General features: G+C 45.1%; 1 protein-coding gene across 1 annotated transcript; it reads right to left on the bottom strand.

The window, feature by feature from the left end:
- Positions 1 to 17708: 17708 nt before the first annotated feature.
- Positions 17709 to 48696, bottom strand: Tekt3 (tektin 3). The gene is made up of 7 exons (XM_038328705.1): positions 48118 to 48696; positions 45224 to 45307; positions 38839 to 38909; positions 35467 to 35610; positions 31815 to 32037; positions 27411 to 27565; positions 17709 to 17925 (listed from the first exon to the last, which is right to left on the bottom strand). The coding sequence occupies exons 1-7, from the start codon at positions 48694 to 48696 to the stop codon at positions 17709 to 17711; spliced, it is 1473 nt and encodes a 490-aa protein (XP_038184633.1).
- Positions 48697 to 72089: the final 23393 nt, after the last annotated feature.

Raw genomic sequence — 72089 nt, forward strand, 5'->3', positions numbered from 1 at the left:
ATTAACAGTGTTACACAGTAGAGGCTGGAACAGGAAGCCCAGTCAAGCCTCTGGAGAGTAAGATGCAACATGACAAGAGATTCCCAACCCCAACCACCTCCGTTAAGATCCTCTAAGAAAAGTGCACCAGAGTCTTGCCTGGAGCAGAGGGATGCCAATAAAAGCCAAATGAGAAGTGTGGAGTGCCAATCATGTGCTATTTCAGGCTAGTCAGTTTGGGGGGAGATATTTGTTACACAGCACAAAGTAGCTGATACATTAATGATCCTTGGTCTGGGGATAGGTACCAACCATGTTACATTTAGAATCAGGACTCTATGTGAATGGGGACAGAGATGATGTCTCCTACAGTAGCAAACTGATTTCTTCTTGCTCCCGTGTCTCTGAGGCTTAGAAAATTGACTTTAAGAGTTGACTCAGCCACATCTCCAAAGAGTGTCAGAAAAATCTAGAAGCTTCCTGAGGTCCTGCAGTAAATTGCTGGGCTTATGGAGCCTCTCGAACATTTCTGAGAGTCTAGATATTCTCTGAGAAAGCTCGTGAATCTGGAGAGTCCTGTGGGTTTGTGGTGTGTTCTGAGGCTCGGTGGAGAGCAAGACTTTGCAGTGAAGTTGTTACTACTGTGTGCTTGCTCGTTATTTCTAAATCATGGTAATTAGTTACATGAGCCTGCAGGGCATGGGAGACAGACATGCCCACTAAATGTCATGAGACATCAGAATGCTAAAGAACTGGAGGGGAGGGGAGAGGGAGGGGAGAAGAAGGTGGTAATGGTACCTAACTTCTTTCTTCTGTATCTCTGCTTACCTCTGAGGGGTCTAAAACAGTCTTACGAGCACTCACAGGTCTTATGTGCAGCGTGCATCTTGAGAAGTGTCGCTGGAAAATGAGCTGAAGATGACGTTCCATATGCGTCATCTCAGACCCGGGGTCATGACACTACATCTATGTCACATACTAGACTGTTAACACTGTTCTTTGAACATGGAACCAAATGACATTTCTTCAATCTGCATGGCAAGTCCTATGGGAAACCGAACAAGAAAAGGCTGATGAAGCACAGGATCCTTTGGTTAGAAAAGGCACTCAACACTAGGAACAAGAAGTCTCAACGCGCCGGGCGGCGGTGGCGCACGCCTTTAATCCCAGCACTCGGGAGGCAGAGGCAGGCGGATCTCTGAGTTCGAGGCCATCCTGGTCTACAAGAGCTAGTTCCAGGACAGTCTCCAGAAACTACAGGGAAACCCTGTCTCGAAAAACCAAAAAAAAAAAAAAAAAAAAAAAGTCTCAACCTCAACGCTTAGCTCTTCTCCAGCTAGACGCTGGAGCAGCAAGCATAGCTCTTTGGCTGTACACAGGCCTCCCTTCTTCCCTGAAAGCTGCTTCAAGGCTGCTGGATGAGGTCTGACAAGGAAATGTGGGGCATCCATAGACTGGACTACAAGAAACATGACCCTCAGATGCCCCAAGACAGCTGAGATTTGGCATGCAGATGGAGCCCCCACATAGCACAGCGACACCAGACTCTTGACTCTTCTAAGCTCCATGAAGTTGCGCGTGGGTTTCTTCTTGTAGCACCAGGACCTCGGTGGCACGAACGTGTCACAGGCTCATCCAGTTCATTTGTTTCTTACCTTTCGGGCAACCATTCTTTGTTGGCAAATATCCAGTGTTGTAGCTGTTCTATGTATTTTGTCTGCTGTGTTTGTGTGGTGTGTCTAGTAAGAGAGTAGATACTGTCTCACTTGGCCAGATTCCCCTCTGGCATTTGGGGTTGCAGGTCAGCACACAACTCCCCTCCAGACATCTGATCTGAGACTCTCTCCCAACCCTCACCCCAATTCCTACCCCTCCTCCCGTGTGTCTCCTCCTGACATCTCCCACTGGGTATGGCACATGACATATAGACTAGATGCTCAGGAGAGATGCTTTCTGAGCATGGCACAACTTTCCTCGCTGGTGCTCATGAATGCTGTCTTTTCTCTCAAATGCTTCTCCTTTCTGGATATAAAGAACTGCTATCTCAGAGATTCATTTCTTTTTAATTAATATAAATTAATTATAAATTCCTGCTAGATTTGTGCTGGGGTAGTTCTTCACAACGGCACTGAGATGGTATAACATGTCACAGTGCTGAAGGTGGCCACAGAAAACCAAGCCTCTCTGCCATGAAACAGTTTCTCCCCAGATTGAAACACTTCATCTTCTGGGCAGACCCCCTTAAGACAGAAAGTAAACAACTCAAAATAACTTCAGGAAGCTCCTGAAACTGACGTAACTAGTGCCCGCCCCCCCAAGAGTAAATAATTAAGACTGAAGAGAGTTGCTGTCAGATATGCAAAGCTGCAAAGGAAAGTCTTAGGCCATCCAGCCAGTCTGGAAGAAGCAGCAATCAGCCAAGCTGCCTCCAAGAGGCTTAGTACACCCGAAAAGGCAACCCGGAAAGGACACTCTCCAGCCTGTCCGGCTGCCTGCAGGCTGTGCAGTGTACTCCAGGTTCCCAGCATTGTGAGCTGTCACCATGCCTGGGTGGACCTGGTGATGCAGCTGTCTTTGAGTCATATCTGTTCCTGTAAATAACCTCTCACCTATATTCTTGTGAGTAACTCCAATAAAACTCATTGGATCATCAAATTGGACTTGAGTGTCATCCGAACTTCAGTCTCTCGTGGGCTCCTTTTCTGGGATGAGTCAACGTGTATGTTGTGACTCCTCAGGGACTCTCTGAGGCATGACTGATGAGAAGGCAGTGGGACTCAACTTCCTAGTGACTTGTTCTGCTTCTTACCCTCAAGTCCACATTTGACACTGTGCCCAGTCGAGCAGTTCATATTGTATCACAGAAAAAAAATCAACATCTCCGCATGTCACAGGCCCATGAACGTCTCGCAGATTGCTGACACTGTGAATGGCAAGGGTTGGATCTAGTTATGTTTTATTGTCTTTGCTTATTATGTCCATCCCTCTAAGTTTTATGTTCATGAATGACTGAGGCCTCTTTGAACTGTTTTGGGGGTATGCCAAGTTAGAGTTCGTGAAATAAAATAGGTATTTGTTGTGTGAATGAACGCACAGCTTAAAAAATGAACCCGCCAGCCTCCCCAGATTCTGCAGTGCGCATGTGTGTAGAAAGACCTCGCGGTAGCGGTACAACATTACCTCTGCCATGGTAACCATCCAGTGTCCATTCCTGCACTAAGATTCCTAGACCATGTTGTAAAAAAGGAAAGAAGACTGGAGGAAGAAAAAGAAGGGAAGAGAAAAGAATATAGTGTTATCACAGGGCAGTGGGGTGTCCCACTTCCGCTTCATTGATAGGTCAAGAGGTCATTCTCAGCATCACTGTCATTCCCCACCATCACCTCCACGGTTTCCTGGATGTGTCTGCTGTGCAGGGACTTGGAGAACTTTCTAGTATCCAAGCAAAAGTTCCCCTTTGCCTCTCAATTTTAAAATTTAGTGTTCATGCCATTGAAGAGTTATCTTTATTAGTATTATTGCCATTTCAGACAAAATGAAGTTCGGAGTATAGATAACCATCACTACCACCCCCCAAGCCCAGAAACAGCCCCGTGGGGTCTTACCTTTCATCCCACAAAGCTGAATTCTATGGTGTTTGGTGTCTAGAAGAGTGATCTGACATTTGACCAGCCCTTGCCTGGATCACAGTGAGGATTTCACGTGAACTATTTGAAGGTCTCTGATGAAGCGCCACGTGGCTGAATATTTAGCCACGTTCAAAATATCTGAGGGACTGACTTATGTTTATCCAGACCTGGCCATTCCTGCTCTCGAAACGGCTTTCCTGGAGCACCCTGGAGGGTTAGTCTCTGCCAGAGAATATTCCTCTCAAGTCAGAAGAAGAGCCTGGCTGGACTCTGCGTGCGCAGCTGGCGGGAGGGAGGCTGCTCAGCTCGCAGCGTGCAGTCAGGGCCAGGGGCCTGTGGGAGCACACGGCTTTCTCCCAAACACTTACAAAGTCATCATTCATCACACGGCCTCTCCCCAAAGAGGCATGGGATGCTGTGACCACATGAATTCCGTGGATGTCCAGCCTGCCTTCGGGACAAGCCTGGGTTGTGACATCTGGCTTCTGCTTCTACCTTCTTAGCCACAAATTCCAGCCACAGGCCGCTTGTGGTTGTGTGTCCCAGCCCTGATCTCAGCACACAGGAACACAGAGATCTATGACAAATGACAGTGGCTGCAGGACAGGCAAGAGGTGGCAGGAGAATTCCAAGTGGTTCAGTATGATTCCTCGGGCAGACCCTTGGGTGTCTAGCTAGCACCTTACGAAGCCTAACCCACAAGCTCAAGAGATGCAGCTCTTGACTTGTATTTGCCTTTGCTTCCTCACATTCTTTACAAAGGCCTGCCCCAAACATCCCACAACCCTGTTGTAAGACATCAGAGGAAGAGTAATCTTGCATGTACCTGTGTTCATATGCTGGGGCCACATAACAATTTCCCATAGAATGGATGGGGCTGTTCAAATAACGTGAATTTTCTCATAATTCTGGACTCTATTCCAAACACACGGTGTCCTTGGATTGCCTTCTCCGTTGTACTGCCTGGGCTATCTTCTCAGGACTTCTCTCTGTGTTTGAGTCAGTCATTTCAGTAAGACAACCCCCTCCCCTCCTTGGCCTCCCTCCAGATTCGCCATCTAATCTTTAAAGGCCCTGTCTCCAGACTCAGCCACATTCTGTGGGACTGGCAGCCAGGCCTTCACGGCTGCCATGAATTCTGAGGCAACACACCTTAGCCTGTGAGTGTCACGGCTCTGAGATAAAGGGCTTCCCCAGTGGAAGTGTCGCAGCTTTGAGGTCAAAGGTATTCTGGCAGCCAGGCAACGAGGAATACCGTAGAGTTGCACGGCACAACAAGCCTCACACAAGAGCTTTATTGGGAAAGGCACAAGGGGGGTGGCTGCTTCTGCTTGCATAAGAAGCAGCAAAGAACTGGGCAGAAGAAGCAGGTTTATATAGGGTTTCCTGGAGGTGGCATTTTCCAGGGTGGGGAATGGTAAAATTTCTAGTCCTGAGCTTCAGGCAATCCCAGGGCTTTGGTGGGATTTTAAGCCCAGGGATTGCTGGATTTTCAGAAAGTGGAAGTGAGCTCAGACTTTTTACCCTATATAGCCTAGACCCCCTTTCACAGAAAAGGGTAGTACAGCCTTGACAATTAATGAGGGCCCCAAATGGGAGGAAAATGGAAATTGCCAGTGTGCCCTACCTCCCATTCTCCCAGTGACTCACTCTTCTTCCAGAGAAGCCCTGGAGACTGTGGTTTCCAAAGGGGGCTTTGCTACATGGCTACCGAGATTAGAAGTTGGGGAGTCAGTGGACGGCCTGCATACTGTAGACACATGCGTAGCTGCTCAGGCCAGAGCTCTGCCTCTCAATGAGGGGACCAGTGCTACAGCCCCACTGTGAAGCTGATGTCCTGGAAGCTCCCTAAAACCTCACTGGTGGGAGTCTGCTGTCCACACGTGATGGCAGCAGCAGCAGGCATACTAACCCAGGAAGAATGGAGCCCAGACAGCCTGCCTGGTCTCTTCTGCTTCCGATTTTGTTCCACTTCCTGCTTTCCTCTTCACTCGTAAGGATTCTATTTCCCCATAGCCTTTGCTGTAGTCAAACTCACTTTCTGCTAAGCCACACCCACGTGCTCTAGCTCCGCAGCTCGCTGCCCAGCGCTTCCTCCCATAGACCCATCCATAGCAGAGGATCTTCCCAGAGCATAGTCAGCTCCTCATGGACCAATTCATAAAGTCGAGATGACCCTACCATATGGTTCCCATGTTCCTACTATTCATGTCCTCCATCCCTCCTTTCCCCAGACTCTTCATTCCAGAAAATCCACCAGAAACCCCAAAGTTGCTTCCCTAGAGGGTAGCTTTTGAGAAGAGGAATCAGATTCTCCCAAATTTTCTTCCATTAGTGGTCCCTCATATATTGCCAAGGCTCTACCCTCCCCCTCTGAGTAGGAATGGGCTGTGTGATGAGTTGTGTTGCCCAAAGTTTTTAAGTTGAAGTTTCAGCCTTCAGTCCCCTCATACTGTTCCCATGATCCTTTCTTATCATACTAAATTTTTTGGAGCCTTTGAATGCCTGCTCCCAGTTTAAGCTTCGTTGGACTCAAAAGCCCAGAGTGCACAGCCCGCAGCGTGGCTTGCACTTGGTTTAGCCATTTGCTCTCCTTCCTGAAACCATTTGTATCTTTCTCTTGGTTTAATTTATTTTTATTATTTGACAGTTTCATGTTTGCCTATGATGAATTTTAATAATTTTCTCCTCCCTTACCCTGTCTCATCTCCCTCCCTCTTCCACTGCAAACTTCCTTTTTCCCAACAAATCCCCTCCTACTTTCATGTAGGGGGCACACTCCCCACTGGGTTTCAACAGAGAGATCTGCATGGGCATGAGTGAGAGGCCATTTATTGTAGATGGACAACTTACCAGTATCTACACCACTGAAGAAAGTGAGACACCTCCATCCCCAAAACTATTTATTGGCAACAGCACAGCCAGGGTTAGGACTTGATGGCCTTTCCTGGTCCATGATGAAATGCTGATGAGCCCAATCTTGTGGATAATCATAGCCATAGATACGTTTGGATAATGAGTGAGTTCATGAGTGCCATGGCCGGGTTATGTATAGATGATGTCTTTTGTGACATATCTCATTATCCTCTGGCTCTTACAATCTTTCCTCCTCTTTTCTGTGATGCCCCTGGATTTTAGGGGAGTTGTTATAGATGTCCCACTTAGGGCTGATCATGCCACTATCATTTATTCTCAGCACTTTGCCCAGTTATGAGTCTCCACGTTATCTACCACTCACAGCAATAAGAAGCTTCTCTGGAGAAGGCTGAGAGCAGCATCAATCTATGGATAGAAACGGGTATTTGGAAGGCACTTTGACAATGTGTCCATTTAGCAAAATGATATTAGAAGGTTTTCCCCTTAAGGACTATGATCTCCCCACCCATGGGCTCTTCTTGTCTAGGTTTATAGGACTAAGCATGAATACACTCCTGTAGACAGGCCTTAAATCCAACCAGAAAGACTTGGTTACCCCATAATAGTCATGCCACTGTTACTCCAATGGGCATAGGCTGTCTAGCAGGTTATAATTGTAACATACAAGGTCGTCCACTGGGAAAGATGGTTGATGAAGTTTTTCTTCTGTATTGGTTGGTTTTAACTGTCAATAGAACACAACTTAGAATCATCTTGGAAGAGTCCCAATAAAGAACTGTTGAGAGATCAGGTTATCCCATGAACATGTCTGTGGGGGATTATCTTGATTGCCTTAATTGATGTAGGAAGGCCTAGCCTGGAAGTACCTGACACATTCCCTCTTTGGGGGTTCTGGATTATATAAGAATAGAGAAAACTAGCTGACTACTAAGCATGCATGCATTCATTTCTCTCAGCTCTCAACAGATGTGATGTAACCAGCTACTTCAGGTCCCTGCTTCCTTTGACTTCCCCTGCGATAATAGACTATAGACAGAAATTGTGATCTGAAACAAACCCTTTCTTCTAAGTTGCTTTTAGAATATACAATCACGCTCTTTTCCATCTTCCTCTCTGAGAGGCAGCTTCGCTTCTGCCTCTCTCCCCACTTCTCTGCTTCCCCCTCTCTCCTCTTCTCTCTCTCTCTCTCCCTCTCTCTCTCTCTCTCTCTCTCCCTCTCTCTCTCCCCTCCCTTCCTTCTTCATAACCCCCTGAATAAATCTTCAACCTAGAAAAAAAAGAAGAAAAAAAATAGAATATACAATCACAAGAGGTAAAATAAAGCAAGGCCTTCCCCCCCAAACCTGCCCTTCATCTTACTAATTACTTTAGCATTTATTTTAGCTATGCTAAAATCTATACAACAGAAAAGTTTCTATCTTAGCCATCTTTATGATGCAATTGCCACTGTCATCCATCCTCAGACAACTTCAACCATAAAAATAATTGTACTCACCCTTCCCCAGATTCCCTGGAAATTACCATTCTACTTTCTGTCTATTAAATTCATTGCTCTAGGTCCATCATATAAATCAAATAACACAGCATATGTCCTTTGGTAAGTGATTTACTTCACCAAGACTCATTGACGCTGTAGCAGGTGTTACAAACTCTTCTTTAAAGACTAATATTCCCTTAAGCAGGCATACTGTGTTTTGTTTATTCATCCATTGATTGATGCTTGGGTTGCCATCATCATAAAAATAGTCCAAATGAAAAAAATGCTTTAAGCCTCATGAAGACTTTGCATCGCTTCTCAAGGGTGGCCTTTCAATAAATCCATTGAGGTATTTTCTTTTCATTGGAAATAGATGTTTTTCACATACTACATTGATTATGGTTTCCCCTCCCCCCATATCTACCAGTTGGTTGAAAATATCCTGGAGTGTGTATCAGAGACCATTCACTGCCTCTGAGCTAAACATGCTGTTACTCTCCCACTGTGTGTTTAAATGTTCGCAGAACATGCTGTTTAAATGTTCGCACAACATGCCGTAGGCTCCTTAGCAGCTGCTGGCCAGCACAGCCTCTAGGATTTGCTTCTGCCCGGTGTTCTGAGACTAAGTGTTAAGTTTTTTATATGTTCAGACTATAATCACATTTTTACATTCTCTTTGGACGTTTTCATGATTTTAAAAAATATGTAATCATCTCTAATTTCTGTTCAAATACAATTAAATGCAGTCAGTTTCCCATGTCTTCCTAATAACCAGTTCTGGACTAACCTATCTTTCCCTTGGTGTTGAGAAACCATTTATTGGCTCTGCACATATATGTGACAAAGTTTGGGGGCGTTTCCCATTATACTGATCAACCTACCTATCCCAGTTTTAATTGCCATAGTGTAAACATATTGCCTATGGGATAATCAAATAAATGTGGCCAGAAAGTCTCTTGGGAAGAGATCTCTTACCTTAATAACTTTCACATTATTACCAAGTATTTCATCTCTAACCAGCAAACAACTCCTGCAATCTATTTAATAGCCAAGTCAGTGTTACCAGGACAGGACTTCTCCTTGTGGAAGAAACTTACATAAACCCCTCTCTGTGTTTTCTGACTGTTTCTTTTTGTCCACAGCCCATCAATCCATAACCCATGCAACAATCTCCTCCCTCCTTGGAGCTCTGTTACCACTGCACTACCCAAAGAAAACAGGCATTAGCAGGGATCCTCTTCATGTCTTTCATGTCTGCTTCTGATTTCAACTCCCTGTGGTCCTTGCAGAATGTGTCCCTTTCCCAGCAATGCCTGGAGCCACCCTCATCCCTCCTTCCACTGTCACCTCGGACCTTCGATGCTTTATCTGTTGGCAGATTCTGTCTTTTGCTCTTCGCTCTACATGAGTGCAAGCCTACTGCATACTCTTCACCCCCGGAATGGAACTGGGGAACCCTGCACATGGAGCTTGGCCTTTCTCTCTCCAAATCTTCAGTGCACGAGGGAGAGGTCACTTATCTCCCAGCCCGTGCCATCAAGAATCTTCGGAACATTTTCACAGCTGTGCCTGTGGCAAATCAACATCCTCCCAGTCTGAAATCAATCACCTGCGTTCCTGGGGACTTGCCAAACAGTTCCTCTCCTTGGTATTGCGAGGCCACCATCGTCCCCAGCACCTCTGGCTCACTGCCGCCCGTGAGACCCTTCTTTCTTCCCACTGTAATTCCACTAGAAGAGCCTTCCTTCCTCCTTCCTGTTTATCTGAAGCCTCGCCAGCTTTCTGCTGCCCGCTAGATAAGTCCAAACGTCTTACTCGAGCTCCCGAGTGGAGTCCGTACACAGCACATATCCTACGCACTGTGACCTTAACCAATACTCATGTTAAAACGGACTGGATTTTAATCCAGGAGGTCCTGACTTCGTAGTAGCAGGATGGAATTCAGACTCATTATTTAGAATCCTTCCCACTAAACCCAAAGACCTAGCAGCATCATGAGTGGGATTTCCCATGAGTGTCAAGGACGATGACCCTGCAGTGATCAAGGCTTGTCAAACGCAGAGGCTGAGCGGGACACATTGTGCAGCAGCAGGCTTGAACCTGTGTATTGGTTAGTGTTTGTCAACTTGACACAAGCTAGAGTCATCTGGGAACAGGGGCCTCAGCTGAGAAAATACACACCGTCAGATGCAAACCTGTGGGGCATTTTCTTGATCGACGATTGATATGGAAAGACCCAGACCATTGTGGGTGGTGCCAACCCTGGGCGGATGGTCTTGGGGTGTATAAAAATGTAAAAGTGAGCAAAGGCAGATCAAGCCAGTAAGCTGTGTTCTTCCATGGTCTCTGGTTGGGTTCCTGATTCCGGGTTTCTGCCTTGAGTTCCCGCCCTGACTTCCCTCAGTGATGAACTGTAAGCTGTAAGATCAGATAAATCCCTTCCTCCCCAAGTGGCTTTCTGTCACAGCAGCAGAAAGCAGACTAGCCCACCTAGAATGTGAACAGAACTCTTGCTTTGTATGTCTGCCCTCCTGAAGGGCAGGATAGGTGCTCTTTTCTTCTTGGCTTGCAGATGTCATCAAATTATTTCTTCTTTTCTAACTATCATTCACTGGTGCCCAATGGAATTATGTAATTTCTTGGGATCATCCAAATATTTATTATATTTACTTGATGATATTCTATAAAACATCCACAAATAAAGTATTGTATGAGCCCTATTTATTGAACGGAGAAAAGATTACTAGGAAACAGTGGGTCTAGGGTCATTAGGAGCTGTCCTCTTTGGGCTTCAGGACCTTGAACAACTGCTCAACTTGGCTGAGCTTTGGTACCTTAAACTTCCACATGGAACCCTGGTACGTTCAATAGCTACTCATGCCGGGTGGCTGCCGTTCTAGACGGAGATGATACAGAACATTAGCATCAATGCAGAAAACTGTTGGAGAGCACCAAGAGACCGAAACACCACAAGAAGGGCTCTGCAGCTGCCAGTGACATCACTGACCAGCGTTTATGGGAAATGCACAGAACAGAAGCCTCGCAGACAACAGACTGAAGTAAGTGGAGGAGACAGCCCAGCTCCTCTGGGATATGCTCCAGCGTGCCTGTGAAATTAGATTAGCGGGATGCAGACAGATAACTAAAGCATCTCACCGCAGTCAGCTGGGTCCACGGACGATAAGAAAGAAGAGGGGAAATTTACCAGGAAGAAGCGGCCCTTCTTGATGCAGGAGCCTCTAATGTTCAAAGATAGGAAGCAATTCCAAAAGATATTGTGAGGCTTAAGATTGAAATGGTTACTTTCAGATCTCTGTGCTGGAAAGGCAAAATGGGGGCAGTGGTGTTTGGCTCAGAGGACAGGAGGAAGCACGCGAGACAGTTTATCCCAATCAAGGTTCTTTATTAGATGAATATCCAGCCCTCCCCTACTTTTCCAATGTCCTAGATATCTCCATCGTGTTACTTTTGATAAGCCCTTTGACTGGATGGGACATCGGTAGCCCCACTCCAGGTTCCTTGAGGGCAATAAAGATGTCATCTGTTATTCATATCAAGACCATGGTGGTAAGCTGTAGAGATGGCTTGGCAGTTGAAGGCCCTGGCTCCTTGTGGTGGTTTGAATAAGCATAGCCACCACAGACTCAAGTTTGCATGCTCGACCCATGAGTGGGATGGCCGTATTAGAGGGAGTGTGTCACTGTGTGGCAGGCTATGAGGTCTTATATGCTCAAGTATGCCCAGTGCAGTACACAGTCTCCTTCTTCTGGTTTCAGAGCAAGATGTAGAACTCTCAGCTCCTTCTCCAGCACCATGTCTGCCTGCTTGCCACGGTGTCTCCTGCCATGATGATAATAAACTAAACCTCTGAACTGTAAGCCAGCCCCAATGAAATGGTCTTCCTTTATAAGAGTTGCCGTGGTCATGGTATCTCTTCATAGTTTGGGTATTATCCCAAACTAAGATACTGCTCTACCAGAGGACTTAAGTTTGGCTTCCAGCACCCACACCAGGCAGCTGCGAATAGGCTGTAACTCTTAAGTTTTCAGAAAAGTTGATGCCTCTGGCCTGCAGCCTTCTCAAGTGCCTGCACTCATAGGCACATATCCACATGTGAATACACACCTACACACAATTAACAAATAACAAATCTTTAAAACCCATCACAGTGGTCTTTAAGGAGTTCAGATTTATGTCAAGATCAAACTCCTGTTTCAGGATCAGCTATAATTAAAAGGCAGAATACAAAAAAATTTGGGTCTCTTTTCTTAAAATCCACTAGGCATTTAGATTGTGAAAATAGAGAATTAAAGCAAGCATGCTCTTTGTGAGTACAGGGCCCTGCACACCTGCTCAGGGCTCATGCTCATTTGACTTCTAGGTATAGTGATATAAATGTTGCATTTTTTCAAATTGCCACCACCTAAAGCACCCTCAGGGGTCTTCCTTTATTGTCATGTTACATTTTGAGGTGGTACCTTTCAGATAATCATTTAAGAGACACCTTCCAAATGGCATCCTAAGATGCTGTCTCTTATGCATTCTCATAACTTGTTTTTTTTTTTTTTTTTTGCAACTCTGTCTAACATCAGTCTACTCCGCTGACTGTAAGCTCCAAGAGAGTAGGGTTCATTCTACCATGATGGTGTTGTCTCCAGGGTCTAATACTGCACTAGCATATAGAGCAGAGCCAATAAAAATGCATTTACTGGGAGAAAATAGATGGATGAAATACAGTTTTCCATACAACACATCCTCAGAGAATTAGCTAGTGGGGGCAAGAGGACATTGACCCTGGAGCGGAGCACACCACAATTCCCTGTGCAAGTTCAGTTCCACCATGACATCTGACTCAGCCATCCAGGGAGATGAGACCTATGGGTCCACTGGGTGTGACAAGCCTGTGCATGCTTGGGGATCTATTTTGATGGCTAGCATATTTCTCAAAGTCCTACTACTTTTTGATCTCTGCTTTTAAGGACATAAGATCGACTCCAAAAAAACAAGTCATAAAAGTTGGCTTTTAAATCTTCTTTCCTTCTTCCCTCCTCTCACTCTCTCTCCCTTCCTCCTCCCTACCCCCACCCCGCTGTCATTCGGGGGATACTGTGTATATGTAGATATAGATGTAGGTGTGTACTGGCCACAAAGTGCATGTGGCAGTCAAAGGACAAGTCAAAGTCGGTTTCTGTCTTCCTCCAGTGTAGGCCTTGGGATTGAACTCAGGTCGTCAGGTTTGGTGGAAGCCCCTTTACTCTCAGAGTCGTCTCGCTAGTGTCAGAGTGTATTTTACAGTAAGAACGTCTCACCCGTTCGTGGCAGGGATTAACTCTCAGGAAAGAGATACGAGGGTGGCGTGAGAATGAGGAGAGAATTTAGTCTCTGCAGCAACATATTTGCATGTTATTGTATTTTTGTTTAATTTTTATCTTTATTTTATTTTTATTTTATCTTTATTCACTCAAAATTTTTATTAATTTAACTTCCACTATTATAAGAATAGTCTAGAAAGTTAGAAGCACATAAGAGCAAAGACGAAAAAAAAAAGTCCTAGCACGCTGCCTCCTGAGGTAAGCCTTTGACCTAGGTGTGACACTGGCTTCCGGCCTATTTCTTTCAACTTTGTAGTCCCTAAAATATATTTAAACATAAAAGTTAATATGAATTTCACCTAAGACCACTACAAAATCCATTTTTTCTTATTAAGAATGTTCAGTAAGGTAATTTTTAACATTTGCATTTGTTCTGTTGTATAGTTTGACTAGTTATTTTCAAAGGAAAAAATGGTTTTATGCTCTCTTACAGCTTCAAGGAATACTAAAATACAAAATATAAGTTACTTAAGTCATTCTCTTGACCATAAGATTTAAAACTCAAGCTATTTAAAGTTAGAGCCTCCAAAACCAAATGTACTCATATATGTTTGAGATGGACAGAGACATATATTTTAGCACATTCAACTGTTAAACGTAAACTGCACGCTGAGTGACGTCGGTCATGAACTCATTCTCCCAGGCTTGCCACCACGGGACCTTGTAGACTAGTATAACTAACAACCACTGGGTTGGTTTGATGACGTGTTCTCGCACTGTCAGAGTGTGTCAAGAACACCAGTCTACCGTCAGAGCATCTGTCGAATGGTTATGCATCACCAACTATCCGCTCACCATGGATGCATTTGTACAATCCTAGAAAGATGCCTTTGCCTCCCAGTCCTCCAGCAGCACTGGCTTGTGACTTGCACAGAGTCCATCAGCCACCATGGATAGTCCAGGATTGTAGCCTGCTGGCCCTTGCGCTCTATTGTTGCCTTGACGTTTGTAATATAGAGTGTGAAACTTCTTTTTCTCTATAAATAGAATTAAACTACACTGTCAAGCCATTCTTGTTGGTGCAAATGTATGTGTATGGTGCTACAAGTCAGGTCATTTCTTGATTTCCAAGAAGCATATACTTTAAAAGTTATTTTCATCAGTTTGGTTTGCCTAAGTGATCCAATTCCCCCATTATCTAGTGAACTGTTTTACTAGTATAATGAATTAATACTATACCATATTACTTTGCCCAGTGGGTGCAGTCTTGCACTTCAGGCCCAAGTTGGCCATGAGCGCTACGATTTAAAGTATGGCTGTCATATGCAGCAGATCTAAGCTGGACCCCTCTACCCCACTGTTATGTTTATGTTGCTTTGTAAAATAAGCCTCTGAAATGATCAGAGTCATAGTCCAGTGTTGCCCTCCCAGCTCCCCTTGAGCGTCCTGACTCTACTAGAGCTTAAATAACTTTGAACAGCAGGATACAGATGTCCCTGCTGAACAGCAATATATTCCCACATGGCAGTAACTGGCCGAGGCCTGATAACTGCAACCTCTGTCCGTGTGGGCAGGCACTATTGCATTGTGGGTCAGGTGATCACAGTCGGGTATGGCTATTTTCCCTCGCCTTGGGGAGCAGGGAAGCTTGCTCACCCGCCCAGCAGTGTTACGTGACACTGACGCTTTAATCTCTCACAGCATCCTGTACGAGATGCTCTTGGGTCTTGAGAGATAAATCTCTCTCCTCTCTCTTAAGTTTGATCTGTCTCTGCATCACACATGGGATGTGCTGGGGTCAAGGAATGATGACAACTGACTAGTGATGACTCCCTGGCTAGTCCTCAAAACTAGACTTTTAATATTATAAATTATGTAGGTTTCTCTAGAGAACAGGTTCTCAGGCAAGCAGGGCCTCCTTTTGTGGGCGTCAACATGATGCCCTATGTCTAAGTGACCACAAGGCTAAAATGTCATGGTAGCTTTCAAACTTCGTACGAAGATAAATTACGGCAAAATTGGCCTTTACATTATAGGGAGGGGAAATGGTTAAAAATGAGTGTCCTTGAGGTTCTCAGTCTGTTCACACATGGGGGTGGGGGAGGGTTTCCCGAGACTGGTAGTGAAGCCCGTTGGTCCCCACCAGGCTCCATTCCACAAAACCATGATGCCAACGGAATTATGATGATAAGTTAAAGGACTTTTTTTTTTCTAAAAGAAAAAAGTGGGCAGCATGGAGAGTTTCCTGCTAGCTTCTAGCAAAATCAAACAGCAAGGTCCCGGGGAGATGGACCGTCCATCACATCACACAACAGAATCCTCTGCTGTTGATAAATAATGTCTTGGACTGAGGAAGAATCCTGAGCCATTTGGAGAAGGAGGTTAACTGTGGACAGTCTACCCTCTGGGATCCCTAGATTCATAAGGGTCTGAGTTCTTACATAGCCTCAAGATCTTTCTCAATTCAGCACCCCATATAATCCTTGCCGATGGCCGGGGCTGATCCCCAGAGTGAAGTCAATTTGCAGTCCCTGGTGATAAGCTTGAGCATCTTCTCTCTTCCCCATGAGTGCATGAATAATTGTCAGGTTAGTTTTCTGAATTCACCATCAGCACCAGGCAAGAGTGGCTAGTCTTGGCAGCGGGAGGCGGTGGTACATGCACCTCTGCTAGGAACCATTAAGGGCTAAGGTTAGGAGAGGGGAGGCTGGAAGACTTGGATCACAAGATAAACAACAGTTTCCCTGCTCTAGATTAGCTTGTATACACAGGGAAGGAGTCCATCCCTGCTCTCAACACACACACACACACACACACACACACACACACACACACAAATAATCTAATTTAAAATCAGCCCCCACTGTTCATCTATTTATAGCCTGAACTTGGGAGGCAGAAGTGCCAGGTGAGAGGTGTCTATAACAACATTCTCCAGAGACAGAAGTGGAAATTACTAAAATTATAGGCAGCTTGGCTATTTAGGGGCAATTACACATATTTCTAAATTTGAATGATGCCTGGGTAGGTGAATGCCTTTGGCACCCAGTGACCCTCCCAGAGTCATATCATATTAAAAACAGTTTAAACAGATAAAGGCAGGCCATGTGATATATATCCTCCCGCCCTGAGATTCTTAAACATGAGCGTCCACTCTGAGTCTTGGCTGCTTGTAGATTTCAACACTGCAGTAGCTATAACCATGAAGCAGCTACTACGCTTCAGACTAAAAACCAAATGTTTATTTACAGAATTTAGTCTTGCCCACAGTTTACCAAAATAAGAAAACGAGGCCTTTTCTGTCTGGGCTACATTTTTTTTCTTCCCGTCACATTCTCGTAATGCCAGAAATATAGATCAAGTCAAAGAATGGTGGAAGGCTGTATTCTTCAAATTAAAAAAAAAATACAATTCACAGGAAAACGAAGATTTCCCACAAACATATAGCAACTAAAAGACATGAGTTTAAGCTTGTAAATAGGAGGGTTGTAAAACTCATTAAACTATGGCATTTTATCTAACTCAATTGTGAGATGATTCAGTGGCATTGAGATATCTGGTTCCATCAGAAGTAAAAGGAACAAAACCAAACCTATAATTTGATTCTAAAATGATATTTTGAGGTCACAAAAATAGCTGATGTACAAGCTTATCATGCGTACATCAACCCTTCTGGCATTTGGAAATGTTCTGTGAAATTAGCTAACCAATATTCTAAGGGGAGAGGGCAAGAAGCAAGACCGAAAGGCCCGGAGAGGCGGGGAGAAGGTGAATTCCGGAGTTAACGGACAATGGTTAAAACAGGGCAAGCACACTGGGAGGTAGAGGAAGACCCCGAGAGAAAGAGGAGAAAGTGAGGCGTGAGAAAAGGCCTCTCTGCTGTGGTCTCCCGTTTCAGAGAGTGGCAAAGCTGAGGAACGGCCAAGAAGGAAAAGATATAGGATGAGAGTCATTTTCAAAACCGCACCCAATGCTCTAAGGCTCTCTGATGCACTCACTCCACAGCTCCCCATGTGTGTCCCACCACATCCCAACTGCAGTGTCCTGAGGACAAAGACACACAGATCTTTGGGGAACATGCAGCAATGATGACAAGATTAGGACTCCTGATCTGGTCACTTCAAGGATAAAATACCCTTCATTTTTGGCCCATTTATATTATAAACAGAATGATGAGAACCGTTCAAACCCTCCTGTTTACCTTCTCTAGGGGATTGACTACATTTCCTTATTTCCTCTCCATAACCCAGAAAGCCAGTACACAGAAAATTAAGGTTTAGACACAAATGAAAGGCCATCCAAGACAAAGGTGTGGTATGTTTCTATCACAACAACCCTTTAATAGTGACTACATTCACAGTCATTTAGATGCTGGGGTAGGGCTTTGTTTCTATCATTATTTTAGGGGTCTGAAAACCATTCTTCCTGGGGTCCCTAGCAGAAGCCAACCAGCCGGAGGGTATTTGGGTAGCTTTTGCGCATGCTCATACATTTCTCCTGGTCGATGTACAGGGTGTTGGCTTTCACAGCCAGGTCTTGCTCCAGGATGGTTTTGGTGTGGACCAAGGACTGCAGGGTGTCCTCTGAGTCCCTCAGGCGCTGCTGCAGAGTCTGGATGGTGTCGTCCACCTCGTAGACCTCGTTAACAAGGCTGCGTGAGGGAAAGCATAGTCAGCTAGGCGGACACACTCCTGCAGCCCGCCCTCGGCTGCATTAAAGGCTTGCACACTCATTGAGTTCTACGGGAGAGGCATCTGGTGCAACGACCCTGTCAGAAGTACTTTCGATAGCCAGGGAATTGGCATCTATGCATGATTCCAATATCATGCCAGGGTCACCCCCATTGCCTACAGCTGGCGTTCATAGCCCAAATGACAAGATAAACATACTCATGAGGTCTCTCTCTCTCTCTCTCTCTCTCTCTCTCTCTCTCACACACACACACACACACACACACTCCCCTCTATACTCTGACATACATACTCATATGCACACACATAAATGTATGATAAGTACAATATTCTAAAAGAGGGACAATTATAAACATTGATATTTTGTAAAAAGCAAGTATGGCGTGTGGGTGTGGGGAAGAACCTCAAAACTTTACCTTTTACTTCAGCCTTGAAAATCCATTATAGAGATGAGGAGAGAGAACCTTTACTATTTAGAATTCTGCCCAACCTGTTACCGTATCTCAGTAAGGGGCATTCCCCAAATTACAATACCATGGCAAGGCCCTAAGTACAGTCCTCACAGATCTAAAGTCAGCATGTTGTAGTTTTCCAGACTCTGATGGTCTGTGAGTGTGTAGCTGTGCAAACTGTGCCCCCGAAACTGTCACAAATGCTCTTTCTGTGGGCCGATGAAGAGTAGTCATGAGGACAGAAAGAAAAACTACAGCATCATCCCAAAGTGGAGCAGCTCCTTCTCAAGGATGCAGTCGGTAGTCTCAGTCCCCGTGGTCTTAGGTTGTTCACGGGCCTTTCCTAAAAGCCTGTGCACCCTTCTGCATTTGGTGCCCAAGCTGCCTGTCACTTTGCCACTCCTTATCACCACTATTTGCATAAGTAAGCATAACGATTAGGCGTGCTTCTGGAAATAGCAGCTGTGCGGTTTTTGTCATTTGCTTTTGGAAAACATTATCCCAAGCAACTGTTTGCCTTCTCATTTTGTTTACGGTAGGTTTGCTGTGTTGTATTTTGCCGTACGTAAGATTTCAGTGTTTGGTGAGCCCTTTTGGGATTTCTTCTACCATGTTTATAGTTAGAAAGTTTTTTCTTCCCACTGGTTTGACCAACAGTATCTCAAGGATGTACCTCTGTGCCACTCAAGGGTGAAGGTGGGCATAGGTCATAAAAGGGACAGCAATCATTACTATAACTTGCTAGTGACGGCCCTCCGTGTAAGTGCTGTTCTGAGTGCTATTCCGGGCCGACCAGCTTGCTCTTCCTAAGGACACCAGAAGCATCTCCACTCTCAGGTGAGTAAAAGGAGACATTGGGAGCCACTTCTAATTACTCTCCTCCGATTCCAGTCAGTTGAGAACATAACTCAGAGTACAGTCACACCCCTGTATCCGAGGGTCTGCACAGGCATTCAGGCATTCAGTAAGTCACGGATATAAAATATTCAGGGAAAAATTGCATCCATGCTAAACAAACACCTTTATCTCCTTCTTATTCCCTAAACACCACACTGTCACAGCCGTTTACATTGCATTGGCATTATAAGTAATCTATCCATGAACAAAAGGTGCACAGGGGATATGCATAGGTTATATGCAAATGCCGCTTCATTTTATAGAAGGGATTTCATCTTTGTGGACTTGGATATCCAAGGGAAATCTTAGAACCATGCCCCAGGGATCCTGATGGATGTCCATCAAATCCTGATTGGTGATGCAAAGCTGAAACTGTATTGTCTTCAACGTCTCGCTTACTAGCAGATTAAAGGGGCATGGACTTAGTTAAAATACATATCAGAAACTGTTCTGAATGTAACAGTGCCTATGATCCTCTACGTATCTCTGGAGGGGAGAAAGACTTCACCATGACAGAAACACATCCAAACCACATTAATGCCAGGATGCAGTGCAACTGGAAAAGGGACATCAGGGGTCAGCAGGCCCAGGTCCCTTGTTTTACGGATGAGGAAGTTGAGCCCAGAGGATTGATGAGCTGTCCTGTGCCAAGACACACAGCCCACACGTGTTTATAAGCAATTGCAGGTCATCCCGGAATCTGGGAAGGAACTATAGAGCCTGGCTGCCTCTACTAAGGAGCAGAGTCCCATTTCCTGTCCCCACCCTCTCTATTCCTAGTAATAAGAGCACAGAAGCAGAGACCCAGGAGGGTGGCTTCAGGACACAGGGTTCCTTTGAGATGACCCATCTCACTATCTTTTATTTGTAATCCTCACAGACAATACACAGGATGCCTGCCCAGCTGGACGTCAATGTCAAATAAACAAGTAATTTTTAGTGCCAAGTATTTTTTTTTTTTTAGTGCTGGCATAATACACACACTGTAAAGTTGACCATCTTAAGCATATCCATGTGTAGCTCGTTAAGTACATTTACATGTGTATCTGTCTCCACCGTCCATCCAGATGGAGATCGTTACAGAGATCTACAATTGACCAACATGCAGAGAATCAGGGACCAACTAATACTTCTGTAACGAGACCTCTACATCTCTGGCTCAGGTAAAGACACAGAAGAGGGAGAAAGATTGCAAGAGCCAGAAGCCAGACAGTGTCCTCTAGGCATCGCAGGGAAAATGCACCCATGAGATCCCAACCATATGGTTTCTTGAACAAGACCAGCATGATGCCACTACCAGATGGCATGCCAATATAGACTGGGAAAATTCCACGTGGTTCTACCCCAGATGAGGAACTACAGTCGATCAGTGGCTTCTGAAACAGGGTGGTCAGAAGAGAGAGGATGAGTTTCCTTCAGGGACAAGCTCCCACATAGCGTATCCAACCCCAATTGTTCACCCCTGAACACATGTACATATGAGCAAAGTTTAAATGGATTTAGTAGGTTGTGTATACATATGCATATGTATACACATATATACATGTAAAAATATAGTAATTAAAGAAGATACTACAAATCTGGAGGCGCCAGGGAGGAGTTTGATGGGGAGTTACGCAGATACAGTGTTCATGTCTGAAGCTCTCAACTTTTGAAGCATATGTGTTGGACAAAGAACCCCACAATATGCTGCTGCTTGAGACGGTCACAATCTAGACCTCTCCTGCGCCGTCTGGTGATGGAGACAGACAGCAGAGTGCCCTCCTGTGATTTCTCCTGGATAGGATGGTGGGTGGAAGATATGCGTTTACTGTTTACAGTTTTACTTTCTGTACTATTCTTCAGGCCAACAATGAAAACAAAACAACAACAAAATAAAAAGAAAGAAAAACCCACAACTTTTCTCTCCTAAAACCGGAGAGAATCAGTGGGTTATTTTTTGTTTTGGTTTTTTGTTTTGTTTTTTATTTTGTTTTCTGAGATGGGGTTTCTCTGAGTAGCCCTGGCTGTCCTGGAACTCACTTCATAGACCAGGTTGGCCTCAGACTCAGAGATCCACCAGTCTCTGCTTCACAAGGGTAGGGATTAAAGGCATGTCCCACCACTGCCCGGTTATTAGTGGGTCCTTTATCAATAGACTCAACTAACCTCAGACAGAAAGTGCTGTGTTGTTCTTAAAATTTGCTTCTTCCTGAACATTCACACCTACTTTCTTGACTTTACTCCCTAAACAGAACCGTACAGCAACTGCTTATGGTAGTACCATTTACATTAGATTATGCTAATCTAAAGATTATTTCATGTATGTAGAAGGAAGTGCTCATGGCAAATACTATACCATTTAACATACAGGACTTAAGCACCTATAGATTTTGACTTCTCTTAGGGGGTCCTAGACCTAATATCCCAAAATATCAAGGGGCTGCAATTAGGAGAGATTTTTTTTTTCTACTCTCTTCACCTTTCTAGAGGGGTAACCCGAAGGGGCCTGGATAACAGATGCCACACTGACGCAAACATGGCCATGCCAGATGAAGATGCTCTCAGTTTCCCCAGGGAAATCCCACCACACCCAGCTTCTGAGCTTCCCCTCCTGCGTGCCTGCACTGGGCTGGCCACAGGCTGCAAGGCTGGCTGAGGTAGGGTGTGACAGAGTTACAGTGGCAGCACCCTGGGTCATCGTGCATCCCGCCTCAGGTGAAGCTAACCTCATCCTTTGCGGTGCTAGACTAAAAACTTCTGGTTGACTCTACCCCTTCTTCATGACCTCACACCACTCAGTCATAGAAACCAGCCACCTTGTCTTCCATACAACCCCTCCTGCCCCTCAATCCCCACCCCGCCCCCCACATTCCACTCCGGTATACTTTCCTCACTCCAGTCTCTGACTTTAGTTATCTAAAGGGCATACTTTAGCTATCTCCTCAGCTGGTGTAACTTTTATCTGCCTCTTGAGCTCTCTAATGAAAGCCAGCTCCCAAGACTAGGGGAAGACACACTTCAGTCCTTGGGACTAATTTGTTGCCCAGTGTTAGGTTATACATGCCAAGAGGCCACCCCTTCTGTGGCCTTGGGCACTTGGAAATGTCTTCCCTACAGACATCAGGAAGCAATGTCATTCACCCAAAATATCCTTGTTTACACCTGCATCCTGCAGGCTCTCCCACAGCTTGTAGACATACCAGACGTATGTGTTGGGTGAGGACCAACGGCTACACGCTAGGTTGGTGGTTCTCAACCTGTGGGTTGCAACCCCTTTGGGGCCAACCGAGTCTTTCACAGGGGTTGCATACCAGATATCCTACATATTAGATATCTGCATTGTAATTCACAACAGTAGCAAAAGTACAGTTATGAAGTAGCAAAAAATAATTTTATGGTTGTGGGGTCACCATCCACAAATGAGGAACTGCATTAAAGGGTCGCAGCATTGGGAAGGTTGAGGACCACTGATCCAGGCAGAGGAGGCAGCCTTGGGAGGCAGGGAGATGCCCAAAGTTCTACATCCAAAGGATGCACCAAGAGTAAGACCCAGACGCAAGGCAGTAAGGACTCAAGGCAGGAAGGAAGTGGAGGAGCCTACTTTCAACAGACCTGCATCCAGTCTGAGACAAGGAAGACACCAATGAAAGCTGTTCACCAGCAGGCATGTGGCCACACCCCTGTAATTCCCGCCCTATGGAGGCAGAGGTGCAAGGATTCAGAGTTTGAAGCCGGCCTGAGATGCACAGTGAACTGAAAAACTAAACGCCAAGGTGGGAGTGTTGCGTGCGCACCTCTCTAAACTCCATCTCTGCCGCTGCCGGGAGAAAAAAAAGGCCCACAGCAGCTGGGGAAGCATGTTAACATCTCACATCCCCTTCACCCAGAAACCATACTGTTGTCCCTGCCGATGGCACTCAAGATCCAGGGGTCAGGGGGTGATAAGCAAAGAGTCTGCGAACTCATCTGGTATGCTATACTTTGCTGTTTAGAGCAGATTGGGTTAAAGAGAGCTTCTGTTTAAAATCCTGGGTATAAAGTGTCGCCAGCTCCATCTCAGCTGCTGGAGAGGGTTGGAGGTGGGACTAGGACGGGGCTGTTTATCATCACCAGGACTGCCTCCGCCTCTGCTCTCCCAGTCCTCCCTGACTTCAAAGGAATCCTGAACCCAGATGTGTCTTTACTCCCTGCAGCCGAATGCTTGTTCCCTGGAAGCTTACCTTAAGGAACAGTGAATATAATACCTTAAAGTATCACTGTCAAAACAAGACATGTACGATCTGGAGAAGGCAACCACTGAGAGTCCACTTTCTTAAGACTCTGAGGGCACAGAAGGGGACAACCCTCCCCCAACAACAGCCATCAGAAATCCATATGACTATCAAGGACACACGTCACTCTACCTTCTGTGGTCCCAGCTGATTTGGGAGAACTATTTTGCTGACATCCTTCCAGCTCGTTGTTGTTGTTGTTGTTTAAATTACAGACTTGAAAATCATTTTGCTTCAAATACAAACATGTCTGCTATAGAGTTTATTTGTTTTAGAATCAAGATTTAAGTCAAGCAGAGCCTTCTCTGCATTTCTAGCAAAGAGGCCACGAAGGAACTTAGAACTGCTTTTGAAGGAGCCCACTTAGAATATTTGAAATGTATAAAGTCTCGAAACGAAAACAGCATTTTTTCCATACTCAACCCTCCTACCCTAAGTTTGATCTTTCTCAATCTAGACAACCCAAGGGTTGCTTTCACAGTGATTAATTTTGATGGGAAGTTTTTTTTTTCCAAATAATAATGGCCTCAAATATTTTTGGCAAGGCTTTCTTCACAAAAAACAAACACAGGTTCTGTCCTAATGGAAGCAGAGGAAACAGACACAGCAGAAGAGCAACAGGGAGCAAGAGAACAGCCGCACATACTAGCTTGGAAGTTCAGCCTCTCAGAGGGGCTGTGAGCATCTCTCCTGGCTTGGTGACTCCAGAGCCACACTAGGTCGCCACTCAAAATCCTTTTATGTACTGAGGAGATGGCTCAGTGGTTAAAGTGTTTGCCCTGCAAGCATGAGGAACAAAGATTAGAAAGCCAAAACTCAATAAATGCCAGATAGGAGGCATGGATGCTTGCCTGTAATTCCAATCCAGGAAGACAGAAGAGGGGGAATCCTCAAAAATATGGTCAGCCATATCGGCAAGCTCTGGAGTTGATTGAGAGACCTCACAATGAATAAGGTAGAAGAATGATTGGGGATGATTCCAGACATCACACTCACATGTATACACATCCACAAACGTGCAGAGTACATAGGTCATACACACACACACACACACACACACACACACACACTTGGAAAAGGAAACTTTTATACTTGGGGAGTGTCTCCATGATAGAACATACAACATTTCCAAAGGCCCCAGGTTCCAATTCCAGCATCCAAAACAAACAAAAATAAAATCCTGTGCTTATCTAATAACAGTCTGAAGATTTTCCCATCTCCATGTTTGATGACTCTGCAGAAATTGTTTTGGATCATGAGACTTCAGCTCAGCTTCTTCTAATAATATTTGCATCCAGAGGGCTGGGGAGAAGGCTAGGCTCAGCAGGTAAAGTGCTTGGTGCATAAGCATGAAAGCATGAGCTTTGGTCCCCAGAACCAATGTCCAAAGCTGGGTATGGCAGTGCACTCCTATAATCCCAGAGCTGGGAGGTGGAGACAGTCACTGTCTAGACAACAATCCCCAAATGGTCAGCACCAGCTTCAGTGAGAAACCTCACCTCAAAAGAGAAAAGGAAGGAAGGAAGGAAGCAATAGGAGATATACTGCCAGCCTCTAACCTCCACAAATGTGCAAATGGGCAAAGCCCCTGCTTCTACGCGTGAGTAGACACCACCACCTCCAACACATAGCATATTTGCAAAAAACCACAACTCACTAACTAATCCTAACTAGCTCGTACCCATTCTCTGACTGCAGGCTTTTCTGAAGCTAGAGACACACTTCAGCTGGCCACCCAGGGACCTGTCTTGCCTCTGGAGTGGAAGGCAACCTACTTCAAATAATGGATTGTGTTGGGAGAGCCCCTTCTGAGGAGCATGCAGCCTGGGTGGCCACCTGTGTATTGGAAGCCCACCCCCCAAATGCTACACTACTTGACACACAGTGAATCTGAGAAGGTTGTGAGTGTATAGATGCTGCCCGACCTTACGATGGTCATGTCCTAACGAACATGGTAAGCTGGAATGTAAAACATGGTTAGTATATCTAACCTATTGATCATCATGGCTCAGCCTCACCTGCTTTAACCGGACACAGGACATTGACAGTAGCGAAACCATCAAGCTTCCAGGACAAAGCCTGTTTTAAAATACCATGTTAAACATCTCCCGTCACCCACTGAGCGCTGCACTGAAAGCCAAGAGCAGCATGGGGATGGACACAGTTTATGCCACCATGAAGTTAAAAAAAAGAAAAATCTTAAGTCAGGGTCTGGGTATTCTAGCGTATGTCTCAAATGCAGTCAAGGTCCATACTATACATGGAGAGTGACTATAGCAATGGTCCCCAGGTTTCCGGGCTCCGTCCTCTGTGTGAGAAAGAGATAAGGCTACAACACTGGCTTCATCAACTCATCTCATACTGACATGAAGGATGTCCCCGTGAGATCAGGTGTTTGGCAGGGGAATGAAACACCTGAAAGATGGAGGAAGCAGAAGCGCATGGTTTGGATGAATCGAGCTCCTCGTCAGGTCTCTCAATCCCACATAATTCCCGCATAGTAGCACACTCATCTGCAGTGACCCAGGCAAGAATTCAAGCTCCGACTGCCTCTCACTGCCAGGTGTGATCTCAGTGCAGCTGTGGGTGCCAGCGAGTTTCCATGTCAACTTGACCCAATCTAGAGTCACCCAAAAGGAGGGAATCTCGATCGAGAAGATGCCTCCACAAGATTCTGCGGCAGGCAGGCAAACCTGTAGGGCATTTTCTTAATTAGCAACGGATGGGGGTGGTCCAGCCCACTGTGGGTGGGGACATCTCTGGGCTGGTGGCCCTGCGCCCTATAAGAAAACAGGCTGAGTAAAGCAAGAGGAACAGGCCAGTAAGCAGCTCCTCTCATGGCCCCTGCATCGGCTCCAGTCTCCAGGCTCCTGCCCTGTCTGAGCTCCTGTCCTGGCTTCCTTCCATGACGGGCGGTGACGCAGAAGGGTAAGGCAAATGAAAGCTTCCCTCTTGCAGTTGCTTTTGCCCATGGAGTTCTCATCCAGGAACAGCAGCCATGACTAAGACACTCCACAAGCTACCTGTTCCTGCCTCCTTTTCCTCATTCACAAAATGGAGGCCATGTAGGAAATACTGTAAAGTACACAGGACAGGGCCACACATGGAGCAAGATCCAGGAAAGGTGACAACTGTTTTCACCACGATTTCATCATCATCATCATCATCATTGCCACTGTTGTCATTGTCATCGTCATGATCGTCATCAATGACAACTGCTCTTACAAGGACTCTCCCTTGACTTTCTCTCTGAAAAGCCATCACTTTGAACCACCATTGCTTTCCTTGATAGTGCCCACATGTGGTCGGTTCATCTTTAGAATAAAACCTTCATGATGAAGAGACTCTACCATGGAATACCAGAGAAGGCTTGTGGCATCTCCCCACGGTCCAGACCACTGCTACCGATTTGATTTACTTTCACAAGGGGAGCCTTGTGGCCTGGACTAGCAACCAAGGAATTGCTCAGAAGCCCAAACACCACCACCCTGAATGCTCTGAATGAACTAAATACTAATGCTATGTGATGTATTGCTCTTGTTTTAACCGTTAATAAATGTATGATGTAATATGAACGACACACTTTAGCCGCTGTGAAGTGTTCGGCTCAGGGACAGTAAACGCAGTCACACCATCAGGCAACCATCACCACCGCTCATCTTGAGGCTTTTCTTCATTGTCTCAAATTGAACCCCTTATCCATTTAATAGCTCCTGTCAGTCACACTTTACACATTTAAAGAAGGTGTCTTCATGATGCTCGTCATCAGAGAATATCCTTAATCAGAGCCCAGTGCATCCAGTTAGCCACCCTCCCCAGCTCTCCCCCTCTGCCCACCCTTACCGTAACTGAGCCGTGTCCCTGCAGAGCTCTACGTTCGGTCTCCTTGTTCGTTCATCCAGCCGGGTCTGCGCCACCTTCAGGAAGGCAGACTTTTCTTTGATGGCCTTTTTGATGGATTCTATAGTCATTTCAATTTGGAAGATCTCCTGCAGGGTCTGTGGCAACGAGAAGCAACTGCTGACATCCTGTTGTGGTCCCTGAGCCACCTGTGACACTCCCACCTCTGGCCCCTGGGCTTCCCCCACCTCTGGGAGGAGGAAGTAGATTCACTGAGAACCTTGTTCCTTCCACATTCTCCTCTTCTTGCGCTCGGGACACCCCGCCTTCAGTGACACCCAGCTCTCTGCTGCTCCTCAGTTCCAAACCTCCAGACTTTGGTCCTTTGGTCTGGCCCCTTTCCTCAGTCCTGGAGATAGCTCAGTTACTAACCAGCGCATTTTCCAAATGTGTCTTCTCTGCCATGATACCATCTAGTCCCAGGGTCCTCTCCAAACCCACCTGTGTTCCCTGCCAAGTCTGTTCACCTATGGCCTATGGCCATTCCCTCTGCCTCCCACCTACCCCATATTCCAGAGGCTCCTGAATTTGCTCTCATGAAAATGCCTCTCAAGGTCAATGTCAGAGCCTCTTGAATCCTTCCCACTACTTGAAACCCTGGCCTAACTTGTTCTCTTAGTCAGCTGCTAGCCAAATTCCTGGCTTCCTAACTTCCTCATCCCACTGCCGAAGGTTTATCCTAGGAAAATTTGCTATTACATCCTCTATCTTCTCCAGGGACCTTGTAAAAGCACACCTATTTAATGTCCATGTAATAATCCAAGCCCTCCTGAGTCTGTCACTCAGGTCTTGACCTCTCTCCCAAGCTTTTGCCAACCTGTCAAAATAGCCATGTCCCATTCTCACCAGAAGAGACAACATGTCCTTCTGACAAACCTTTATCTCTCTGGTTCCAAGTGGTTATGCCTGTGCCTTCCTAACAGACTAGCCATTTTCTCTCATGTATGTATGTGTGTGCACCTGCATGTCTGTGTGCATGTGTGTTGTCTCAATATGACATAAAACAGCAGGATCAGCATGACATCCATGTGTCTACATCCCAATACGCCTAAGTGGAACTTAGAATGTATCTATTATGGGTTGAATTGTGTGCCCTTCCCCTAAAAGTCTCAACTCTCAGGATCCCAGAATGTGACTATACTGGGAGATTGAGTCTTTGCAGAGGTCACGTTAAAATGAGTCAAGAGAGTGGGTCCAAGTCTTATAAATGGAGGGACCTTGGACACTGTGATAGCTATTCCCAGTTGTCACCTTGACTACATTTGAAATTAACTAAAACCCAAATGATTGGGCCCACGGGTAGGGATTTTTTTCTTAAGTACATTATTTGAAGTGGGAGGATCCATTTTTAATCCAGATGTTTGAGATGGGGAGATCCATCTTTAATCTGGACCACACTTTGTGTTGGCAACCCCAAAACATGGAAGAAAGCACCTTGCTCTTTCATTGCCTGCTTGCTCCCACACATGCTGCCAAGTCCATTCCTTCACTGGTGCTAGAGCCTGCTTCTTTGGGATTCTGGCACATACTGAAGACCAGCTGAGAAATCCAGCGTTGAGGACTGAACAACTACTGGACTCCTGAACATTGTTAGACAGCCACTGTAGTGTTAGCTGGAGCACAGCTTGCAAGCCAGTCTAATAAATCCCTGTGTGTGTGTGTGTGTGTGTGTGTGTATACAGAGATTCATTCTCTAAGTTCTATCCCTCTCGAGAGCCCTGACTAATAAATGTGTGTGTGTGTGCACATGTGTGTGTACAGAGAGAGACTCGCTCTCTAAGTTCTATCCCTCTCGAGAGCCCTGACTAATAAATGTGTGTGTGTGCGCGCACGTGTGTGTACAGAGAGAGACTCATTCTCTAAGTTCTATCCCTCTCGAGAACCCTGACTAGTACAGCATGGATGCAAGCAGAGGAAGATGACGTGGATACATCGAGAGAAGAGACTGCCAGAGAGTGCAAGGAGGGGACCTCAGAAGCAAGCAACCTTGTGACATCTGGAGCTCAGACTTCTAGCCACTCAGACAGTGAACACTTTGTGTGGCCACAGCCCTGGCGAACTAATGCAGTGGTTAAAAACAACAAACAAACAGAAAACACCTCCTGCAACCCACCAGTGAACAAAGGAACTCTGTCACAGCACCTTTCTAAGGACTTTCAGGATGGAGCCCTGTGGTGATATTGTTTGTAATCTGAGAAACAATGCTTGCCTGAAGATCAGAGTGCAGAGCTAAGCCACTAGTCAGTCACAGAGGCCACGCAGTTGTGGCACACTCCTTTAATCCCAGCGCTCAGGAGAAAGAGGCAGACAGATCTTTGTGAGTTCAAGGCTATCTATCCCAAGAGACGCGAGATTGAATCTGTCTAGAAGAGAAACAGAGCTCACACAAAGATGATCCAGCAGTTGGATCACGTGCCTTTAAACCCAGCACTAGGGAGGTGGAGGCAGGATTGATATGGCTGGGTGGAGAGAGGAATATAAGGCGGAGGAGACAGGAGCTCAGGTACAGTCTGAGGATCCAGTCTGAGATGCAGTCTGAGGCTTCATAGAGAGAGATGCAGTTTGAACATGTGGTATGGGGATTCAGTCTAAGCATGCAGTCTGAAGATTCATAGAGACAGGATCACCCCTTCGATCTGAGCACAGGTCGAAGTAAGAACTCTCTAGTGGCTGGCTGCTCTGCTTCTCTGATCTTTCAGCATTAAACCTATATCTAACTCTAGGTTTTTATTATTATAGCCAATTAGAACTTCACACTACAAACTAGGCGGTGGTGGCGCACGCCTTTAATCCCAGCACTCGGGAGGCAGAGGCAGGCGGATCTCTGAGTTCGAGGCCAGCCTGGTCTACAAGAGCTAGTTCCAGGACAGACTCTAGAAACTACAGGGAAATGCTGTCTTGAAAAAAAAAAGAAAAAAAAAGAATTTCACACTATAGAGCCCTACTGCCCTACCCCCATCTCCCACCCCCATCCCAGCAACTTCTGCAGTATGGTTCCAGCCATCTTCCCAAGCTCCTCTCCTAGGACACAGCATCCATGCCAGCTTCAACAGCCTCTTTAGACCTCAGCGTGGCCACTTAGTCACTGCCTCCTGAGCCCTGTTTGAAGGATTGTCCCATTCAAACACCCATTTCTCCTTCCAACCCACGAACATGCAGTTGTCATGGGCAAACAGGGTACGTGACCTCCTACTGTTATTACTATCTGCTCGGAAACAAAAACTACATTTTATGCCTTTTCCTGCCCTTCACAATGTAGCACACCACCTGGCTCAACTGTTGTTTACTGCATAAGTCAGGCATCCTGAGAAGGAAGGGTATATTGCTGCTGCCTGGGGGGAACATGGCACCCTCTACTGTGAAATACTATCTTAGTGCAATAGTATAAGATCTTTAAAAGGCAGACAGGCTGGAGAGATGATGGCTCACCAGTTAAGAGCATCGGCTGCTCTTCCAGAGGACCCAGGTTCGATTCCCAGCATCCTCATAGCAGCTCACAATTCTGTACCTCCAGTCCTAGGGGAATTCTGACGCCCTCTTCACACCCCCATGAGCACTGCATGCACATGGTGCACAGACATACATGCAGGCAAAATACTCATACATAAAATACGTATAAAATAAAGGGAAATACTTTTAAGGGAAAAAAAAGTGACACATGATGAGGACCATGTTCCATAGTACTTAGGAGCAAAGGCAGAAGGTCTTGCTTATCTTGAAATGTGACTTCTGCATCAGCCTTTACTAGATCACCACTGTAAAACTCCTATACCCACAGCACAGAGCACTTCACAACTCAGGAATACTCAGCACTACCTTTGTGCTTCCTGCATTTGGTCCCGTCGTCCAGAAAAGGGATCTGAAATGACTGACCCAAATGAACTCCCTCCCCACCATATGTTCTACTAAGTCCACATCCTAGTTATATTCGGCGATTCATTAAGCTTTATCATAATATTTTTGTTTCCATTAAATACTAAGAGTCTTTCCCTGTACAGGGCATTCTTTGTGTTCCAAATACCAGTCAATTCCCATTTCATTTTGACACCTGGCTACAGGCTGAAATAAATGGCATGCTTTGTACTGCTTTTAATTTTCCTCAGTCTGGATGGCCAGGAAGCCATGCGACTTACGGAGCTTTTCTGGAGGTGGTGAGAGATTTGTGGTCTCAGAGTGCCCTGCCTTGCCCATGGCAATAATGGGGAACAAATGATTGATTTAGTTTTGCATTTTCCAATCCTGGGGGTGCAGCTAGGGGCCTTGCATGGGCCAAGCAAACCCTTTACCCCACCCCTGACCTCTTCCCCCAGCATCAGGTATAGTTCCGAGACCAAGCTAGCTCCTTACCTTTGATAAGTGAACGTGGATCTTATTCTTAGCGTCTGCAGTCTCGGCAATGCGATTGGTGAAAGCCAAGTTCACTTTGTTGAACTGGTTCCACATCTCATTGGCTGTTACAACCAGAAGGTTCTCAATGTCATCCCTCAACTTGGTGGAGGCTGCCCTCTCACTCTGGGAGCGGAGAATATTGTCATCTGTAAACTTGGCCCATGACTCGGGCACGGACACCCTGGAAATGGGAAGAGAGACCATGGCGACAATGATGCATCAGCCCAGATGGGCTGCAGGGACAGTTCATCCTGCAAGAGAAAGGCTCCAGTGCCACCCGTCCTAGACATGCTGCATGAGATAGAAACAACAGCGAAGTGTATTTGAACCAATAGTGCATTAATAGGCATGAAGTAATTCTTCCTGGGGAGGGATCACTGAAGCGCCAGAGCATGTACGGTCTTTACAAATGGACCAACCCAATAAAGAGAAGCAAAAATATCAAAAATATCAACCTTGGGAGTAGCCAAAGGTGTACCAATGAAAACAGCAGGGTCCTGAGAACCCCTTTCCAGAAGAGTAAAAAGAGAAGCCCTCACCTGCAGCGGTGATATGTGTAGGAAAGGCCGCTGTCTCCAGCTGACCTGCAGCTGTGATGTGTATATAGGAAGGGCTGCTGTCTCCGGCTGACCTGCAGTTGTGATGTGTGTAGGAAGGGCTGCTGTCTCCAGCTGACCCGCAGCTGGTGATGTGTGTAGAAGGCTGCTGTCTCCAGCTGACCTGCAGCTGTGATGTGTGTAGGAAGGGCTGCTGTCTCCAGCTGACCTGCAGCTGGTGATGTGTGTAGAAGGCTGCTGTCTCCAGCTGACCTGCAGCTGGTCAAGTGTGTAGGAAGGGCTGCTGTCTCCAGCTGACCTGCAGCTGTGATGTGTGTAGGAAGGGCTGCTGTCTCCTGCTGACCTGCAGCTGTGATGTGTGTAGGAAGGGCTGCTGTCTCCAGATGACCTGCAGCTGGTGATGTGTGTGGGAAGGGCTGCTGTCTCCGGCTAACCTGCAGCTGGTGATGTGTGTAGGAAAGGCTGCTGTCTCCGGCTGACCTGCAGCTGTGATGTGTGTAGGAAGGCTGCTGTCTCTGGCTGACCTGCAGCTGTGATGTGTGTAGGACGGCTGCTGTCTCCAGCTGACCTGCAGCTGGTGATGTGTGTAGAAGGCTGCTGTCTCCAGCTGACCTGCAGCTGTGATGTGTGTAGGAAGGGCTGCTGTCTCCAGCTGACCTGCAGCTGGTGATGTGTGTAGAAAGCTGCTGTCTCCAGCTGACCTGCAGCTGGTCAAGTGTGTAGGAAGGGCTGCTGTCTCCAGCTGACCTGCAGCTGTGATGTGTGTAGGAAGGCTGCTGTCTCCAGCTGACCTGCAGCTGTGATGTGTGTAGGAAGGGCTGCTGTCTCCAGATGACCTGCAGCTGGCGATGTGTGTAGGAAAGGCTGCTGTCTCCAGCTGACCTGCAGCTGTGATGTGTGTAGGAAAGGCTGCTGTCTCCAGCTGACCTGCAGCTGGTGATGTATGTAGGAAGGTTGACCTGCAGCTGTGGTGTGTGTAGGAAGGGCTGCTGTCTAGCAGCTGAGAATGTTAAACTGGTTCAAACTTGCTGGGCAATAGGAAGGCAATACAGACTAAAAGTGTCTAACTCAGAAATTTCACTGTCCCCAGAAAACAGTATTCACAGAGTCAGAGATGGAAGGACATTCATTTCAGCAATATTCATATAAAGCTCAGGAAGCTTAGAAACGGCCTAAATGAATGAAAGAGCGGGTTAGATTAATATGTGTGGAAAATCTGCATGGCATGCAAATTCACAAATATTTAATTTACTTCATAAATCTATATTAGCCTAGGAACACTAAACTCAAAAACATCATCATTGATACAGCAGGCAGCGAAAAGTTGGCTAGGCATGTTGAAATGGCGTGTGGGCAATGCCATTCTTTAAGGTTACAAACAACCATCTGTCCATCTGAGGACGCATAGATGGACTAAGGACCTGTTGTCCACGTTGGGTGTCTCCTGATAGTAGGTTTAACAAGCGATATCTGTTTGCATGTTCTTATAATAACATATTGAATAGGACTCAATGTTGTCTACACCCAAAATAATGTCATGAATGTTCCTTGTATCTTATAAGGGATAGAAAAGAACTTGTGCAAAAATGGGGGCCTTAAGAAGCTCTCAGCTCTCCTTGAGCCAAGTAAGGCAGCATGTATGGATTACACAGAACACAGGCTCTGGTTCTGATTCACAGCTGAACAGCAAATGCCCGAGGGGTAACTGATACTGTAGCTCTCAGTAAGTCACTTTGTGGGACAAGGCACCCACAGGACAGAATCAATTTTGGAGTCACTTTAGGGGGTAGTGCGTAGACACAGGTGTAGGGGAAACTGTGGAGATCCTTACAGGGTGGTGAAAAAATCTCCATCTACGTGTGGCTGTGCCGCCATGGACATTCAAATATAATAGAGCCACTGCCACGCACGTGCAGCTCCACCATTTTACTCTATGCAAACATCACTCCATCAAAGTTGGTTATTTTTAAAAGGAAGTGGCAGTCTCAGCTAAGTCCTGCCCAACTAGGTATCCAGGGGTCTGGCAAGGAACCTACCAGAAAGGCAAATGCAACAAGCAGTGGTGAGAAAGGCATTCATGGCTCCAGGCCTGTGCCCACAGGGCCCAGGGCATCTAGGAACTGGCAATGTCTGGTTTCCTTTTTGTCTATGCTTTTCTACATAAGAAGGTGCCGTTTTCATGTTAGAAAAAATTATGTGTTTACAGAATAAAGAATGGTCCAGTTCCCAAGGCCTGGCTCTACTAGAATGAAATCTCATTGAAAAGTGAGCAAGGCCAAGGGCGTCTGTCATCTTTGGGCATTTGGCCATGCTTTGCATAACCTATTTTAACTTGTATTTACATCAGTGCATTGTTGGGAAGGACAGCCTTTTAAGTCAGTACCTCTCAACCTGTGAGTCACGACCCCCCTTGGCAAACCTCTATTTCCAAAAAAAAAAAAAAAAAAAAAAAAATTTACATTATGATTCATAGAAGTAGCAAAATTAGTTATGAAGTAGCACTAATTTTATGGCTGGGGGTCATCACAACATGAGGAACTGTATTTGAGGGTCGCAGCATTAGGAAGGCTTGAGAAGCACGGCTTTAAGTAATGAGTGGGTCGTTAAGAAGCATCAATGCCTGTGAAAACGCTCTTTACCTTGAGGTGCTAGGAACAAATGCTGGCAGACATACCCCTCACGGAGTCGCATCCCTGCCTGCACTCATGCCTTTCTGGAAAAAACGAGGTCGTTCTCTTGGGAGTTGGTCAGTGCTCCAGAGTGGGCTATTATCGAAGTGAACTTGCCTTTCATTTCTGCAAATAGTCATCTACCCTTCTGTTTCTTCAGCCTAAAACCTCTCACAAGAAATTGCCACCGTGGACTTTCAAGACTCCAGAAACGGGAAACTAAGAAGTTTCTGTTCCTTATAAATCACCGAGTCTTGGGGGATTTCGTGATAGTTGGAAAAAGACAACAAAAAAATGGAGTAGGATAACCTGTATGCCGCACTGCTATGAACGCAGAGAGCACGAACGACATTACAATCTCAGAACCGCGTGTGCCCGGCTTACGTTGCGTCGACTCTCTCCACTCCCCGGAAGTAGCTGACGCCCTCCGAAGTGTTGCGCAGGTCCTTGCATTTCCCGTCAATCCGGAGGGCTGTTTGCTTATCACTCAAGTCCTTCTCCAGCTCGTGCTGGGCTGCTCTGTCTGAGCTACGACACACGGGGGAGAGAAGAGAGACAAGTTTCCAGCCAGGCAATGACTTCCCAAGCCACCAGGCATTGCCCCTCTAAGGTGGAACCTTCTACAACTCTCCTCCGTCAAAACAACTCCCACTCCAAAGGAGCATCAGTGAAGGTCACAAACTTGAGTCATGAGGACCCCACCTCGCCCTGCCCTGCCCCACCCATCCCCACCTTGCCCCACCCTGCTCTGCGATATTTCCTATCTATGGGGTATAGGCAAGTGGGGAGAGTTCCAGGTAGGACACTGGTTGGCAGTCATACGTCCATTTCTGTGCCTTCCTCTCTTCCTTCCCATTCATTTTCTATATTCTCACCCCTTTCCCTATGCTTTGAATATAATTTCCCCCAGAACTCATGAGACGTACACATCAAAACCTCCCTCGATCCATTGGCGACCTAAGTTTGTGGCCGTATTGTGGCACAGATGTTCCCCAGGAGATATAAACTAAGAGTCAGAATCAGATTCTAAAGAGTGCTTGAAGTGAGGTCGAGGAGCTGGCAGTTCACCCCAACACTCTGCCCCAGCAGCCCAGCTACTGGGAGAGGAGAGACCCTGGTAATGTCAGAGATATTCTTGCCCAAATTCCAGGGAGAGAGATGACCCACAAGTCACGCCCAGAGACTAACTCTGGAGGAGAGGGGGGCATGGGCGACAGGTGAAATATATCTTCATTCATGGTCACTGTTCACTAAATAATTTTTGTGTGAGCCTGAGAAATAGTGAACACAGCAGAAACTCTTCTCCAAGGAGTTTGTCCTGCCATAGCCCATAGACAGTGCACACACTACACGGGAAGCTGGAGCAGCTAGAAGATCATGATGAACACCAAAAGAGGAACCAGGAACCCTAGAGCAGGTGCTGGGACTTTACACAGGGTGGGCAGGAGAGATCTTATCAGATGACACTGAACCCTGGTATAAGGTCAACCAGGTCACACATGTTGGATGGTGGACGCTGCCAAAGCCCAGGTTTTCTCCAAAGAGAAACTGGAGACTGCTGACTTGCCTTTTAGCTAGCTCATTCTGTTGCTGTGCTGAGGACCCACTGATGAAGACCTGGGAAGACACGCTAGGAGCCGCAGCAGTGACTATGAAGGAGGGAGACAGCAGGGACTGAGGGGACTGCCGAGGAGGTAAGAAGTATTCGACTTCTGGGTAAGTTTAAGAACCAAGCCACTCTCCCACGAGGTTGGACTTCAGGGAGAATCAAGAGCTCAGCTGACTCACTGGATTGGCAGAATTCCGTCACTGCAGTTGGGAGACACATGGGTGAGAAGAGGATCTGGAGGACTTTGGGTGACACCCTAAGCCTGCGTGCTCCTTCCGCACACAAACGTAGACCCCAGTAGGCTGTTGACATTTGGGAAAGTTGAGAGCTGTTAGCATGTGGCCCGTGAGAAGCAGGACAACTGGATGATCAGTCACATCTATGCTTCTAGAACCATAAGCAAGGCCTAGCACAGGAACCGCTTGGTAAAGATTGCTTCCGGTGGAATGAACTGATGCCAGTAGCTTCCACTCTCCATGGCCTGTGCCTTCAGACAAATCACTTCCATAAAGCTTTAGCTATTTTTGTAAAGGAGAAATGAGGGCAGCCCCGGGCAAACTATGTATTTTATGAATCTTATGAGAGAATACATATGCGAAAGATGCCTCCCCTTGGCACGGCTGAGCCTCCAGCATTAGGTTATGTTGGGACTCTGGACTAGAAGATCTGTCTTGTTTGCGATCTAGGACCAGCACATCCCATGGGCTTCTTCTCTTGGGAAGACATCTTTGATGGGAGGGGAGCCTGTTAGTTCACCTAGGAAGGTATGTACCTCATTCACTTGTCATATAAACAAAGATGTCAAAAGCCCTGGATGCTATGTTAGTGCCCAGGGAAGTTCCATTTTCAACTGATGTGCATTCTGAGAATGTGACAGTCATATTCAAAGCAAGTGGAGAGAGTGCAGTAGAAAAGCCACCCAGGGAGGTGAGATCAGCACTGCCCACTAGAGATGTAAGCAAAGGCAAGCTCCTTAAAGGGTCACCAACAAAAAATCCAAGCAAATGAATATGCATGGTGAGGACCTTGTACAAGGGCCTGAGATACAACCAAGGGAGACAATCAGCAATGTGGACTTACAGAGAGATGTGGCCATCTCAGCATGGAACAATGATGCCCACAGAAAGCCAAGGACACATGACATAACAGCAGATTCTTGATTATGAACGAAAATGGGGATCAGGAGAGACTCTTGGGAAACTTGCCAAATGTAGATTCTAGAATTCTTAAAGAAGTCATGAGTTCCTGTCCATAGTCAAATCACGCCAGGCAGCCTCTGAAATGGAATGCGCATCTCACCAATTTCCAAGTAATAGAGCCTTCTAATGCCACCTCCAGAGGACTGCAGCATGCCAACCTCACCAGCCTTCCTGGGATTGACTCCATGGCACAGGTTGGCAAACTAAGCAGGTAGTGATTTGATGCCTCTGTGGCACTTGTTACCTGAGGTGTATCACATGTCATCTTTGGTAATGGCGGCATATACGTGGCCATCATTTCTTTGAGGAAGGGGTGTTTTCAACACTGCTTCTTTGTGTGACCACAGCCAACACAGACCTTTGGAGTTAGCCAGTAACTTTTCTATTCTGACAGCCGTTACCATAACTTAAGAACTGCCTCCTCTTCTCCTTTCCCATTCTTCCACCCTTGCCATAGAGTGAGTGGCCGAGAACCAAAGCCTTGAGGGAGTTGTATTCCACCAAAGAGCAGGAATAGCGCCTAACAATAGCACTGTGGGCACAGCGAATGCCGTGATGATGTAGTCAGGAGATGTGGGTCTTCACGGAAATATGAAAAACAAATGCCAGGATAGAACACAGGCTTCAAAGTAAGAGTCTTGAGTTAAAGGACATTGGCCATCCTTCCCACAGCATCCCCAAATTAGTTTTGAAATAAAAATCAAAAACAAGATCCCAAGTGCTCATCCTTACCTCTGAATAAAATGTGTATATGTGTGTGCCCATCTGCCCAGATGCGTATGTGTGTGCCTGTCCGTGCCTGTTTGTGTGTGTGTATGTGTGCCTGTCCATGTGTGCATGTGTGTGTGCACACGCATGTGCTCTTAAGACGTGCTAAGAGCAGTGTGCCCAGGAGGCAGAAGCACAGTTCAGTGCTGGGTTTGAACTGGATAGAGAGGAAATGCTTACGCGAGTTGAGCAATCGCCTTATCCAGATGTCGCCTCATTCTTTCTTGACAACACAGAATGCCATCAACTTCCTACTCAATTGAAAAACAAAACCACACATTAACACTTTGATTGAGTATATCGTCCAAAGCCATCAGTGCTCAAATCCGTCAATAAAGGAGCTTTTTATTTGTTGAAAATCTGTGATGATAACCATTAAAAAGAATTTTATATTTACTCATTTACCTGCATGCCCCATAATAATACAAATTAGCCTTCCCTTATAAGGAAACTGTAATATGGATCAAGCTGGAACAGAGTGAAAATTTTAGTGTTTTGTTTCCACTCTGTCTTTGTCTTTAACTAAAACAAAACAACAATAAAAAAATCCTAAAATTCTGGTGATGTGAAAGACTGAACTTACCTGATACCTTTTTCCTCAACAGCTTTCCCTCAAAAGTAAAGAAAACCAGTGAAGACCGGGCCCTGGGAGCGTCTCTGTGGTGGCACATGCAATAATAACGGGTAAAGTTCTGTGTTTCAAACATGGAAATTGACTTCGACTCTGGAGGTCAACCACCTGGTGCCATGCTGTGCCCTTGGCTCAGTCCCTACACTTGAACCAACACCTGTGTTAGCCGTGCCACTCACTTGACCAAATGTGTGGCATATTGAGGCTACAATGATACATGTTCTACTTCATAGCATGCAAATATTAATTTCCCTCTGAAATTAATATGAACCTTAGAAAATCTGTAAACTCAACTAACATCTTTCAGAAATTTTTGTAAGTGTACACAATCATTTTTATCATTTTCTCAAGTAAAAAGTGATCATCCTTAACACTTGGTTTGTGGCATTTTAAACTTGGATGCTTTCCAATGACATTAAACAATGCTGTGCAAACCGTCAGCGTAAGCATGTAGACACTGCCACGGGTCATGCCTGTTTTCAAGGCTTGGCAATTAAAGGAAAAATTCCCTTCCGTGAAGTTGCATTTATCTACAATGTTAAATGGGTCTGCCTTCCTTGGGCACACCAGGGAACCAGGTAGCCAGCTAGCTTCCAACTCTTGCCAAGGTGACAGAACATGCCCAAGACAAACAGCCAACCTGCCTGTGTTTGCAGGCTAATATAAAGATGTGTTTGATGTTCTTAGTATATTTAAAATGCACTCCTTAGTCACATGTGGTGATAGGCACCTGTAGTCTCGGGGACAAGGAAGGCTGAGAGACTGAGGAGTTTAAGTCTAAGGTTAGCTTGGATTACAGAGTAGGAGACCCCCATCTAAAAACAAAAAAAAAAAAAAATCAATTCTTTCTCATAAGATGTGATATAATTTTATGCCAAGCCTTGAAAACAGGCATGACCTGTGGCAGTGTCTACATGCTTACACTGCCATCCTGAGTGAAAACATGTTGCCTTGTGCTCCCAAGTCTTGGTGCAACTATAGCTGCACACCTGCTTCAATATCAGCCAGCGCTGGTTCAGATGCCAGCTCTGCCACTGGTTAACTCTGCCCAGAGATGAGTTATAGAGTGAATGTAAGGACTTCAACACTTTCCCAGGCCTTCGTACCGATAACTAAGTGCTTAGTCTAGAAATTATTAGACTTTTTCCATTTATAACCTCCTTGGCCTGGGAGATTTTTAGATGCTCTTAAATCTACTTAAAATAAATGTACAAATCAAATACTCAGTGATAACAAATCAAACAGAAACTCATTTAAAACAGTTCTTTGAGCTGGGCGGTGGTGGCGCACGCCTTTACTCCCAGCACTTGGAAGGCAGAGGTCGGTGGATCTCTGTGAGTTCAAGGCTAACCTGGTCTACAGAGTGAGTTCCAGGACAGCCCAAGCTACACAGAGAAACCCTGTCTCAGCAAACCAAGACCAAACAAACAGCAAAAAACAAACAGAAAACCAGTTTTTGGGCATGCACATAATTTTGCAAATTATTAAAAATAAAGCACAGACTTGCATACTAATGAGATAATGAGCTTATTCACATTTACATAGAGTTAGGTCTAGGCCAAGTATTTGACACTGCAAGACAGAGTGTCTTTGGGTGTCTTTCAGGGTTGATTTGGTGTCCTCTGTACCAAAAATGCTGCTTATACTGCTTATATAAATATACAGAACATAAGGGGAACATTACATTCAGGGCCATTCCAGAAGTCGTTGGAAATTGTGTCTTAATCCCAAATTAAAATTCATTTAAGAACTAAAACATTTTTATGGAAACTAAAGTCAGCAATTTTTAAAACCAGATGTTTGAACAATATGATGCAAAGGCACACTAGTTTTTTACTTGTATCCTGAGGGATGAGGGGAGGGAAATATTAAATGTCTCTGTTTCCTGTAATTCAACCATCATGTTCCTATAAGAACAGAAAATTGTGTAGAGAAAAACATTGCAATTCCTAACATGCGATAGTCTCAACTCTGAGATGAGGTGTTTCAGGCAACATTGCTGCAGTGTTGCATGCATGTATGATATGCACAGTGCAAAGTGCATTCAGAACCAAGGCTGCAGTGGAGTCACATGTTCCAACATGGATGAACACTTCCAAGGACCTCGGTCGGGATCCTTGCAAGTTTGGTTTTGGTTAATTTTTAATTTTGAATATTTAAAACTCTTGCACTACCGCCAAATGTTTATGACCCCTGTACATTCCGTTACACAGCCCAGAGGGGACTGCCACCCACAGAGAAAGAAGCCCTCGCTTAGCAGACAGTCAGTGTTCAGGAGGCCGGAGGTCTTCTGGCAGCTTTCTCCAACCTTAAACATTCCTTCCTGGATTGGGCAGGGAAGCGCATAAAACCCAAGATGTAAACAAAACTTGCAAGTCCCCAGGCTCCTCAAAGTTCAGAGATTCACTAAGCCTCTGCAGAAGGTGACTCGAGCAGGAAGATTGCTGGGGAAGAACAGATACAGGCTTGGGCCTCGCTGCCTTCATGTTGTGCATGGAGTTCCGAGGATGTAGCTTTTGTGTGTCAGTCACCCCTAGTGAGCTGGGCTGTTCAGAAATACAACTGAAAATCATCAAGACCAAACCCAGGGCACTTCCATCACCTGGACCCAAAAGGCAAGCACCTCTTAGCTGTCATCACCATGCTTTAGCCTCCCCTGGACCTCCTTCTAGGCACCCACTAACCTACACTGAGTTCCTAAAGAATTTTCTACTGTGGAAATTTCCATTAGGGTGTTTTCACTTTGGGGCTGTTCTGCATACTGTTCCTATACATACTCCCATGCAAGCTTTTCCCTCTCAGCTCATGATTTCTTTTCTCCTTGGGTGGATACCTGGGAGTAGAGTTGCTGGATTATGTAGTCACTCTAACCATTTCTAAAGTAGATGCATCGTTTTACATTCCCACCAGCAATGTGCACCTATTCTGACCCCTCCACAGTCTCAGCTTTTATTTTCTGTTTGGTCGTCACCATCCTAGTGGTATGAATGAGTCTCATTATAAAGGTGATTTATATTTTCTTGGAGATGAATCATGCTTAGTGGTTTCATGCCTTCTCCTCTTGGAGAACTGACAATTGACCATTCTTAAAAGCTGGATTACTTGTTTTTCCCTAAAACGTTTAATCATTATTTAGATAGACTAGATACAAGCCCATATCAGATTTATGATATGTGAAGATTTTTGTTAATGATAATCTTTGATGCACCAATTTTTCAGTTTCGGTGATGTAGCTTATCTTAGTGTCATGTTCTAAAACTCTGTCACCTGTTCCATTGTCAGAATTATTTGTGCACGCCTTCCCTGAGCATTTGATCATTTTAACTTTTACTCTTAAGTCTTCTACCATTTTATGTAATGTTTTTTTATGTCATAGTTTAGGGATGTGAGCTTTAATTTTTGCACATGGATATCCAACTGTCCAAGGACCGTTTTTTGGAAACCATTCTTTTCTTATTTAATGTCCTTGGCACGCTTGTCAAAGACCAACTGATGGTCACTGTGAGTGTCTATATCTCAGTTCTCAAGCTCTGTCCCATTGATCTGTCTCTATGTGTTACTCTATCTTATACATTAGAATGTAGCAATACATTTTACTGGGAGGTTAGAATCCTCCAACTATCTTCTTTTTCGGTATTATTATAGCCCCGGTAAGTCCCCTGGACTTGCATATGAATTTTAGAATTGAGGCTTGCTGACAGTAGTTTCTGTCTCCACCTGGATGCCACAGTCATTAAGTCCCAAACACACAGAGGCCTACATTAATTATAAACTGATTGACCTATTAGCTCAGGCTTCTTATTAACTCTTATAACTTATATTAGCCCATGATTCTTGTCTGTGTTAGTTAGCAACTTGTCTTGGTATCTTCAGGGCACCTCACAAGAGTGAAAATAATGGGCCAAGTGACAGATCTTAAGTCTCCACTCACTAATGGTGGCAAAACAATGAGAGATTGCTTTATGAACTTTGATAGTTATCAGATACAAGGAAATAAGAAAGTACAGAGAAGGACCCATCATGGCAAAGTCATTCATGATGCCCCGGTTCCTAATTTCTCCTAGGTAGTGGAAGGGGCAGCGACCTTTATCATTCTTAATGTGATGGTCATTTAAAAGTCCAAAATGATGTTAAAGAGACACACTGATGGGGTGTTAGGATAAAATCACTTGAATGACCTGACTAGCTCGAAATAATTTCTCACCAAGGACTCCTTTTTCTCTCAGGGATCAACAAAACAAAGAAAAAGCAGTGGGACCCTGAAAATCTGGTTTGGGGACAGAGAAGATGGGCCCATCACTGCAGTAATTCTGTGATTCTGAGAGGGAAACCAGCTGAGAAATTAAAGGGAGGCGGAGCGGAAGGTCCTAGTGAACTTACATGCTCTGGGCATTGTCGAGTTGGGAATGTCTCTCAGAAGAAGCTAAGAACTGGTGACTGTGCACATGGACCTAAAACACGGAGTAGAACAGTGTCTGGGAATTGCATGGGACTCGGCTTTCAGAGAAAGAGTTAAAGCTGACAGGAAGGTTCAAGGAGGCAACGATGGCGGCCAAGACCACTCCACCATCAGTAGAAAGAGGTAGGTGACAGTAGGGCAGGCTGAGAATTGAGCTGGGAGGAAGGACAAGCAGATGCTGGGTGTGACCATTACATACTTGATCCTCCTTCTCCTCCTCCTCCTCATCATCATCGTCATCATCATCATCGCTGTCATCATCGTCGTCGTCATCGTCATCATCATCGTCATCATCATCGTCATCATCATCGTCATCATCGTCATCGTCATCGTCATCGTCATCGTCATCATCATCGTCATCATCATTGTCATCATCATCATCATCATCATCGTCGTCATCATCATCGTCATCATCATCGTCATCATCATCATCATCATCATCATCATCATCGTCGTCATCATCATCGTCATCATCATCATCATCATCATCATCGTCGTCATCATCATCGTCATCATCATCGTCATCATCATCGTCATCATCATTACATGTCAATCAAAAATTTAAAAGCTGTTTGCAGAACACTTGGGGTGGAGAACTAGTGCTTAATTCAATGTCTCAGCCAAAGAAAGAGACTGGGAGTAGCTTCAAGCAGCGGAGGATGGAACCCTTGACCGACTGCAGAGGTGTTACTGTAGGCAGTGCAGAAAGGTGAGAGAACTGAGAAGGAAATCAGACGTAGCAGGTGGAAAGTGTGAGCGCCTGAAGAGCCCGCAGAACGGCAGGGAAACATCAGCTCTAGGGTGGCGGCTTGGCAGAGGACCAAACTTCCCCAGATGTTTGTGCCCTTTGACACTGTGGTGGCATCAGACTACAGGGACCAGAGCCCGTGCCTTCCTTGGAGACGGAGCACAGACTACCAAGTGGTGTGTGGGATAAGGAAGTTACCAGACTGCTCGATACAGGAAGGCTGAGCTACGTCAAGCGGAGGCATCTTCACATTGTGAACGCTGGGGATTGAATAACCAAAGTTGTGTCCTACAGGGATATGCAGTGGTAGGAAAATGACCTCAGCGCCATTTGAAATGAATGAAGGAGTCTTCTCATTCACAAATACTGCCTGAGAGCAATCTTGGAGACACGTGGATGTCAGTGCTGTGTGACCCAGCGGTGTCTGTCTAAGCATGCTTGACAGAATGACTCAAATGCTCCAAAAGCGACATGGATATGCGTCCTGTGGGACCACAGGCACCTAACCTTTCTTTATTCTTTCCTGCTTTTTAAAAAAATTCTCAGTCAACACACATTACTTATAAAACCAAGAGAATGGACCTTTGTTAGGCACTATATATTTGCTTACAAATGACTATAGAGAACACCGTAGCTCTGATCTCTTCACTTAAACACATACTTGCAGCAAGAGGCTTCTTATTATCGATGCATTCCCGCCCCGCCGTCCCCCCCTTCCCCCATTTACCGTCAGCAGTTCTTTCTCAGCTTCATCATGAACTAGGTCAATTCCCATTCTCTTCTCGCGGTGAAAGAGACACTCTCGGGCAACCTACAGATCCACAGAGCATAGAACGCGTCACTACAAACTGACCACAGCTTGGGACAAGAAAGTCTAGTAGCCTGTTTAAAATAAGTCAACAGGGACTCCCTAGTTGGACTTCTCAAACCAGTTTGGGAGAGTCTAGCCTAAGAAAGACCATGACAGGGGAAGAAGCCTATGCTGCTACTTGAAAGGCTGGTGTCTGCTTAGGACACTTTGAAAAAGGTTGAAGAAAAAAATCTTAATTTGCAAAACTGACAAAATGAATTCCTATCAGTTAGCAACTGAGATAAATACCTGGCACCAGTCTACTGAAGAGAAACAGTTTTATTACATAAAACAAAGAGTTTGGGACATCATGTCTACGTATTTTTTACTGGAAAAAGTAGACTTGAATGATTCATTTTCAAAATATTAAAATATTTGTGGAGCCAAATATCTAAATCATTATCTTTAAAAAATCATTTGTCATTTTCCTAATTATAAATAATATGCTTTTACCTATTAAGAATTAAAATATAGAAAACATGATTGAGCCGTACTCGTCACTATTCTATTGTTTGGTTGATTTTTAATAAACGAAGGCAACAGTGTCCTTACAATTTTATACTATGCTTTAAGGATCAAATTAAACATTAGACTGAGGTTTTAAGATGTTCTTTGAAGCAGAGAATGTTAATTATGACAATGGAAAATAGCATAAATTGCTAACCATGAATTATGTCAGAGAGGTTATTATGTAGCTAAAATGCTTTTTTCAAACCTTTTCCATGACATAGAACTACTGTATGGTGTTCAGCTTTTATAAGCATAAAATGCGAGCCATATTAGAATATGTTATTGAAGCTCAACAGAGCAAATTTCTACTTTTTAATAGTATAATTTACATTTACTGTATGAGGAGCTAGTGGGTTATGGGAACTGTGAGTATTTCCGTGGCTATTGCCACAGCGCTCTCCAGGACGCTCCCTTGGGTCCACAGCCCCACCAGTGACATATCAAAGTGCACACACTCTGCCCTAGATGGTAATTACTGCAATGGTTGTAAGCTAGAAATGGTCACCTTATTGATTTAATCACTGCCGTGTTATTAAAATTTAACAATCTTCCGCCTGTTAAGTGGCTGTTTGTATTTTCTCTTTTGAAGTTTATTTCTGTGTAACACTGCTGTAATCAGGACCTTCTGGTTCCATTTGACAGTCTATGATGTGACCCATAAGAACACTCGGCAGAAACTGCAGGAGAAAGCTCACATCGGAACCAAGTCAGGGGTTCAGTCATCAGGAAGGGGGAGTGAGGCAGCAACTGAGAGCCCAGAGCTAGGTCCCAGATAAGGCACTGGAGGCCTTAACAACCCAGGGTGAATTAATCCAAAATATCCTATCTGAGCATCCCCAACCTCCCAGGGGATGCTGAACCTTGTGAGTATTTATGTATTTATGGTTAGAGGAGAAAGGATGGAACAGAAGAGACACTGGGCATCGATGCTCAACAGAGTCCTCGGATCAGTAGACTTGTAGCCCCCGGTCCTTAGTCTTATACTGCAATACCATGTGACCTCCTGAGAGCGCTCCATATGGAGACAACTGGGGTTGTTTGCATTGGTTGAGATATAGACTAATTTATCTGCTTTCCCCAGCGTTAGGCATGGAATGTCTTCTTTCTGTGGTGGTGGGCATGATAGGGTTGGAGGGCCCATTGTGTGGTACAAGGGTCATAGGTGATGGGAGCCCACTCTAAGCCTAATTAGACGCCAGCAGAGAAGTTGAGTCCTGCCTGTATGACCATGACAACTGGCCTGCATTGGTCTCATTTATCTAAGAAAAGAATCCTAAACAATTTCTAATAGGGTCTCAGTTGATCATTTGTACCCTGAAAGGCAATTACGTCAACAAAGGCTTCATGGCACAGACTGAAAAATTTTAATTTTCTTTTTTTTTTAATTTACTGATATTCATAGTTATTTATTTTGTTATTCTAAAATTTTATTGCATTGGTATTAGAAAATATTCTTGTTATATGACATTTTAACATTTTTATTTTTTATTTTATTTTTTTAAAAGAAAACGATCTTTTTTCATTTTACATACCAATCCCAGTTCCCACTCCCTCCCTTAATTTTCTTTTTAATAAACTTTATTTGAATATGTATGTGTGCATGTTTGTGTGTGTCTACAGATATATATCTGTGTGTGTGTGTGTGTGTGTGTGTGTGTGTGTGTGTGTGTCTGTGTGTGTATAAATGACAAGGGCCAAGGTCAACCTTGAGTGTTGTGTTTCCTCAGAAACCATCAACATTATTCTGAAACAGTTTCTCATTGGTCTGGAACTCACTGATTAGGTTAGGCTGGCTGGCCAGTGACCCCAGTGATCCCCCTACCTCCTCCTCCCCAGTGCTTGGATTGCCATCACATAATGCCATTCCCTGATGTTTCCTATGGGTTCTGGGGACCAAACTCAGGTCCCCCTACTTACAAGGCAAAGGTGTACCAACTGAGCTATCACCCAGCTCCCATTAAATTAAAATTTCCTAAAATGATTATTTTCTTAAATTTTCATCTTAATTTAGAGCCTGCAGAGATCAGACCAGCTTTTTTAAGAGTTAATAAAATATCACATTCAGCTGAAAATACTGTATAGCCTAATGGTGTTTCTTTAGTCTGCCTCGCTTTCTGAAGTCACTCAGAAACTCGTTATGGGTGATATATGTTTATATGACCATGGTTTAGCCATTACCAACCCCATTTACAGATTGATGGATGAGTGTGTTTCTATAACAGCTAAGCTGCAGTGCCTTTTGCCCCAACTCTCGGCCTTACCTGCAGAGGGGCTTCCGTCTCCATCAAAGCCCTCTCCAGCCTTTTCTTCAAATCAGTAAGTGCATTTGTCTCTCCAATCATTTCATCCAACTCATGTGTGATTTCAGATTTCCAAAATGCTATGTCATTGACACGTTCTCCCAAGTTTTGGGTAGTGTCAACCTGGACCTTCCGGATATGCTGGTATTTGTCTTGAATGAGGCGAGATGTGTCCACTCTGAATCTCTCTGAATTATGCCGTGAGCTATTGGACTCTTGGTAGTTGACTAAATTGGAGCGATACCAATCATCAGGAGTATACCTCGTGAAGAGGGTGGTTCTGTTGGACACGAAGGGGAGCATGGTGCTCTCACACACCCTCTGAGCTCTCGTGCAGTAAGGGGACAACGTTGGGTAGCTGGAGGCCGTTTTGTAGTACGTGTTCGGTCTCCATGGAAGGCTCAAGCTGTGTGTCAAATTATGATGGGGAAAGCGGTCCCGATAGCTTGATGTCACGGTACCAAGGGCTGGTAGGAAACTGGTTGGTGCTGGCTGAGGGTGGGCATAAGTAGCCGTTAAAGTAGAGCCTACAAGCTCCATGGTGCCCAGACACAATTTGTGACTCTCTCCTGCAAAGGAGGAATGGAAGGAAAGAGGGAGGGAGGGAGGGAACAAAGGAAAGAAAGAATATCACATAATTTAATCTTATATAACATGTCCATAGAAAGTGACATTAGACATAGTACCAGTTTTGGTGTGCCCAGGCTCATTAGATATCTGTTCTCATATGTCATCAGTACTTCTTGATGATACTTTCAAAAAGTTTCCATCCCTGTGTCTCTGAAGGTATGTATGAAGGTAGTGTATGAAGGTAGTGCTTTTATATCGGCCACTTGAATTTTTGAAATTGCAATGATTTTTAAAAACTAATAATGTTGAGCGCAAACTCAAGAGTGTGACTTTGTGTCTAAACAGATAGCTACCCCTACATTCAGCAGATTCAAATCTTGCTGTATGACAACGACACAGGGCAAATTACTGGACCTTCTGCTGCCCTGTCAGCCAGTCCAAGGGATCAAAACCAACACTCTCTTTGAATTGTTCAAGCAGCCCTTCAGGAAGCAGTTCCTTAGCAGCATGCCCCAGTCCCATCACACCCAGCATGTGAGCTGGGCGGCAGTGGGATGTCCGGTGTGCAGATATGTCAATGAAAGTATGAGACACCCCCTCTAAGAGCCTCCGGTATAGAAACTGTCAACCACTGTGTGGCTAGAATGTCACAGCCATGCTAAGCATTGGGACAACTGGGACAGCATTGGCCCAATGAAGGTTAACTTTTAAATTACCAGTTGAAAGGAGTAAACGGTGTCAAAGTCCGTCTCCCTTCTCCCCTCAAAGTCCACTAGCTACTCAGAAGGAGTCGCTGTGAATGCTTGTTATTGACTGTAGCTTTTCAAATTATTCCATTCACATGGAGCTATATATGTTATTTATATACTGTAGACATCTACCTATGTGCCACTTATATGTGCAGAGCTTTTCAAAGACAAAACACTGAGCTACAGAGTTATCATAATCACAATGCATATTTGTTTAGTTCAATACTTATCAGTAGACTATGACATACCTTTTGGAATTTAAGTATGATTCTGCTGGGGAGGTAATATCTCTCTGTCCATAGAACTGTTACTAAAAAGAAAAGAATCAAGTCATATTCAATTTGATGCACTATGCAGATAAAAAGAAATTAGCCCCTCATTGATTAAATAGCTAGACACCAATGTCTTCTGACCAAAACCACAGAACAACTGATTTGCAGAACTGTGTTCAAGTTAAAACCCACCCAGACCACATTGTAGAATAGCTGCCTGTGCCAGTGTGGCCCAGGGAACACGTGCTTCCTCCTTGTTTGCTGAGTCCTTCCTTCTTTTTGCTCCTAATCACTTTATACTGGCAACTCTTCAACTTTACTGGCAACTTTAAAGTTTGAAACTTTAAATATTGCTTTTCTTAAAAATAAGTTCAAAGCAACTTGAAGTGTTGGGGACCTTAAGGCTGCCTTCCTTCCAACCTTATCAAATTTGGAAATAACAGTTTTCTTCTAGCAAACAACCTTTCTGCTTGGCTTTGGTTAAAGCTTTTGGTTAAAGGATCCCAAATCCAGAGGTCACTTAGTATTCTAACAGCGGTATTTGAAGCACATACCACACTGATTTTTCTAATAACTGCAAATGTTGGCATCTTGAGATATCGCAATCCAGATTGTCCAAAATGAAACCACACAGCCATGGAAACGCAGGTTCATAAGCAACATAAGATACATGAACAGAGAAAAAGCCACACAAAACAGAGAACTTGGTTTTAAGGAAGGGATGGTCGAGGATCTGGACTGAGGCACAGGAGGTAGAATTCATGTGTGGTGATGAGTTCCATGAGAACCAGCTATATTATAACGCCAGCTGGAGCTCCAGCCATGCTTTGAAGCCACCCAGGATGATGGAATAAAAATCATCCCTTGGTGCCGGACGGTGGTGGTGCATGCTTTTAATCCCAGCACTCGGGAGGCAGAGGCAGGCGGATCTCTGAGTTTGAGGCCAGCCTGGTCTACAAGAGCTAGTTCCAGGACAGGCTCTAGAAACTACAGGGAAACCCTGTCTCGAAAAAACAAAACAAAACAAAACAAATAAATAAATAAATAAATAAATAAATAAATAAATAAATCATCCCTTGGTGGTGTTTTATCAAACTTCTCCACCATCATGCTGTTTAGGCTGTTATTGGTAAAGAAATCTGAAGGTATCATGGTCTAAGAAATGTTTAAAACTCAGACAGCATTCCTACCTACAACCGTGGTAGGCTAGCCAAAACTGCACAGCTAAAAACCTGGATCCAATATTTGGAGCAGCTCCTCTCACACTGGTCTACAGGCAACACGGGACAAATAACGAGCCCTCTGATTGTTGCGCCATTGGGCTTGGAGGCAATTTCCATATCACCGTAGGAAAAACACATGAACTGCGCCAGAGCTTGGCAGACTCTATGTCTTGAGAGAGTGACCAGATTCCGGAGAGGCCTCAACAGCTAGAAGCTGTAAAGCAGGACTCGAGAAAACGTAAACTATGCAAAAAAACAGTTTAGAGGCCCGCACAGGGATGCACGTGAGCCTCTGATTGGGCATAATCTGCACGTGTATCCAGGGACCCTCCTCAAACTCTGCCAAACGCTGGGGGTGGAGATGTCAGCTGAACCGTTGCTAGAGCATAGAAGGGAGGGATGCACTCTGAACTCAGCGAGCAAGATGAGAATCTATCACATTTCCAGGATGCAGTCAGTGAAGGTGTCGGCATGAGGCAGAAATCCTCTAGCAAGGGAAACGTCCCCCACTCTAGTGTGCTTTCTGTTGCTGTAATAACACCACGGCCAAGGGAAACTTGAGGAGGAAAGGGCTTCTATCTTCTGACCATAGTCTGTCATTGAGGAAAGTTTGGGTGAGAACTCAAGCAGGCGCAGAAGCAGGAAGGAACCACAGACGTTACTGGCTTGCTCTCTCCATGGCTCCTTCAGCTTGCCTTTCCACACAACTCCGGACGGTCTGCTCAGGGCTGAAAACGCCCACAATGGGCTGGACCATCTCAAGTCAATCCTTAATCAAGATAATGCCCCACAGCCTTGTCTACTACAGGCCAATCTCACCAAGGTGTTTTCTCAAGGCTTCTTCTTCCCAGATGACCTGCACTTGTGTCAAACTGACAAAAACAAAACCTCATGAATATATCCCCTGAAAAAGTAAGGCAAAATACAAGATTTTTAAACAAAAGCCAAAAGGATTTTCCAGCAAAGAATTTCCACTACAAAGGCAAAGGGAATTATCCCAGACTGGAGCCTTGGATCCTACAAAAAAATATGAGGAATGTCAGAAATGGCAAGAATGTGTGCATTGCTAAAACTTCTTCTAACTTCCAAGTTTCTTTAAAGGAGAGTTGCTTAAGGTAAAAGTAACAAAAATATTGAGTAATTTATCAAATAGAAGTAAACTATATGATAATAAGAGCACAGCTTGGAGGGCTTGGGAGGAAGCATACATTGTAAGTGTGTGTGGCTGAAATGGACGACAGAATTTAAACGTAGCCTGTGGTATATTGAAATATGCACTGCGCACTTCAGAACTGCTCTCCTCAGAAGGTAATTAAGGACAACAGGCGTGCCTAAGCTTTCCAGCAGTGAGAACGGCAACATCATTTTTTGTAGTTGACCCCCCACCCCCACCCCCGGGGACAGCCACCTTCTTTAACCATACACTCTCATACGTTTCCCATGGAGCTTCCAGGGCTGGCGTCACGTGTGGCATTACGACAGACTGAACGAAGCACCACACTGGGGATTAAAGAAGTACGCCACAGACTGAACGAAGCACCACACTGGGGATTAAAGAAGTACGCCACAGACTGAACGAAGCACCACACTGGGGATTAAAGAAGTACGCCACAGACTGAACGAAGCACCACACTGGGAATTAAAGAAGTACGCCGCAGCTATCAGACATCAGCACTCTTGCTCACGTCTTTTTTTTTTTTTTGCGTCCCACGATAAATGTTTCACCACGATTGGTGAGCACGTCTGCGTATCTGAGGGCAGGCTGAGCTCATCCGTGTCTATGCTTCCTAAGAGAGTTCTGGCCCAAACACCAAAACATCTGAAAATTGATGTCCTGAAGTAATCTCTAAAAAATGATAATTAAAAAAAAAAGAGTGCCAACTAACAAGTCACGATGAAGAAAGAGGGGCAGAAGGAGAAGGAAAAGCAAAGACGTGACTGAAAAGAGGGGTGAAAAATAGGATAGTTGAAGAATTATCAAGATGAGAGACAGGAAGCTAAGTACATCATAAATTATATTTATATTAAATAGCCTCCACATCGGTTGAAGAATAGTTTTAAATAGTCATATTAATTGTATATTATCTAGAAAAAAACACTTTAAATATAAAGTATACAATTTAAAAATAAAAGTGTAGGAAAACATACATGTAAATAGTAACAAAAAATTGAATTTACTATATTACTCTCAAGCCAAGCAAATCTCAAGAGCAAAGATATAAATTCAAAGAGAGATGTCAGGGAAGGCAGGATTGCTCAGTGGGCAATGATGATTTGCTGCCCAAGCCTGGAGGCCTGCGTGAGGTCCATTCCTGAAATCCATAGAAAGATGAGAGGAGAGAACTGACTCCTAGGGTTTGTCTTTTGACCTCCACACACGCCCACCAGCACTCACTCACGTATCATACATGTAATAATATGAAATAAAAACAATACTTTAAGAGATATAGCAATCTTAAATGTATATGCAATCATTGACATAAATACATAACACCAAGATAGACAAGATTCAGGCAAATCCACAATTACAGTTTGATAGCCAACACTCTTATGTCAGTAAATCATAGAAAAGATATACTGGTTAAAACTCATTCAAATAACCTTGGCTACCTGGACCTATGGTGTCTAAAAGGTGCTGCATCTCAAATGCAGTCTTGTATACTATTTCCAAAGCACAGAGAATGTCCACCAATGCAGACCAATCATCAGCCCGAAATCCCAGTAGTCCTAAACTACTGAAACCATACAAGCTAAATATATTTTCTGGATATATCAATATTAAGTTACAAGTCGATAACAGACACTTAGAAATTTCTCAAATAATAGGAAATTAAACAACATAGTTATAAAAAAATCATGAATCAATGAGGAAATAGCATGGGAAATTGGAAAATAATCTTTAAGCAAATGAAACACAGCCCATGAAAAATTAATGAAACAGCAAAAATTGCTACTTGAGGGAAGGGTATAGTTTTATTTATTATAATGAGCTCAAATCAGTGATCTGTGTTTTAATGTAAGAAATAAAAAATCAAAATAAACCCAAAGTATAACAAAGAAATAGAAAAGAGAAAAGTTTATGAAACAGAAAAGGACTAAACAAAAAATGAAACTCTGTCAAAAAAATTAATAAATTGGCTTGACTTACCAAAATAAAAAGAGGACAAATTAGGAATTAGAGAGAAATATTGCCACCAAATCAGATATTTAAAAGCTAATAAGGCATCAATCCTCCCAACTTTATGCTAACAGTGGACAGCACAGGCCCAAGAAATGGCTCAGAAGATAAAAGTGCTTACAACTGCCCCTGACGAGCTGGATTCAATTCACACGTGTGTGCATGCACGTGGAGCCTGGAAGTTGATACTGACACTGGATACCCCCTCCTCATTTACTCTCATGAATTGAGAAGGAGTCTCTTGTCGAACCCCAGGCACTCCAATACCAACTAATCTAGATAGCCGGCTAGCCAGGACCCTCTGTCTCCACATGTCCCCACCCCAGCTCTGTAGGAACCACTCCACCTGCTCACCCTTCATGTGGGTCCTAGGGATCCGAACTCTGATCCTCACACCTGCACAGCAAGTACTGATGGAGGAGTGTCTATGTGTTACTTTCATTATTAATAAAGATACTGCCTTGGCCCTTTAAGAGACAGAAAATTAGGTAGGCGGAGTAGACAGAACAGAATTGTGGGAAAAAGGAAGCAGAGTTGGGGAGACGCTTCAGGCAGTCGCCATAGTGAGTCGCCATGATTCTCCTCTCTGAGATGGACGCAGGTTAAGATCTCTCCTGGTAAGCCACACCTCGTGGTGCTACACGGATTACTAAATATGGGTTAAAGGAAGATGTGAGAATTAACCAATAAGAGGCTACAGATAATGGGCCAGGCAGTGTTTAAAAGAATACAGTTTCCGTGTAATTATTTCGGGTGTAAAGCTAGCCGGCGGCCAGGTGGTGGGACGCAGCCCTGCCGCTTCCTTCTACAAAGTACCACCTTTCCAGCCCAAGTAAAGTTTTCAAAAGCTACAAAGAAGACTGAAGAAGGGACTGACAACCCAAAGAGCCCTACAGCAATCAAATGGAACGTATAATTTACAATCTTTTCTCAAGGAACATTTCAGTCCACTGGTGAGGACTGTTTGGATTGAAATGTCCCACGGAGGCTTCCTTTTGACCCTTGTTTCACAGCTGGCTGCACTGTTTCAGAAGACGGTGAAACTTTTAAGTAGTGGGTGGAGCCCCTCTTGAGGAAAAAGTCACTGGAGAATTGACAGTTGGTTATAGGACCCCACTCCACTTCCTGTGGGTGTTTGCTTCCTGAATGTATCATACAAGTGCAGTGTGACCAGCTGCCACACGCTCCTGCTGCCATTCTTCCTGCCACCATGGGCAGCACTCCTTCAAACTGTAGCCCAAATCAACTCTTCCTCACTTGAGTTGCTTCTGCCCAGGTGTTTAGCCACAGACATAAGAAGAGTCACAACATCTATCAAACGTGAATTTGGGATTTTTTTTTAAGACCAAGTCTATTCTTGAACTCATGATTCTCCTGCCTCATACTCTTGAGTGCTAGAAGTAAAGACGCCACTATGCCCAACATCTATCAAACTTTTAAGGAAGTAATACCCCCCCCCCAGTTTTAAAAAGACTCTGGGTGGACTTGCTGATTGTGTCTTTTGAGCGGTTAGGTCTCCAAACTCTAACCCAGTCCCTCTCTATTCCAGTATGTGCATCGCTTACTAAGAGTGTTAGCACTGTACTGATCTCAGAGCTGCAAGGATATTCAATGAGTTCTTTGGGGAAATGACTGAAAGTGGCTATGGAAACCATCCCCTAGGCCATAAAACAGGTTTTTTATCTTTTAAATTAAACATTGGGCAGATGTGCTGTGCATGCTTTTAATCCCAGCACTCAGGAAGCAGAGGCAGGTGGATTTCTGTGAATCTGAGACCAACCTGGTCTACATAGCAAGTTCCAGGATAGTCAGAGCTCAAATAAATAAATGAATAAATTATATTCATTCACCACCAAAGAGCATTTGAAGAAATAAGATGCAATGTCAAACCCTGTTGGAATTTACCTATTTATTGTGTGATCAATAGGTACTAACATACTGAAAATGTTATAGTGGTCATCTATAAATAGTAATTTGCTAAAAAACTAAACCAACCCCACAGAGAATACATTTTCAACTTACAAGACGAGCTTGACTTGAATGGGTGTATTTTTATCAACCCATTTTAGTCAAGACTTTAGGATCATAAATATTTAAAACATAAGCCTATAGAACATCCCCAGAAGACCCATGTGCAGAGACTGGACCGCTTTGCTCCACCCCTGGCCTCAGATCAGCAGCAGGCATGGATTGAAAGCTTCCTATACCGATCCTCAGGTCCACTAGTAGCTAATCCAGACCAGAAATACACAATAAATACCACAATTAACAAGGGCTTCTCTTCAGATCCTATACACCTTTTTGCCTTTTAAACATACACCACAATTAGAAGCAATGATTTGTATTTCAATATGAAACATTGCGACCTCAAGGTTAAGTAAAGCATTAGGAAAAGCTTACTGATCTCTAAGCAAACAAAAAAAAAAAGAATGGAAAATAATCCTTGTCAGCAGCAGGATCTGGGACACTGGAAATGACATTCCAGTCACTTCTATTGCCACGACTGTACACTCAGAGACAACCATAAACAGAAACAATTAGAATGTCCAAGAATCCATCGCCAGTATTTTTAAGGGAGCAAACTAAAGGCCAGTGAGCACGAAGATGTATAGGAGACGTAAATTCACAGCACACTTGATGCAGAGTATCTGTAACATCTCATTACAGAAACTTAAAGCAACACCATGTGTTGGCATCTGGATAGATACATCAGGAGAAAAGTATAAAATATGCACAGTATAAGTAAACACTAAACTCTAGTAGCCGTGTGCCCTGGGGGAAGGAAGGGGGTTGTGCTTGTAACACTTTAAGGGGTAGATAGGGTGACTTGATATACAGATGCTGCTCACTGAATTATTGTGTGAAATGTTTCATTTGTAAAAGAGAGAGAGAGAGAGAAAGAGAGAGAGAGAGAGACTATTTTACCAGATTCCTCAAATACCTTATCTGTCAATAAAACAGCTTCCTGCCCGCAATAACCAAGCAAAGAATGTTCCCCCAGTTTCTCAAGTGTTTGCTTATTACACCATTAGCACCAGGAATGGTATTGAGGGGGCTTGGTTTAAACCACCAAAATGCAAGGAAGATTTAACCCAAAGGTGGCTCCGAGGCAAGGAGTGCCCGAGGACAACAGTCTTGGTTTGAATTTCAGGTAAGTGTCTTCCCCTTGGTCTCTTTGGTGGCCTGGACTGGAAAAGCATCAGAAGGGCTGAGGACACAAGCTACACTCTGGAAAGGCAGGTGAGAAACAGAATGGATGTCCCTCGCGGTCCAGGGCTGCCTGCGGAGGGAGGGTGAGGCAACCAGGACTCCTAGGCAGATGCCACTGCCCTTCTGCCCAGGGCACCTAGACCACTCACCTGTGCGCGCCTTCGACCTTCAGCCACCTTAGAGGCCAGGTCGCCCCGCCCCCTGTGACATCAAACCGTGGACCACTCAACGGCAGCCAGGGTTCCCCCCGCAGGGAGCGGATTGGGCACCAGCAGGGAACACCCGCCCTAGGCGGTTGCTATGGACGCTCACGCGCACAGTAACCGTGCTGGGATAGCAGTGCGGGAAGGGTCCCGGAGACTCTGGAACTCAGGTTCCATCCCAAGACGTACCAGCTGACTTTGAGGCCTTTTCTCTGTTGTTTTCAGTAAACAATATTTCTGCAGGCACCGGCCACGTGTTTTATTTACCATCGCTGCCACCTCCTTCCAAGCTCTAACAGAGTTCCTTTTACGAAGTGAGGGGACCGAGGCTCGCCCTAAAATGCAGACCTGGGAACTTTAATACTCCCTGAGGTGGCATCCCAGCTGTGCCAGCCCCAATAACTCACACTGATAGTTGTTAACAAGAAAGAAAGGAAAGATCCTGGTTAATCACGTTTGGCATTTCTTGTGCATGCTCCCAGAATGAGGTAGCTCACCCAAGGGACCTTAAGACATAACACTAGGCATTGGAGGGGGGGAGCAGATCCTCAACTTTGCCCATTCAGAAACTTGATGGTTATCAGAGGCCGAGGCCAACTGAACGCATAAGAAACTGAAGAGGAATCGCTAGATTGACACCAGCAGAGTGCACATTAAGCGCCCCCCACTTTCTGACAATGGAAATGAGCCTAGAATGTTTTCTTCAAGTGGTAGGGGTGTGGCTAAGCACATGGAGACCCCCCATGCACCCATGCAGGTCTGCAAGGCTAGCCGCCTCTTTCTCCAGTCTTCCTCCCTACAGCTAACTCCAGAACCTAATTCAAGATGCCTTTCTTGAATTTACCATTTTCGGTCTTTTCTTCTCAAGATGTAGCAAAGCATCCTTGATGCTCAGGACTCAGAATGGGCTTTGGTGATGCCGCCAAGCTGCCGCCAACATAGTATGTTGATTCTTGGGGTCAGAAGGCCAGAAATTCCTGAACCAAATTTAACTGAGACCTATAGAGGATAAGACAGTCTTTATCCTTTGTATTTCCCCTTCTTTAATAGATCAGAATATGGTGCCGACCAAATATTGGTCGCCCTGTGTCTGATTTTTAAAGAAACAGGTGAGATCATAGTACAACCTGATATTTGAAGTGATATGGGATTATATAAATGTTATAAACCTCCTAGGTTAAATTGGTCAATTCTTTTGGCAGAAAAAAATGAATTTTAAAAACACTAGTCAGATACCCTTTGTACAACTGTCAAATGTTTGCCAGAATTAAAAGGTTATTTTTGTCCTTGCACCATATCATGCTTGCCACAAAGGAGGTCCGTGGCCAATATTTGTGATTTGGAAGCACGCATATGATGCGTAGCCAAGGAGATTTACCAGAGGTTTGGACACAGAGAGGCAGTTGAGCTGACTGAGGCAACTTCACTTCTTTGCTTGTGGAGCACACTGCTTGAGGCCAACTATATAACTTCCTTCCTCTGTCCGGCTGTCACCAGACTTCCTTTCTAGTCACTCTGGGACTTCCTATCACCTAGTCATCAGCCACCACCAGTCTTTATCCAGAAGCTATCAGGCCCACCCCAGCAGCACTTCCTCATCAGAAACTGGGGGCAGCTTTGTGCCTCCTTGCTTTCCCAGATGGAAGTGGCTATCCATAGGCATGGGCTGCTCTCTCACTGGGCTACTCTTTGGAAACCTCTGCTTAGCCCTGTGTGTCTTGCTAAGTACCCTCCTAAAATTCCTGTTACATGCCAGACCCTCTGTGAGAAGAAAATTTAGCTTCTAATTAACAAAATCACCTCCAAATCTTAGCACATCCACTTCCCTTGGAAGTGCAGTGCATCCCACCAACTGGATGTGTGACATAACCCCCCTCCCTTTCCCATCACGCCTTCTCTGTCCCTGGGGACCTTCCTTCCGCTGTTAACTTCTGCCAGGCATTCCCATTAAACCTGCTTCTACAAGGTATTAATTGGCATCCCCTCCCCTCCCCTCTGCTCCCCTACCCTTCCCTTTCCTTCACTGTCACGTCTTACTAAATGACATCTGTTCCTGACCTCACCATGAATTCCTGGCTAATGTCATGACAACCCCACTAACTGAGGTCTGTTGTGAGTTCCTGTGTCCAAGTCCCTGACATAGTGTCTCTTCTAGCACAGTACTCTGTGAAGGCCAGACGACTGCCGCTGTCACCCTGCATAATGATTTCCACAGACTGTAAGCTCCTTAGCCAGACAAACCATATCCACTTACCATCTCCTTCCATGTAGCAAGGGCCCAATCGTCAGAGCAGAACAGTTAAGCTCTTCCGTCGTCTGCTTTCTCGTTCCCAGCTAAGGTAGAGTCACAGGCTATGCATGCTTACCAGTATAATAGCCAGCATTTATTAAAGGTTCACTACTGCGTTTGGGGACTTGGAGAAGACAGCAAACGATGATGCCTAGGCTCGGCTCTATAGGATCTACGATCCCAGGAAGGCCTTAGGTGAGCCCAGCTGTTTCTGCTCCGGGATTAAGTGTTGTTCAGGGTGCACTGAGGATAGCCCTGATCAAATCTTTTTGCAATCTGAGAAAATTAAAATTGAGTGCGAAGGGGTGATCCAATTGTGGCTGAGGCAGAGCCCCTCAGAGTGGGAATGGCCCTGTCAGAAATTTCACAAAGAAAAAATTTGGGGCTTTCAGTTTGGTTTTTAATTTCTCTTCTAAAACGACATTTAATTGAAAACATGTTTATGGTCTGCAATGTGATGTTTTGAAATATTTTGTATACGTTGTAAAATGGCATTCCAGCTGTGTAATTGGACCACACATCTTGTGTCCAGCTCTCCAGGGACAGACACTACATTGGTTAGTGTTTTTGTTTTATTGTCAACTTGACACAAACTAGAGTCACCTGGGAAGGGGGAATCTCAGTTGAGAAACTGCCTTTTTATGGAGATGTCTGTGTAGGACATTTTTTTGATTCGTTATTGGTGTGGGAGGGCTCTACCCGCCATGGGTGGTTCTGGGTTGTATAAGAAAGCAGGCAGAGCAAGCCATGGAGGAAAGCCAGTGAGGAGCATCCCTCTGTGGCCTCAGCATCAGCTCCTGCCTCTGAGTTCCCGCCCCAACTTCCTTCAGTGATGGACTGCTACCTGAAAGGGTAAGATAAAATAGGCCCTTTCCTGCCCAGTGTGTTATTACAGCCTGCCCTTGCTTCTAGCTGCCCTTCTGGGAAACAGAGCACACTGCTCAAAGACAGCCCTGTGAGTTCATTAATTCCCTTCCCTTTCTCACGCATGCATCCTTCCATCTCTGACTCCTCCAATGCCATATCCACAAAGGTAGATAAATGCATCCATCCCTGCTGGTCTCCTGTGCCATCATCAGAATTGAAGCCACCACTTCTCCCACCTGAATTTTAGCAATGATACAGATCTTTTTGAGACAGGGTCTCCCCGCATCGTCTGGTCTTGCACCACCGTGACCCCCACCCCTTCCAGTGCTCTTAACAGACTGTTCCATCTTGCCCGTTTTCCAGATGTTGCAGTGGAGGCTTGGTGGGCAGATGACTTGAACAATATTATCCAGACAGCGAGAGCCATGCTTTGCTGCCTGGCTCTAACATCTGTGCTCATTACCTCTACTCCATGAGTGAACAAATACGCTTGAGCAAAAACAGAGCAAAGCCAGGCTTCTACAGACACGTGTGCAGGCGTCTCAGCCAGTCTTCCCTCCCAAGACCTGATTAGAAAGGGCACTACAGTCACCCATTGAGTATCAGCATAAGAAAAGGGGCACAGCTGTGGTCTGCTCCCAGCCCCCGAGGGTCCCACAATCCAGCCCCAGACCCTACTCGTCTGTCCCCGTGGGCTCCAAGAAGCCCCCCAAGGGCTCCAGCTACAACCCGCCTCTGCCACCCCTGAAGCTATCTACGTCCAACGGCAGTCCGGGGTTCGACTACCACCAGCCTGGGGACAAGTTTGAAGCTAGCAAGCAAAATGACCTGGGAGGCTGCCACAGGACCTCATCCATGGCTGTAATCAAAGATTACTATGCCCTGAAAGAGAACGATCCATGGAAAACCCAGAACCAACATGTAGATTGTGCCATGCCTAGCATTGCCCTTCACACCAGTGAATCCTCTGACTCCAGGATGGTTGTGCCCGCAGCCAGAAAGTGCTAACAGTCTGTTGAATTGGCTTATCTGAGACTGTTGAGAGCAATTGAGGCTGATTCTGGGGCAAAGGTTTTTGGCAAAAGGTTTTCAGGACAACTTTAGTCAGAATAATCCCCATTCAATAGGGAAATCTTGGTAACAATGCCCTCAGTAAGGGAAGGGGTGTGGCCCATAGGGCAGGTATTAGAGCTTGAATCGAAAGTGTCCTCTAAAGGTGCAGGTATCAAAAGGGGGGGCCATCCTTTCATACTCCTGAGGTGGGATGGGATATTGAACCTCTTAGGCCTTGCAAAGGGAAGTCTGAGCACTGAGAGCGGCCACTGTAGGCAATGCTGGGACTCCAGCCCCTTCCTCCCGCTGCCTTTGTTTCTTGTCAGTCCTGAGATGAGCAGCAGGTCAAAAGCAAGAGGCAACCATGGAACCCCGAGCCCAAACTGCACATTCCCTCTTTGAAAGGCTCAGGTTCTTGGTCTCAGCAATGGAAAGCTTATACAGAAGGCCCAAAGGCTGGTCCAAAAGTGTAAACAAACCTTCTCAGGGATAGAGGGTTGGACTTCTTCAGAGTCATGTCTGCTGTTAGCACAAAGTCGGACAGAGGTGAAAGAGCATGGGCTTAGGTGAGCAAATGTCGTCTACTACAGCTACTTTGTGAGATTTAAAGATCTGCGAGATCATAGCAAAGCAGTGGGTAACTTCTGCTCCTCCTTGGTGAGGGAGGGGAACAGAACATATGTGTTGTTCCAGCTCCATGCACACCATCTTATCTCTACTTCCCACAAACACTCATAACATGGATTTACAGGTGAAGTAACTTGACCAAAATCACATTAGATGACTAAGCTGGGGTATAACCTAGGACAGTGTAACTCCAAACTTGTGCTATTTCCTCTGTATCGGATGCTGTACACTCCACTCAAACACCCTTCTAGTTTTCCTCAGCATCCCCAGGCTTGGCTCATGATGGACATCTAACATATGACTGCTTAATGAATGGGCACAATACTTGGAGGAGAGGGACCAGCATCTCCTTTGGCACTTACTAGCACTATATTATGGTATTATTATGGGATAAACCCCAGATCACCCCCAGGTGAACTAGACTATAGGGCTAAATTGTATGTTATTACCCCAACGGGAAAATATTGACTAGATCCTTTGATGACAGTCTTACCCCAAAAAATAGTGAGAAGTTCAGATGCCCATGTAGAGCTACTCCAGGAGAAGGGCACAGACTTCTGGGTGGGATTGCAGTGGGGCTTGCTTTTCTTTTTCCATGGAGAAATATAACACTGGGGAAAAGAAAGGAGAAAAGGACAGTGAGTAAAATATTCATTACGCATGAGTGTGGATGAAAACATGAGCAGGGAGCCTTTTTCTATCATGAAAAGAAGCCCTTAGAGGCTGGAATAGTGTCAGAATCCCTTCCTTCACTTCTTCAACAGAAAAAAAAAATTCATGTTGATGACATATGTTTCCCCTGGCACCACGCAATCCATCAAGATCAACCAACCAAAGACCCAACCAGGTGATCAAGAAGAGTCCTCCACCTTCCCAGATCTGTGTGTTTCTAGCACAGAGAGGGTGAGGCAGGTTTCTTTAATGCCAGTGTTCTTAGGATCTTTAATAGGCCACTGTGTCTTCCCTTATCTCTCTAAATCGGAAGTATTTAGAATGTTTGCTGACATCTCCAGAAACACCAGTGTTCCGTCCAAAACCTCTTAGCTCCGGATTTTGTTGCTCTGTATAGAGTTGAACTGGAAACATTCACATGGTGGTTTGTCACCTGTATTTTAGACTATTATGAGGTCTCAAATTGTACTCATTGTCTCTGTTCTCAGAAATAAATTGCTTAGAAACAAATTTGAAGAATCTTATTCAAATTTACACCATCAGTATCTGGGACTTTAATTCCCATGAGTTCTGAATTAAAAAGTTATACCTTTCTGTAAATAACAAATTCAATCTATAAATTGCATAGGAGATCAACACGGCTTTAAAATGCAGAATGGAATAGTAACCGTCACAGAGAAGGGCTCCGTGGAGCATTAGACAGGACATCTGACTGGGTGTATGATGCATCCACTGGGAATTTTTATCACTTCCAGCAGTGCTAAGGCGGTATCAGCAGTCACTGCTGTGTTTGCTTGTGTTACTAGGCTATTTGTAAGGGTGTGTACTGCAGACGGCTTTCTCAATTGGGTGGACTTTCTCACAGCATGAGATTGTAGGGCACACCCTATTGGAGTAGTTCTAGAGAGTGTAAGTCCAAAATGCAGTCAAGATGATGCATTGTCTAAGCCCTTTGTTTAGGAGATGGAAGAACTTGGGATGAAGAGCTCTCACGGCTGTGCTTCTAATCAGGTGAAAGGTAGTGAGCGAACACAGTGCCTGTCATTATCCACGGATCATTTGTCTTCACATGATGCCTTTCCCATTAAACTGAGTCCTGTAAAGACAGAGACAGTGTTCTTCTAGCCTTAGTCACAAGAACCCTTTGGAGGGCACTGTGTGGCTCCACCTGCACACACACACACACACACACACACACACACACACACCATCTCACCTGTATTTCTCACGATAGCCCATAACATGGATTTACAGGTCAAGTAACTTGACCAAAATCACATTAGATGACTAAGCCAGGATATAACCTAGGACCGTGTAACTCCAAACTTGTGATATTTCCTCTGTATCTGATGCTGTACATTCCAGTCAAACATCCTTCTAGTTATCCTCAGCATCTTCATGCTTCTTCCTTTTATGCTCAGCATCCCCATACTTGTTCCCTTTACCCTCAGCATCCCCATTCTTGGCTCATGATGGACATCTAACATGTGTTTACTCAATGAATGGACACAATACTTGGAGGAGAGGGACCAGCATCTCCTTTGGCATTTACTGGCACTGTATTGTGGGATAAACCCCCAGGTGAGCTAGAACACAGGACTGATATTATCCACCCCAAAGGGAAGAGAATCGACCAGATTCTCCACTGACAGTCTTGCCGAAAAACAGCTAGCTAGAAGTTCAGATGCCCACGTAGAGTGACTCCAGGAAATTGGCACAGACTTCTGGAGGGGCTTGCAGTGGGACTTGGTTCTCTTTTTTTCATGGAGAAATGCAACTCTGGGGGAAAGAAATCCAGGTTTGAAGTTCTCAAGCAAGATGCTTGAGGCAGCAATCAGCAACTGCCTCAGAAGTCGAGATGGCAACATGATTATCTTTGTTCCTGAAGACTTTCTTGTATAATCAAGGACTGCCCTGAGATCTCATCTTACAAAGTCCTGGTAGTTGCTGATAGTCCCATATCATAAATTACTCAACAGTGACAGCAGCCAAAAATGACTCATCGGAAGCTTTATAGCTGAAATCCTAACAATCTGAAAGAGATAAAGGGACATGCCTAGGGAGGGGAGGAAAATGATTTATTTTAATGTTGTGAAAAGTCATAAAGGAGTAAATGTTGATTATGGATAGTATTGCACTGTCTTTTGTAGTATATATTAAAAATAAATAAAAAACCAGATGAGGCTGTGTCAGCTGTGTGACACCGTGGTTCTAAGATCGTTGTGTGATCTGCTGCCTAGGCTTCTGTAAAAACTGTAAATGAACATGTGTCTTCACGTAGAGAGACATCAGTTGTCCTAAGACACCAGAGATACACTGTGTCTCATCCACCTGTGTCAACGAGATCTTGAGTGGTTAGAAAAATTGGTATCTGTGTTTGTCTACTAGTGGAAGGATGTTGGAAATCTAGTAAGATGGAGACAGAGCATCAGGTCACATCATTGAATAGTTTTTGTTTTGTTTATTTTGTTTTGTTTTAGCTCTCAGCAGTATGTGAGGCAATAAAGTCAGGCACAGAATGCTGGAACTGGCCCAGAATGGCTTGGAAGAGGATCTTGTTAAATCCAAATGATTCTTCTAAGTTGACTGTGAAGCACAATTGTTATCAAAAACCAAGTTAAATGATTTTATTATTTAATCAGTTATACTGAATCCATGGGGATGAATACTTGAAATGCCTCTCCTCCTAATTATTTCTTCTGGTCCTTGAACTTATTTTGATCTGTTGAGTCCCCCTGATGGACATACTACCCAGTGGTATTCTCCTTAATACTCCCAAATCTGAATTCAGTGGCTTTTCATTGGTAGCTTCAAATCAACTGAGGCAGCAGTATTTGTACAAGGAAATGACATCACACTTTTCTCCACCAGGAAAGCAAAGGAACTCACACCTGTAATTTCAATGCTTGGACTCTGAGACAAGAGGATCATGAGTTTGACGCCACCCTGGGCTATAGACAGACTCTGTGCTGCTGACGAGAGAGAGAGAGAGAGAGAGAGAGAGAGAGAGAGAGAGAGAGAGACAGACAGAGAGACAGAGACAGAGACAGACAGAGACAGAGACACAGAGAGAGAGACAGAGACACACACACAGAGAAAGAGACAGAGACAGAGACAGAGAATGGGAGAACATGCATTAACCTAAGTGCTTCGTGTCTATAGCCATTGAATTAGTTCCTGTATTTGAAAGGAGTCATCTGATTTTGTAAAGAAGACACTCATACCATCCCATAATACATCTAATCACATGTCTACTTCATTTAAACTCAAACCCATTCATTCCAAAATATGCCTTCATTTTGTCTTGTTACCGTGAATGAGTATAACAGCCCATTCATGTTGGAGTTTCTTTGGTTAATTAACTGCAACTACACCTAGAAGGTGAAATAAGTAAGAACTAATGAGTATAGTCTGTGAAAATCAATTCACTACAGGGAATATTAATGTGTTTTATTATTTATAAATTATGTACTATAAGATCATTAAAAGAAGTTTAGTGTATAATAAATGTGTGTGTGTGTGTGTGTGTATTCCCGCCCTCTCTAGAAGAGGTGTTAAATATTTGCATCATTGGGATTGGATCCCTTCTCTGTTCTTAGAGATTCCCTACTGGTGAGTAGTAGGTAAACCGGATAGTGTAGGCTCCTGCGTGGACACGGATGTCTGAATGAACCCCAGCCTCTCAGGAGTTCTCAAGTGGGAAAGCACCCCTGACCAGGAGCCCTAAACTGTTCATTTTCAGGCTGTGCAGCAAAACCTTGTAGCTCTTTAAGCGGATAGAGTTCCTGGAAAGAAAGTGGAGTCAGGTAATGATAACTATGCCATATATATATATATATATATATATATATATATATATATATATATATATATTGGGCATGATCGTTCTCAGCAATGTAGTGAGGAAGTTGGCTGACTCCTGCTGTTCTTGTTAAGATCATTTATCTGTTGTGCAAACTGGGAACAGCCAGGGACTGGTTCGTGCTAGCTCAAGTCTGACTTGATGGCTTATGTTTGCCTCAGCCAGCCCTTTCTGAGCAGTGGGGCCATGAGATGAAGGTGGTGCCGACAGACCTCACCCCCCACAGCCTGTGCTGAAGCATCACCCCAGCATGGCGTCGTAGTCAGGTTACACAGGGAGCACGACTTAGCTTTAGGTGTCAGCTGTGTCCATGACCCTCGGTGGAGGAAGCCCGTCTGGCTGACTCCAGGTGGCTGTGGTCAGTACAGTCACTGCCCCAATTCCTGTCCCCTGGAATCTTAGGGCCTTTTGCCAGAGCTTGGGCTCCCAAAGATGTGTCACTCTTGACAGCTGGTCCCTGCATCAGTAGAAAGAAAGATGGTCTCGGAATGTCAACACCAATTCTGTTGACAAAAGGAAAGCTGAAAGCAACTGGGAATTTGTGCCTCAGGTCAACCCTTGACCAAAGATGAATGAATCCAGGGCATAAACACCCTAGTTCCGCTGTCTCTGACAGGCACTACTCAGGAATGTGACAGACAGTGTCTCTAGAGCTCTTTCTGGAAATGATCCAAAGTCACTTCCTGCTTCTTCTTACTTCCCCTCTGCATCCACATCCCCGTTTCTCTTTCTTTCCTCACCACATCTGCCGACAAATCACTTTCACAGAGATTCCATGGGTTACGCTTCTGGGGAGCTCAACCTGAGACAGTGGCCATGCTCAAATGCCCTCTTCCAGCCCTCTCGAGTCACTGATTGGTGAACACCTGGCTCCAAAGGTAGTTCATAGGCAGACTGACCAGCAGACGGAGGTTGCCCAGCACAAAAACAAATATAGACAGTTCCTTCCTTGGGAGGGTTGATCTTGAGTCAGAGAGACTGGCTGAGTCATTACATTTGATGTTGCAAAAACTCTCGTTGAGATTCATAGGCATGTTCCATCAGAGTCACGGGATAACCTTGTCACTGGGAACCTAGTTTACTACACCCTAAAGCCTTACCTCATGTTTCCAGGGTGCTTAGGTCCCACCCTCCTTCTTTTCTGTGATTTTTATTCCTCAAGGTCATGGGGTTGTCCTGAGTTTTCATGAATACTAAACTAGCTGGAACGACCTGCCTGATGGGCACAATGTCTGGCCATTCATTGCTTCGTTCTTTAGAAAACGGGACTGAAAATTTCAAAGTCGATCATAGCAGTGTCAACAGAAGCAACACGGAGCTGAGTTAGATCCAGTTACGCTGGCTGGATGAATCCAGAAGGAGCTCTGCATTAGCAGTGAAGACACTGAGAGGGAGCGGACTGGTGTGCTCCCAATGTCCTAGAAATGACTGGCAGCTGTTCCCCTTTTGTCTCCCACAGGCTAGAACCCAAGAGCACAGCACTATAGGACTAGGTGGAACAACCTTCAGGACTTAGACTGGAAAGGCTGTGGAACAGAAGAGTACCAGAAAGGTACCAGCATCACCCCTCTCCATACTAAAACTGAAGCCAATACTTTATAGACTCAAGCCAATGTCCGCCACTATGATGCGTGTTTGTCCAGAATCAGCATCATCTCTTCCTCCCGCTCCTCCCAGGTCTCTTCAAGGCTTGTTGAAATCCCAAGCGCTTCTCCAAAGCCAGTAATTTTCTCATGGGAGTCACAATCTGCAGACATTCTGCTCTGCTGATTTCCCAAGGGCCCTGGATGACTCATCCGGATTTCCCAGAGAACCCTCGCCCTGCACATCCACTGTCTTCCCCAGACTCAGGACGTTGGCTGCCAATCCGTATGGATGTAGGAAGTGTTTCCTTGGATTTGAGCAATGGTAATCAGGTCTGAAAATTTTTGTTTGAATGGAGTTTGCCTACACCAACCTTGATTTTATAAAGACAACAAAGCAGACCTGTGCATTTCCTTTGAGGTGGGTATTTGTGTGTGTGTGTGTGTGTGTGTGTGTGTGTGTGTGTGTGTGTGTGCTTAATCTCTACTGAAAAGAGTTACCAAGAGTTTGCTTGCAAATGAAGTTTTCTAAATTTTTTTTTGTTAATTCTTATTTATGGGTTTAACATAATTTTTGATCTCGTCAATTCTCCAGGAGAATGCATCAAGATTCCCATGGCACACATGCCCTTGGTAATAAGTTTCAGACAACTGAGGTGGATGGAAACCCATGAAGTGAAAGCTATGAGGAGCTCCACGGGCCCCTACTTCACTTTCCTGTATTAGACGAGGAAAAAGAGCACAGGTTGACTTGTCCAGATTCACACATGGCTGGGACAGCCGTCTCCAAGCACAGTCTTTTCACCGCAGCCAACAGCCTAGCCCGAGCATTTGCACGAAAGCCTTAGAGTTTAGCAAACACTTCACCCTGGAGCTCTTCCCCCACTCCCCACCTGATCAGCCCCTCACTGTGGATGCTCCATCCACAACGGGCTAGAGGCTATGCTTAGAAAGCTATTTCAAGGCAAAAACAAACAAACAAAATGCAAACACCCAGAAAGTTCACTTTATCGTCCCCCAAAATACCCTAATATCCAATCAGTTACCTCGGTCTTCGGAACTTGCTTACACCTATGTGTTGCTTGTAGATGCACTGTGGCTATGGTGTGGAAGTGTCTCGCAAAGATCTCTGTGTGGAGGGGGTGATCCTCAGGTCACTGAGAGGTCACAAAACCTTTAGGGGGTGGGGCTAGTGTAAAGAGGTGAGGACATTGTGGCTGTAACCTGAAGAGGAAGTAGTGGAATCCCAAACACTTCCTGTTCCTGTCTTTGCTTTCTGGCTACCAGGCAGTGGACATGGACAAACCTTCTCCATCAAACACGTGACATAATGCATTGTGCTGCCAGAGGCCCAACAACGGAGATGAGCAACCATGGGTTAAAGCCTCTGAAACCAACAGCGCAAAGAGGCTGAAACTAATGGGCCAGACAGTGTTTAAAAGAATACAGTTTCTGTGTAATTATTTTGGGTGTAAAGCTAGCTGGGTGGTGGTGGGACGCAGCCCACTGTTCCTTCTACCTTTCTTCCTTTTAGCGCGGTTCTCTTGGGTACTCCGCTACAGTGATGGAACGCTAAATAGCATAATAACCTATGTATTCTCTTCTTTATATTTATGCAGATGTGTAGGCACATATATGTACACATATTTTTACTTATATATACACATGCATGCCTATACACTCTCTTCTTCCCTACAAGTTACTTCTCTGAGTACAAAGTGAAAGTTACTAACTGCGTACTATATTATTTCTTCTTATCTCTTTCAGCCCAACCTTTGGATCATTAGAAATACAGCAAGCACAATGAGCAAGCTGTGATAGGTGGGCGCTCTTGTGCCATCTCTCTGCTCTCAGGGACAAGAGGCTTTGCTCACAGCTGTCCACAAACATACTCTTGCTTTCACCTGCCCATTGACGTCACGGGTGCACGGAAAACAGGCGCCGTGTCCTTGCTGAGAATACAAAGAGCTGGCTTGTTGTCCCTCCCCTGAAGAGCACTAGGCCTGCCTGGGCCCACACTACACTGTGGTTGTTCTTGTAAGACAACATTAGACAGGCACGTGCCCAGGGCCGTGCGTGTTCACAGGTAATTGATGGAGCCCTCAGCCCTTCAGCAGCCAGGTCACCATCGTGCCCTTTGCTTCCAGACTCCTGTCAAACACATGATTCCTTTTCCTTCTGGGTCACCTGCCACATGCCCTGGAGACTGTGGTTACCTACAATGACAGCTTCCCCAGCCCCTATCTGGGGCCCCCACCATCACTACGGAGCTGCATGTTCCAACCGGGAGAATGACAGATGGGTTTTTCTATCTACAGTGGCCTCGGTGGCATGCTGGGAAGATTACAGACTTAGTCATTGTGATGCTCAGTCATCGCTGTCAACTTGATTGAATCTCGGCTCACCTAGGAGACATATCTATAGGAGAGTCAGGGAAGGCATTTCCAAAGAGGCCTAGCTAAACATGGATGCCTATCAGAAATCAACCCCACCTCCCCTTCCCCCACCTCAAATGTTTCTAAACCTCAAACATCTCTAAACATCTTGACAGTATCATAATGTTTCTTCAAAGCCTTCCTGTGGGTTGGGGTCCCAAGCTGGGGAAAAAAAGGGAAAAAGGAGAAGACAAGTAGGGTACTAGCATTCTCCCCTCTCTGCTTTCTGGCTGTGGACAGATGTGCCCAGATGTTTCTCCCTCCTGCCACCAGAGCTATGATGGGCTGCACTCTCACACCCTCCCTTAGGTTGCTTTCTGAGCCAGTGTGTGGTCCCAGCAACTGTGAAGAAACTAATACAGCAGAGAAGCAGATGCGGGTAGCTAGCCTAGGCTTGGCCACTCACCTGCACAATGCACTGAGCGCATCACAGGCCTCTCCATGTTTCCTATGAAGTCAGCATACAGACTGTAGCCTCACAGGTGGCGCACAAAACAGAAGGACACGGATGAAATCACAGCCCTCTTCCTCCCCACTCAGTGTAACATCGCTCATGTGGAACTAGAGAAGGTTGCATGAGGGAACATCTATGAACTTGCAAAGCCACACACAGCGAGACAGACGCTCCACGTGGTGTTGCAGCGGAACCACCACAAGTCAGAGCCTAGTTACAGCAGGGCTGTGTCCATGCTGGATGACATCATCCACTCTTACAGAAAAGGCCAAGGGCTTCTGAAAGGTGACAACTATTTTTAAACGACTTTTAAAAAGTGGTTTCCTCTCCCACCTCACGACTTAAGGCAGGCTGGCCCAGCATCAAATTTAGGTCATGGTATATTGTGAGTCATGTAGCTGACCTTCTGTGGTTCACACAGTTCCAGCCGTGCAGCTTAGGAATTGCAATAGGAGCAAAATTCTTGATTTTTGGCAGATATCCACCCAGGAATTTCAAGTACTTTTTCACGCTGGTAAGAACATGGAGTAACGGGCCCTCTCATACACTGTTGATAGGAGTGTAGATTAGCACCCCCATTAAGGAAATAGTATGGAGGGTCCTTGGAACATGAAGAATAGAACTACCACATGGTTGAGCAATCCCATCACTGGGCACACAGACCAAAGATGTGAAGTTGGTATGT

Source organism: Arvicola amphibius, chromosome 4, assembly GCF_903992535.2.
Source record: "Arvicola amphibius chromosome 4, mArvAmp1.2, whole genome shotgun sequence".
Taxonomy (NCBI): Eukaryota; Metazoa; Chordata; class Mammalia; order Rodentia; family Cricetidae; genus Arvicola; species Arvicola amphibius.

What these genes read in the sequence shown, in the direction of transcription:
- Tekt3 (XM_038328705.1), bottom strand. Translation starts at nt 48,696, where the DNA reads ATGGAGCTTGTAGGCTCTACTTTAACGGCTACTTATGCCCACCCTCAG. An exon ending in TCCACGTTCACTTATCAAAG is followed by an intron (nt 27,566 to 31,814) that starts GTAAGGAGCTAG and finishes TCGTTGCCACAG; the next exon opens with ACCCTGCAGGAGATCTTCCA. An exon ending in AGGGACACGGCTCAGTTACG is followed by an intron (nt 17,926 to 27,410) that starts GTAAGGGTGGGC and finishes TCCCTCACGCAG; the next exon opens with CCTTGTTAACGAGGTCTACG.